The sequence below is a fragment of the Pituophis catenifer genome, unplaced genomic scaffold (genome assembly GCF_029215685.1).
Source record: "Pituophis catenifer annectens isolate HBS135680 unplaced genomic scaffold, rPitCat1.0.hap2 SCAF_2, whole genome shotgun sequence".
NCBI classification, from domain to species: domain Eukaryota; kingdom Metazoa; phylum Chordata; class Lepidosauria; order Squamata; family Colubridae; genus Pituophis; species Pituophis catenifer.
Genome location: NW_027256882.1, coordinates 250,171,391 through 250,243,479, shown reverse-complemented (window position 1 = coordinate 250,243,479; position 72,089 = coordinate 250,171,391). Strand labels below are relative to the sequence as shown.

General features: G+C 36.5%; 1 protein-coding gene across 2 annotated transcripts; it reads right to left on the bottom strand.

Moving 5' to 3' along the window:
• Positions 1-22,692: 22,692 nt before the first annotated feature.
• Positions 22,693-38,423, bottom strand: NUDT12 (nudix hydrolase 12). 2 transcript variants are annotated; one of them, XM_070935738.1, is made up of 8 exons: positions 38,392-38,423; positions 38,200-38,287; positions 36,561-36,769; positions 34,971-35,551; positions 34,012-34,179; positions 28,651-28,764; positions 24,255-24,454; positions 22,693-23,332 (listed from the first exon to the last, which is right to left on the bottom strand). In XM_070935738.1, exons 3-8 carry the CDS (start codon positions 36,764-36,766, stop codon positions 23,225-23,227), a joined length of 1,377 nt encoding a protein of 458 aa, XP_070791839.1. In that variant the 5' UTR covers positions 36,767-36,769; positions 38,200-38,287; positions 38,392-38,423; the 3' UTR covers positions 22,693-23,224. The 2 variants fall into 2 exon arrangements, with proteins under 2 accessions (XP_070791839.1, XP_070791840.1); XM_070935739.1 differs by lacking the exon at positions 38,200-38,287 and having other exon boundaries at positions 38,392-38,417.
• Positions 38,424-72,089: the final 33,666 nt, after the last annotated feature.

Here is a 72,089-nt window from a genome sequence, read left to right as displayed (position 1 = left end):
CACTTCATATAAATGCAAATAAGTGTAACTAGTGGCCTGAAATCAGGGTTGGTGGACAAGCTATTCAGGTTCTACTTTCAGTTAAGCCTGAAATGTACGTTTTTAAATTCATGTGATGAAAGAAAAGAGAAGAAAGAGTAGGTGGCTCTGAATTTGATACTCCCAATATCAAATATTTTCTAAAGAGAGACATGTCAGGGTGGCAGGTATTCAACTAATCATTTGTTCTGTCAAACTGAATTATCACAAGAAGAGGTCAGATGTTTAAAAAAAACATCTTATTCAAAAAAAGAGACAGGCAAAACTACAAGCAATCCACCTTTTTCCCTAACTGCCAAGGCACACTGACCTTTTTTTGTCATTATCATCATATTTTTTTTAGCAGAGTATAAAGTAGAACAGAGGGGAAGTAATTGCCTCAGGCAACAGCTGACCCTTTTAGTTTGATTAAATGAAAGTCAGAATCAAGGAAGATTCTTCATCCAAAAGTCAGTGGCAAAAGAGAAGAAAACTGCTCCCATAAGGATTTTTATTATTATTATTACAATGGTAGGTCTATTTGCAAGAGTAACAGCAGGATTTTCTTCCATATTATAGAAATCCAATAGAATTCTAAAAAATATGCTTCATTGTAATCGCAATAAAAAGAAATTAGAATTGTTGAAATACCTGCTATCTCTTTGCTGGCTATTTTAAACACCATAACATTTAGAAACTCCTTTGAATCTTTTCATGAAGGAAGGGAGCTTTGGGGATGATCATGTCACTTACTGAAATCCACTTTGGTCACCAAGATGGGTTTTGAGAACTGGATTTGGAATCCCCAAGGATAGTCACCCATTCCTTTAGGAATCCTCACAGTTCGCTCCCGAACTAAACAGAACAAAGAAAACAAAAGGGAAATAAAATGCCCATGTTCATATTTTTATTGGGCATTTATTGGGCATAAAGACTTTTAGCTATACAGTTTGGGACAAACACCCTCTGAATGGTATGGGAGTAGGAATGGATTTCCAGAGAAAAAAATTGCAGACTACAGGAACCATTAGCACTACTAGGGTGATACTGAGGACACAGATAAACCTCCAGGTGCTTCAATGACTCCCTAAAAGGATGCAAATGACCAGCTGTCTGCAAGGAATATAAACCCTTCCATCCCCCACCATCCTGTCAGAGCTGAAGAAGTTTCTTGGATGAGAAGCTTCAAAGAAAAACAAGAAAGTCCAGTTGCCTCCTGAAAAAGCACCTTTGGGACATTCTTATGAGACACACAGTGTACCCAATAGGTTTCAGAATGGTAACTGTGATTTCGTTGAAATACTTAACCTTGTTAGGTACATTTAGGTACATTGTTCAAGTAAATGAGTGGTTATACATATGGACTCCACAGCAATGTCTGGAATGGTTATAACAATAGTCAAGATGATAGCCCTCACCTTTACTTGGTTTTTTTTCATTGCATTTTGTGTAAAAAGAGTGGAGTTTGATAGTGCAGTCCTGGCTACCATCTTGATTTTTTAAATCCCTTCCTACCTCTCATAGATCCCCTTCATATCGCATCCCTGAATATCCTTTTATATCCCTCCTGACACAGTGAGATTTCTTCAATCAATCTATCAACTGTTGTTTTTATAAGCAATAGTATCTTGCAATTGATAATGACAAAAATGTCTAATTGCCTTATCATATCATGCTTCTTTAAACTTACCAGTGACTGGCCTTTTGCTAAGACATCTGATATTATTGTCTGCATTAGCATCATCCCCTTGGAACACCCATGAAGCTGAGTGGAACATTTCTGTGTAGAATCCTCGCTCTTCACTTTCCCTCACTCTGTGAGGTCCCAGATCCAAGGGACAACCATCTTCTGAATTCACTGGAAAGAGACAAGAATTGGGAAAAGGCAGATTTGGAAAGATCGGATGTTTTTGTTGGTGTCATCAAGAAAGTGACAAAGTTATTAAAAGCAAAAAAGATGAAGAGAAATTAGAATCTACTAGTAAAAAAATGCTTAAAAACAAAAAGGCTCCTCCACCTCCATTTATGTCTTGGTCATGATTTTTCTGCTCATTATTATAAATAAATTGAGTATTTAAATGGCTTGTTCTTTATGTCTTTATAAAGTTACATCTTAGTTTTGTTTATTTATTTATATTATTTATTTACAAGACTTATATGGACAGAACTATCTCATATGACGAATGCTAGGTGGCTCACAACAAACCATAAAACATGGTGAAAAACAAAGGTACCAGTCCCCTAGGCACCAGACCAAACATTGTTGCAACTCAGCCTTCATCCTGTTCTTTTATTTCTTTATTACTTCATAAGCTATATTAAATATTTTATTACCTGTATTAAATATTTAAAGTAAAGTAAAGTAAAGTAAGTAAGTAAAGTAACGTAAGCTGCCTTGAGGACTAGATGATTCTGATCACCCTTCGGGCTAGGTCAGTGCTTCCATGTTTAGAAATGATATGTGACCCTGATTAGGGGCTCAAAGTGGGCTTTCAGGAGGAGAGGTCTCAGGAGTGTCCCAATGCTGAACATCTGCATTCTATCAATTGGAGAGAGAGGAGTAAAAGGTTTTGCTTTGATAATTCAGCTTCTCTCCCCTAATTAAACCTTTGATTTGTAACTTGGATATACCTTAGCTGTTGCTATTGCTTCTGTAGTCCCAGATAAGCAGCCAAAAAGGAGGCTTAGCCAGATTCAAACGAACTTAACAAGCAAGTGCATGCAGTCTGGCTAATAAGAAGGCACATATCATTTCAAGTCATTCATTTAAAATAGCTACATCTGTATCACAAAATAAAGGTTGCTATTTTCTCAGAATCTAGGACATATTAAATTTCAGGATCGTATAAAACCACGTAAAGTTGATCCCAAACACATTTTCCAAGTTTGTTCTATCCTATTGAATTTTTACCAATTATGTAAGGAATGTTTTTGCTCACATACCTTCCTATTGCTTAGGAAAGCAGATGAGTTCTGAAGGTTTAGTTTTATGAGCCAAAATTCTGAATGCTTGTTAATGTTAAGAATAGAAACCGCCAAGCTGTGGATTTTGTGTGGGAAGCAAAAAGGAGAGTCTAAAATAAATAATATCACAAGTGAGGCTTTTGATATTTGAACATAAATTTTAACTTTGATTTTTATATGTAGGTTTAAAAAAACAATTTATCAAAATTACTGCTTTTAGATTACTATTCCTTCCATATTAACTCATTTTTTCTTATATGTTTACAAAGAAATATGAATTTCTTTGTCTCAACATCATCACGTTAGAAATGTATATATATATATTTAATACTGAACCCTGTGTTATTTTCATTACAGATTAATACAATATAAATATCTGATAATTTCCTCTTATTTAGTACAGAATGTTACAGAAAAACAGAAGGGATCCCCCCCCCTTAGATTTTTCTCCCCATTAACTCCCTTCAAATGAATTATTCAACATTACCATTGCTGGATCACAGAAAAGAAAATTACAAACAGACTTTCACATAAAAGCCCAGGTGACCTTACCTTTCTGTTGTCCTTTTGACCTGAGAAGGTCCATGTGTTATGCATTGATCTTTATCAAAATCCACTGATTTTAAAGCTCAATGAATATTGTTTATAGTTCCACAGTTAAGGAGAAGAGGAGTTTTCAAAGAGCAGCTTAGATCATATGGATGAATGATTCACAGTTAATTCAATCACTCCAGAAAGCATTCATCAACATGGTGTTACATAAGGGATAATGGCATTCATAACACAGCGCTTTCAAGCAACAAGTTATTGTTTATGTCACAGCACCATGTCCATGAGAGTGTAGGACTTAGTCAAGTCTAGCCAAGTTTAAGCAACAACTGCAAATAAATAGAAAGCTTCAGCAATATATTCTTTTGGGGAAATTATGCTTTTCAAAGACAGTTATGAACTTTATATTTTAGCAAAATGAATAAAAATAAAATATCTTACTGATAATACATTTTCAAAACATTATCTTTTTCCTCATTTAGACTATTATAGATAGATATAAAGGGCTGGGAGGATTCTCCCCACACCCTTAATCTATGTTTTTATTTTACTGTTTATTTTATTTTTTCCTAATCTATGACAGAAAACCATTTTTCTGTGATATTAAAATACAGCAAAACTTTAGTAATATCTTAAACCATGAATATTTGCTGTCTTCTCCTTATATCCTTAGCATCAGCTATTTAAAACAGTTTCTTTGTTTTGAAGAGCCAGCTTAAAACCTCCCTAATTAAATTGAAGCACACTAAAGAGCTGGATCGTGTCAAAAGGCACTGGGTTGTTCATGTGTAATTACTAGAGTGTAAAAATATTGTTAGTGTCAGGCCTACAGTTCTCTTCTAACATACAGCTTGGGGATTTCTGTGATGGTTTGTCTAAACTGGTTTGTCTAAACTTTTTTGAATCAAGAAGCATCCTGGGCTCTGAATGATGTGCTAAAGACCCCACCATAATGAGTCATACATGGGAAGTTGAAAGAGGACTAAAGTTACAATTTACTTCATTAACATTTTTTTAAAAATTTGATTTATATGCCGCCCTTCTCCAGAGACTCAGGGCGGCTTACAGTGCGTTAAGAAATAGCCTTCATACTTTTAACTGTAACTAACATTTTAAAATAGTTTTTATGATTGCTCTTCTATCTTGTATTTATTCATCTTGTCAGATGTAAATGCCTTATTCTCTAATGTGTAAATAATGTATATATGGAACATCAGGGGTTAACTTATTACTTGAGCTTTAATGTATTCATATTTTACCACTCCCATTCCTGGCTCCGCCCCTTGTATATAAAAGGAGCCATCCTCCCCATTTTCCTTGCTTCTATCTTGAATATTCAGCGAATATAGAATGCCTATTATGATTAAAGAGAATTATATTTAAACCTATAACTTCTATTATCTTTATTGAGTCTGATCCTGAAAATATTGCAACAAGCTGGTAGCAGAGGATGGTTAATTGACTCAATAAGTAATTAAAAATGTCCAAGAAAGATAGGCCCAACACCAGGGCCTACAGCAAAGAAATAGAAACTGATCAAGAGATGATCAACGAATCCACTAATGCGATTTCGAGAGAATCCGAAGAATACACCACTGAAGAAGAAGAACTGATGAGTGAAAATAACGACCAGGAAGAAATCGAGATAGAAAATAACGAACTCAGGTCAGAAATATTAAAAATACTAAAAAGCCAAAAGAATGATGAAAGCCTCATCGCGGACCTCCAGGAGATGCTGAGGAACAGCGGAGCAGCGAGAGAGAAAAACATCATTAAAGAAAAACCCAAAGATCAAAAAACTGTGAGTGAAATGACTACTGAGAAAATAGTTGTAAAAAAGAAAAGATGTGACCCCGCGCGAAATTTTGAACGGCAGCCATCTTGGTTTCAACGAACTTCAAAAGAGAGTGAAGCAGAGCCAATCAAAACGCTCAGTTCAAAATTTCTGGCGCGAAAAACGCTATCAGACGAAGAAAGTGAAAAAGAAGTCTCAAACTCTTCAGATGAACCAAAATCAGAAAGTGAAGACGATTTAACAAAGTCTCAAGTAGAGTCAGCAATGAAAACACTTTTTGCTGCTTTTGGGCCAAGATTGAAAATTTCTAAGACATCAACGAAGAAGCAAGCAATCAAACCGACAACTCAAGACCTGCACGCTCCCATCCTGACTTCGAAAACGACGACACCCGAGCCCAGAGAGCCATGCCGATTCCGTCCTACACCGCAGACAGAATCGAGTGCCAGCACACACAAGAGAAAGAGAAGAACCGCCGCCATCACCAAAGCCCCAAAAACCGAGCCAGAGACCGACTCATCTGAAGAGGAGCGGATCGAGAGAGCTGAAATGGAGAGAACCTTCCACAACGGCGCCAAAGAAGAAATGAGCAACGCGCATGTGCAAAACTACGTAGACGGCCCCGAAAGACTTGAACTGGCCAGAGAACCGCGCAGACTCGTTACAAGCATCCCAATGCCGTTCTGTAATTTCCTGCACTTGAGAGACCACGGACTGCCTCAGGTTGTAAGTAATGGACAAAATAATGTGGGGAACTTACCCAGTGACTTCCCAAAACTTAGAGTTGATGGCATTAATTTACAAGAGTGGTACCAACAGCTTCAGGTTATTTTTATGAAAGAAAATTTACTATTCTTTATAACTAGTCCTCCAAGAAGACCTTGGACTTTAAAAATAGACTGTTTACATCATAGAGCATTTTTCATAATAATTTCTAGCGTGTCTCCTGCAATGTATCATAGCATCAAACCAAACCTAACTGTATCAGAAATAATTCAATGCATGTTTAATCTATTTCACAGCGATAGCGTAGCCACAACCACAAGAATGTCTAAGGATTTCTTTTCTTCTAGAGTGAAACCAGGGGTTTCTATAAGTGAACATTTGATAAATCTAAACAAAATAAGAGCTGAGCTGCAATTGAGGGGGGAAGTGATTTCAGATCAAACTATGAAAAGTGTTATTATCAATTCACTTGATCCATCATGGGATAGCTTTATGTCACACTTAGATACCATTAATTTGGGATATTTATCAATAGAAAGTCTATCTAACAAATTGATAGCAGAAGACAATTCAAGAAAAAATCGTTCCAGTAACCAAACAGAACACAAATCTTTTAGGAAAGTAGTCTTTCAAGATAAATGTAATGAAGCCTTTAGATGCCACAATTGTGGATCCAGGGAACACAGTAGAAGAGACTGTCCCAAAGTCCCAAGGGAGAGACATAGGCCAGAATATAGGAGCAAATACAATTACAGACAATCTTCCACAGATAGACACAAATATAGAAGTCCACCAAACTACAGAGAAAGTAGAGGGGGTAGAGAAAATTCAAAAGAGAGAAAATCTGGGTCACTAAATGGGCTAAATAAACAAGAAAGCACCAAAACACAACAAGATGAGAACAATAATTGGCTTATTGATTCTGGTGCAACAAATCACACCACTAATAACAAAAGTATATTATCTTCATTTACAGAAGATAAGTTTGTGATAAAGGTAGCTAATCAAGAAAAGGTTCAAGTATTAGGCAGAGGAAATGTGACCTTGCCTGGTTTAGGGAAAATAGAGGGGGTATTATTAATCCCAGAAATACCTCACAACATACTAAGTGCTATAAAACTAAGCAGAGAATCTGACATCAATATAGTTTTCTCAAAGGGGAAAGCAACTATAGAAAAGAACAAAACAAATGTAGGCACTGTGATGATAAAAGGGGGTCTACCCTATCTGATAACCAAAGAAAGATGGTTACATAACATTGATTCAAATATGGAAGATTGTATTGAAGCAGATGATGAAAATGTCAGTAACAGTGACAATGATGAATGTAAAATAACTCATGATAACAAAAATACACACAATGAGAAGAAACCAAAAATAGGTAAACCAATTCATGATGAGTGTGCTCATATCTTACATAGGAAGTTAGGACATGCAAGCTTTCCTGTAGTACAAAAAATGACTGAACACGCAGAAGGTGTAAAAATAAAAAATTGTGAAAATTATTTAGAATGCTCAGTATGTAAATCCACCAAACTAAAAACCAGTCCTAGACCAAAAAAATCTAACAGATCAACTAACAATATTTTTGATTTGGTACATATGGACTTAGTTGGTCCATTAACTCCATCAATTACCTATAGAAAACGTTACTTCCTAACAATAGTGGATGATTACAGTCGCTATGGTTTTGTTTACACATTAAAGCACAAGGATGAAACCTTTCAGAAATTTAAGGAATTCTACAAACGCATAGAAACACAACATAATATCAGAATAAAACAAATTATGACAGATAGGGGATGTGAATTCATGTCTAAAGAATTCTCCCAATGGTTAAAGGATAGAGGGATGCTACATTTCACGTCCAATCCATTTTCTGCCTTTCAAAATGGGATTGCAGAGAGAAAGAACTCCACACTACAAACCATGATTAGATGCACATTAGAGGATGCTGGTTTAGGCAAACAATTTTGGTCAGAAGCCTTACATTATTCAAATTACACTCAAAATAGAACATGGTCCAGTATTGTGAATAAGACACCATATGAGGTGATGTACAATAGAAAACCTAAATTAGCACACATGCACATATTTGGAGTTACTGCAGACGTGCACATACCTAAACAATTGAGGAGAAAGGGAGAAAACGTATCCAGGAGATTAAGATTCATGGGATACGAAACTGGAACCAAAGGGTACAGATTCATCGATAATAATAACAAATTTATAGTATCCAGAACAGCTGTGTTTCATGAGCAGGCCAATTGGTCTAAGTTGCACCTTAATGAAATTTTTCCTAATAAAAGCAAAGATAATATATCTTGCGAGGAAGGAACAACAGAAAATCAAAATATTAACAAAAGTAAGAACAAAACCAAAACTTGGACAAATAGTCAGCATAAAATAAAGACAGACACATTAACAAAAAAGGAAGCCAGATATTTGCATGACAACCATAGCAAACCTGAAAGAAATATTAGAAATAATAGAAACCAAATACCAAATAAATACAAAGATTATATTATGCATATGGATGGAGAACAAATAACACCTAATACATATGAGGAAGTATTGAAACTTCCCCGTGAAGAAAGAGAAAAATGGGAACTAGCTATGGAAAAAGAAATGAAAAGTTTACAAGGATTAAATGTATTCACACCTGCGATCGCACCTAAGGATAAAACAATTATAGGTACCAGGTGGATTTATAAAATTAAGAATTTAGAAGGAGGTAATACCTTATACAAGGCCAGACTAGTTGCACAAGGTTATGCACAAAAATATCCAGAAGACTATACTGACACATATTCACCCACAGTGAGAACAGAGAGTGTCAAAACAGCTCTTGTAGTAGCATCTGCACTCAATCTAGACGTGTTTCAATATGACATACAGACTGCGTACTTACATGCAAAATTAGATAAGGAAATATATGTAAGAGCACCACACAGTCAATACACTAATAAGAACGAAATTTGGTTACTAAATAAGAGTCTGTACGGATTGAAGCAATCTGGCAAAAGATGGTACGATTGTTTGGTAAAAGTACTAAAGACCATGGATTTCAACGCCACCACTGCTGATAACTGTTTCTTTGTAAAAAAGAGTAATGATCATATTGAATTTGTATTAATTTATGTGGATGATATTTTATATATTGGAAAGCATAAAGAGAGCAGGGAAATCTTTGTAAATAAGTTAAACGAACACTTCTCATTGAAATCACTAGGTAGAGTGAATAAATACCTTGGTGTACAAATTAACAAAACAAAAAGGGGATTCAAACTTACTCAAAAAGATAAAATCATTGAACTCCTAAACAAATGTAACTTAAATAATGCCAAAACATGTGACACACCTATGCAAACTGATTTTCTTAGAAACAATGATGAATCTTCCCCTGAGTTTAAAGACAACACATTTTACAGATCAGTTATAGGTTCACTCCTTTATATATCTAATTGGACTAGGCCAGATATTGCATTACCTCTCAATTTATTGTCAAGATATGTTAGCAAACCAACCTTGTATCATTGGGAAGCTGTCAAAAGAATTTTAAGATATCTGAAAAGTACATTAGATTTTTGTTTAATATTGGAACCCAATAATGACAAAGAACCAAAAATTACTTGTTATGCTGATGCAGATTGGGCTGGTGATATATCATGCAGAAAGAGTACCTCTGGTTATGTTTTTCTATTGAACGATTGTCCAGTTTACTGGTATACTGGTAAACAAGAACTGGTAGCCACCTCTACCACAGAAGCAGAATATGTTTGCTTGTCTAAAGCTGCAAATAACCTTGTATGGTTCAATGATTTGATCACAGATGTTTGGAAGAAACCTACTTTACCATTTATTATGCATGAAGATAATAAAGCGGCCATTGAAATTTCTAGATCCGATGCAATTGGACAAAGGTCCAGGCATATTGATATAAAATTTAAGCACGTGAGACAACTATCTCAAGACGGATTCATCAAAGCAATACATTGTGATACTTCTGAACAATTAGCTGACATATTAACAAAACCCTTACCTTCTAAACAACACAAATATTTAACTTCTAAATTATATGTATTATATTGTCCTGAATCTGAATGTAACTGGTGTTGTATAACGAACCGGCATTTAGAGGGGGATTTGTCAGATGTAAATGCCTTATTCTCTAATGTGTAAATAATGTATATATGGAACATCAGGGGTTAACTTATTACTTGAGCTTTAATGTATTCATATTTTACCACTCCCATTCCTGGCTCCGCCCCTTGTATATAAAAGGAGCCATCCTCCCCATTTTCCTTGCTTCTATCTTGAATATTCAGCGAATATAGAATGCCTATTATGATTAAAGAGAATTATATTTAAACCTATAACTTCTATTATCTTTATTGAGTCTGATCCTGAAAATATTGCAACACATCTCCTCCTTATTCATTTTCCTTTAAAAATTATAACCTAGCAACTGATTTTGGAGGTATCTGGAGCTGTAGTGGGTTCCATTTAATCTTTGCTACCGGTTTGGAATTGTGCACGTGCGTGCGCTTCGCTCACAGCGCTTCTGCGCATGCACAGAGCATCCATGATAACGTCCGGGCGGGTGGGTGGAGCCTCCTGCTGCTGCCACTACCGGTTCTCCAGAATCAGGGTGAACCAGTAGAAACCCACCACTGATCTGGAGCCATAGTAAGCTCTTTCATATGGCCCTCATTCTAAACACGTTGCTTTATACAATTTTCCCTCTGGACCTGATAAACTTTGAATAAAAAAAATATATTCTGCAATGAGACAACTCCCAAGTGATGAATTTATCTGCAAATCTTTGGCATTTTTTTTTTTCATATCATAAAGCAAATGCAGTACTTACTGGATCCTTTGGTGAATCTGCTATTCTTAGAGCTCTTTCTAAATGAAGGGTGCCTTTTGCTGCTTTTGAACCATTTCCTTCGTCTAGTCCAACGGTCTGGTTCTTCTTCCTCTTGAGAACTATTCTTTGTCCTTGCATCTTTCAGCACTTGGTCCCTTGATAATCCTGTGCTCGTGTCTTTCAGTGATTTAGCTATATTTTGTGGGAGGAAAAAAAGAAACACTCTGTACACCTAACAAGATTTAAAGCCAGATTACCTTTTACAACATTCTACTTTATATAGGTTGCAGATCAGTGGTGAAATCTAAAATTTGTTACTACTGGTTTGTGGGCGTGGCTTGGGGGGTAATGTGACTGGGTGGGTGTGGCCATTTTTTTTTTTTACTTTTAAAACCATTTTTTCTATAACCTCTTCGGTAAAGAGGTTGTAAAAAAATGTTTTCAAAAGGCTCTGACGATCAGGCAACTCAGCTTGGATCGTCAGAGGCATTTAAAAGAAAAAAAGAGTTTTTTTTCTTTTAAATGCCTCTGATGATCCAAGCTGAGTTTTTTAAAAAGCCTGTCGATCAGGCAACTCAGCTTAGATCTGCAGAGGCATTTAAAAGAAAAAAAGGGTTTTTTTCTTTTAAAAGGCTTTGGAGATCCCAGCTGAGCCACACGATCATCAGAGGCTTTTTTTTTAACTTTTAAAAGCATTTTTTTGGCCGAAGAGCTTTTAGAAAAAATGCTTTTAAAAATATAAAAAAATCCTCTAATGATTGTGCGGCTCAGTTGGTAATGGGGGGGAGAGGCAGGGATTTTTGCTACCAGTTCTCCGAACCACCCGCCTCCATCGCTACCGGATCAGGCAATCCGGTCCGAACCGGGAGCATTTCACCCCTGTTGCAGATATGTTAGCTTAATACCAGTTACTGAAAATACAAACTAAAAGAACTAGTTTATAAAAATGGGAAAGTACCATCTTGAATAGAGTTCCAGTCCGCCAAATATATTTTCATCCTAAGTGGAAGTTACAATGGCTCCATTTATTTATATTCCATATATTTTGGAGGTGCACAGCAACACATTTCCAACATTCTTACATTCTAAATAAAGGCAATTTGTTCTGTCCCCCGTCCTCACACAGACAAATGCAATATCAAACACACCTGCCAATAATTTATTGTATAAACAGACCAGAATTCCTGGCAGACGAGAGTTCTGGCAGCTAACTGTAAAACTGCCCAGTCCAATTAGTACTCCCAAAAAGCAGGAGAAGCCTTATCTGCAGTCCGTTTCCAGAGTGACAAATTATACACAAGAGTTTAGTCCAAAATATATCTGAGCCAAAGTGCAGGATTTACGATGTGACTCTTTAGAGTTTAAACTTTTGTCCATCACAAAGCCTGCCACGCAATCACGCCCCTTTTTATCCCTTGTGGGGCATGGCTCAGTGACTCAGCTCAATCCCTGGCCCTCCCATGCCTCTTCCTTTGCTGCGCACGCTTCTCCCTCCGACACTGCCTGGGATCAAGCCAGGATTCATCATTATCACTCTCTATCAATGGGTACTCCGAAATGCCTTCCTCCTGGCCCATCCCAGGCTATTCTTCCTGGCCTTCGGATGGAACCTGAGGCATTGCCAGAGAGGAGAGTCCTGGAGAGGGAGGCCTTGTCAGTTCCTCCCCCTCACCTTCTGAGTCCTCTTCCTCTATGAGGACAGGCTCGGGAGTCGGAGTCACAACACAATTATTTCTTCCACTCTTTCAAAACATAGAACAGAATAGAATGACAAAGTTGGAAGGGACCTTGGAAGTCTTCTAGTCTAACCCCTTGCTCAGGCAGGAAACCCTATACCATTTCAGACAAATAGTTGCCCATCTCTTCTTAAAAACTTCCAGTATTGGAACATTCACAATTTCTGGAGACAAGTCAGAACTGCTTTGTGCATTCATGTGCTGTTTTATTTACATATGAAATAGCACTCAAATTCTGCATAGAAAAATAAAAATATTTTGAATATCATTGCCAATATTCCTAAAGCCAACTTAATTTTGGTAATATATGAATTTGCGGTTAATGTAAAATTTATTTAGATGTTCTGAAAATATCACTATAAATTAATAGTTGAGGAAAAATATATAACTCATCACATTAGGAGCAATATTGAAAACTGCACAGGTTATGTTTGAAGAGTTTCTATATATGAATCAAAAATCTGATGACCATTTTAAAATCATCACGTCCTGTGTCAGTGTCACCTTTGCCTTTGCAGAGATTGCCTTTATTGTTTCAGAGAAAGCTAAAATTACTTGCCTATCTGATCAGCTTGATTTACTGGTGAGAATGTGGCTGAGGTCATGACTACATTCATATCTGCTTCCTTTTCTTCATCTCGTTTTTCAGAGCTGGATTTGAATAACGTCTCTGTCTGAACGTCTGCTAAATCACTTCCAGAATGATGAGAGAGACTTATGTGTTGTTCACTGGACAACATCTCTGGAGCATCTGTAAAAGAGTCCCCAGCTAAAAGATGCTCAGTCTGTATAGAATAATCTTGGCAATCAGAATCTTCCGGAATGTTTTCAGACATTTTCTGAATGGCAGTACAATTTTGGAATTCATTAACTTGATTTGATTCTTCAGTATCCAAAAGAGGCAACATAAATACTGTTTCCTTTTTGCTGCTGGGCTCTTTTTTTATTGCCAAGCCAAATGAATTTGCCATAGATTTAATGTCACCTGGAATGATGAGCTTCTGTTCCAATTCTCCAGTTATTACAGTCATGACTGATTTTCTCTGGTTTTTTTTCATTTCTTTAGACTCAAAAATACTTTGCAGAAGATTTTCGTTTGACTGTATTACTGATTCTTGACCCTGAATGTCTTCCACAGAAAGCTTAGCAGAAATGTTATTATTGCTATTGCCACTTGATAGCCTTTCAGAAAGCAAAGAGTCTTGATTTGCAGTTACTTTGTTTGATAGTTTTTCATGGACTTGAACTTGTTGGTCTTTGCTTCTCAGAACTTCCTCACAAGCAAAACCATCTTTTTCAAAGGTAATATGTTCCTCATCTCCTTTTGGTGTTGTTGGTGTCTCAATGGGTCTATATTTCTCCTTTTGAGCTTGACAAGAATTCATAATAGAATGAAAGTCTTCTACTGTCACCTGCCCTGTTTCCTTACTATTCTGTCTGTATTCTAAATAGTTGTCATCCAAAAAAATATTGCTGAATTTGCTTTCTTGTTCAGCATGACACACATTCATATTGTGATCGCAGGAAGCAAAAGCGTAGCAACGTGAGGATTTAAGATCTGTGACAGTACCAGACAATGCTGTAAAACTCGAATAAGGTTTTGTATAGCTGACACATCTATTAGTACTCATTTTATAAGTAGTTACTATTTTGAATGGGATAGAAAGGAGTTTTAAAGATAAAGATGGCATGGAATAAAAACCTGAGTCTCTTCTAAGCTGAGGTAATGACAATACATCAATAGAGGGAACTGGAAAAGAATATCTTCTTATGTTTTTTGACTCCTTGGATGAAATTAGCATAGCAGTCCTTGTTTCAAATAAGCTGTTGTTCCTTATTTGTAGCACATTACTCATCTCTTTATTATATTTTTTTCTAAAATGGATTTCTTGGGAACTGTAATTTTCTTGTGGGGTTTCTGTAGAATAGCTGAATTTGGAAAAAGCCATTTCTTTATAGAAATCTTTTCCCTTTGTGCAGTCCTTCATATTCTCTTGACAAGAAGCATTTTCTTTTTCCCAGTTTAAGGCAACTGAGTATGTTTCTGGTACATCCATTTTATCTTAAGGATCTAATAATCTTAATTGTAATATCTAAGCAGCTTCCACAGAGTCAGCAAATAAAGCTGGAGTAGATGTAAGAATGTACCATTCTGTATTTATGCAACTAAAAAATGTTTCTCTTGAAAGTCAAAATTTGATCCAAAATTTGAATGGCAAGATACTTTAATGATTAAAAATGTGAAACACAATATTTTTGTACAGTTTCAAAATTACGTGAAATGTGACACCAAGCGTATTTACTTCGTCATTAGGCTCAGAATTAACCAATAACTCCTTTCTACCAATATATTTTCCTTCCTACTAATCCTTATTTTCATTGATAGACCTGCAATTTAGATTGTGTATTTGGCTGTTTCAGATTTTTCAGAAAGATTAGTCAAGAAATTAGTGGCCTTTTGCTAATTGAAACAGTGTTCTTTGTGATGAGTTTTTTAAAAAAGTGATTTGACTTTCAAGACATACAGTAGCTCTTCATGAGGATCACAACTCATTTTCATACACAAGAAATCATATTTCGCTTCTCTGTACAGCAGACCACAGAATTATATTCCTTTTGATGGCTTTTCTAAGTCATCAATATTTACACTGTAACAATATCATTTGCTGAGCAGAAAAGAGCCTCATTTTCCTTTTTTTCAACTATCAGATATTGCCTTCAAAAAAAATAAAATAAAAAATCAGTGTTATTTTCTTTTCCACTCCATATAAGATGGTTTCTACTTCAGTCCGTTGCTTCATGGATGAAATCTGGTGTTTCTTGGATTGTCACCTGTTTTCAATTTTCTGCTGGCATCAGTTGAAACTTATCTGAAGAATAAAAATAAGAGAAGAATTCTGTTACTATTCTGAAAGTAAGACTGCTTAAACATATTAGGCAGGTCAATGATAATTTTTAATGGATTACAAAAGGACCCTAGTGTATCCTGATTCTTCTGCAACTCTGATAATTATAAATTGCTGATGGTTGCTTTCTTTTCAAAAAGGTCTAGGAACCATCTGGGACTGAAATTATCAACTGGTACAGCACAGATAGTTTGTATGGTCCCCTAGACCTCATCAGGATTCCACCACTTGTAGTATAAGATGGTATACAATTGAGAAAATTCCAGGACACATCACTCCTTCAAAAGATATATTGGAATTGATACTTGGATAAACTTTTGAGATTCAAAGCTGATTTTCAGATTCCATATTTTTTTCTGGCATTGCAGAAGTAGGAGAGATTGAGTGCTTTGAGTGCATAAATAGCCACCCCATTGCAGACTCTGACTTCCACACTCTTCTCTCCTTATTCACTAACTCATTTTGTCTTAACTTTATTCTATTTAGTCTCTGTGCTTAGTCTGCCCAATAATTTCATTTTCTCCAATAAATATATTTTATAAGGGGCGGTTCCTTTTCACTGTTTTTCTGGCCCTGTATGGTCTTATATGAGTGGCTCTTCATTGCATATTTTGTATTTTCTTATAGTCTGCATTATGCACATTAGTCTATATTTTTTACATCACTGTGTGTCAGGTATGCAATAGGATAACAGTCATACATACACAAGCACCATGGAAGGCATCAGTCCCAGAACAGGGTATCACATGAAACCTTTCACCCATTTTATGTGTGTCATTGCAAAGCATGTTAGAAAGACAGATGTCAATAAACCCATGACTATAGCTGCCATCTTCAGTTTTTTGACTCCCACACTGTCTATAATCCTATTAGTTTACATTTTTAACAAAACATGCTTTCTGTTCCTCTTTTTAATATCTTGCCACTTAACTACTTTAGCAATAGGAATAGCGCTTAGACTTATATAGGGCTTCACAGTATTTTACAGCCCTTTTTAAGCGGTTTACAGAGTCAGCATATTGCTCCCAAAAATCTGGGTCTTCATTTAACCAACCTCAGAAGGATGGAAGGCTAAGTCAACCTTGAGCTGGTGAGAATTGAACTGATGGCAGTTGGCAGAATTAGCCTGCAATACTGCATTCTTACCACTGCGCCACCACGGTTATATGAAACAACTGTGATTGAGGTACATGCATGCTGATTGTTTGCCTAAGTTTATTCCAATATATTTTTCATTAGCCTTTACTTGGAAAAGCAGGAAATCCCAGACATGTTGAACTACAACAGTCAGAGTTCCCAGTAACCATAATTTACAAGTAACCTGGAACCTTGGAAGATCACCAAACTGGGAAAGTTTGTTGCTTTAATTTGGATCAAGAAAAAGTCAACTTTATTTATTGAAATGTAAAATTGTCTATGCTTCTTTCCCAATAAAGTTAGATATTTTGATTATAATCTATTGAATTCATATTTAAAAAAGTAATAAAATATGAAATCACATTTCTATATAATTGTAGGTTATATGTAAGTATTGACAGAGGAAAACATGGGAAATTAATGAACATATGGATAAAATACAAAGGACAATAAACTGGTAATAGACTCTCAGTGTTTAATTTTGCTACCACATTTTAGGAATACCGAAGAGTACATTTTAAATGAGATCAAAATGGTGTAATGTATAATTTGTTCCTTAAAATGAATATTGTATTGTAAGTCAGGACTTGAATGATACCAAAATGTCCACACTAGAACATATCTGACTTCTAGAATGGAAAAGTCTAATTTCCTAATATTGTCTTTGGGAAGTAGTTTAGCAGCCGAAGCTGGGATTTGAGCTGAAGCTGCTAAAGCTTGAGGAAAGAAATCACAGTGCTTCACTCTTTTGTTCAGGATATTTTTAGACAGCAATGATCATAGATCAGGCATCTCTGGCCTTGAGAGCTTATGAATAGCTACTCTCAGATGAATAACCTACTTTTTCTATTCTTGATCCAGCAGGGTTCTTACTGTATTTTTTGACCTTTTCTGTTTGTATAGTATTGAACATAATTAAATGTCTATGGAGATTCTCAGTATCCAGGTCATAGTTGTCCCGAAGGTGCTTTTTCAAGAGGCAAATGGATTTTGTTTTTCTTTGAAGACATTTCGCTTCTTATCCAAGCTGAAGAAACTTTTGGGACGAGAAGCGAAATGTCTTCAAAGAAAAGCAGTTAAGTCCAGTTACCTCTTGGAAAAGCACCTTTGGGATATTGAACATAGCATTTAAAATTACTGATTAAAATCATATAAGGCTCAGGCCTTAGGCTCATTGTCTGCTGGCAATGCGATTTTAAAATCTGAGATACAAAGAAGTTAATTGATAGTATTACCAGAGAAAATATGTGTGTGTGTGTGTGTGTGTGTGTGTGTGTGTGTGTGTGTGTCTATTGCAGCAATGGAACAAACAAAGTATCTTTTTTTAAGGTGTTGATAGGAAGTTTTTAGCTCTGTTGCACGTGTTGACATGATACTTAGAAAATCTTTATTTTTAAAAATGGAACACTTTAAACTGTCAGATAATGAAAAAACAGTTTGCTTGTTCCCCATTCACCACCACAAATCTTAATAGCAGTTTTACAGCATATGACTATATATATATGTCCTGAATGCACAGCTATCTTAAAAGGACCAACTTCAATTGACAACTCTGAAAGCTCCATATAAATAACACCATAATTCATCATTCTTAGAGACTGAAGAGCCACACTAATTCTTAACCCCTTTTCCCAAATGTCTTTTTACTTTACTTCATTGGGAATAACTTTTTAAATGGGCTATATAACATGCCAAAGAAGGTTAACTGTATGAATCTTATAGTTGCAAAAGGTCTTTAATCAAAAATCCGTTGGTGGAATTTATCACTGCATTTTTAGGGCTTCAAGGTATATTAAATTGAGAGTACACATGAATGTATCAAAAAAGTGAAGCGAAAGCAGACACAACATCCATTTTCTGATTTTATCTTTTAAACATTTTTTAAGACATTATCTTGATGTTGAACTGTTAATGTACATTAAGAAAAATGCATACATTATCCTGGTCAGATGAAAATGAAATAATATAGTGTTAAGTAACCTGTTTAATTGACATCGCTTAACAATAAAATAAAAAACCTAATTGAAGGACAATAGGAAATTAAATAGGCTGATAAGCTGTGAGTTATGTTCAGTTTAGTAAAAGGCCATCTAAGGAAGAGAAGCCTACAACTGGCTATAAATTATCACTAAAAATCCATAGCATTTTGATATGTCTATCAATATCACATTTATTAAGTTATGATGCAGAGATCTTGCTATGCAAGACAAATGAAGCTAATAAAGCATTTTTCCTTCATTATACAATATAAACTCACTCTTGGCTTAATCAAAGATTTCTTGCTATTCCAGAATAAAGAGGGCTTGACCTTGGAAATTGCATATAGTTTTACCAATCTTTATTCCTTTTATTACATCATATTTTTTTTTTGGTCTTCTTTATGTGTCTTATATCAGTTGATGTGATTTTTAATACTGGTTTTTAAATGTAGTTTGGTTCAAAACAAATTCCCTCAGCTTTGTTCTGGTCCTGTAGCTTTCATTGACCACAAAAATAATTTTTGGATGCTTAAAGGCTCTTCCAGGACATAATGACAGTTGGCAGTGGGAACTTCAGAGAGTTTGATAAATCAGCAGAATGTGTTTTTCCACCATCCACAGAATCCAATCTAAAAATGGTATCATCATTCATCACCATTACTTCAGACAATAAGCATTCTTTCCAACTTAAACATTAATCAGAATCTGTTTTCAATTTTTATTTTCCATTTAAAAATAAATTATGGATATAGTACCTCTTAGAATAAGCTAAACATCTTAGTATTATAAACTGTCATCAAGGGCAGATAAAAGTAGAAATAAATTTTTTGAAGGTAAAATTGTATTTTCTTAAATGATTACAGTTTACTTAAAGTCTGAAGAATTTCTAAATGTAGATTCTCTGAGAAAATATAGTTCAGGCTAGCAAAACCATTGAATAATTTTGCCATTAGTGCTTCTAATATTAATATTTTATAATAATGTATATTCATAAAGGAACAAAATCAGTGGGACTCTGATATAATCTTAAACATTCAAAATGAATTACCTACTTCAGAGTAAATACATTTTGGAAATAGAAGTAAAGCAATTAAAACATATTTAAAAAGGAATTCTATTAATGTAATGATTCATTCCTCAAAAAACAAAAACAAAGAAATGCACCCCCGATTGAAGAAATACATTGTTCCTGTACCTTGACAAAGGACATCTGTATCTATTTTCATATATATATATATATATATATATATATATATATATATATATATATATATATATATATATATATATATGTTTTTCTTTCTTTTTCGTAGGTTTTATGTGTATTTCTCTTTAGCCAGGTTCTACCTACGTAAACCAAGATATTATGCAGCCCTAGTTCAGTGAAATCACAATTCACTAGTTTCTGGGCTTTTTTTTTTTTTTCCTTCTGGCAGCCAGCAGACCCTTTGCTGCCCATTGGGAGACTAAGATAGATCTATTTCGGCCTTATAAGGCCTCATCAGATACACACACACACACACACACACACACACACACACAGTATGTATGTAGTTTGTGTGTGTATACACACACACATCTTTATGAAATAAAATTTTAAGTAACTCTTATATTTAGTTGATATGTACACTAGAACTTTGTCTTTATTCAAAATTCAATGTTACAACTTTAGAATCATATGGTTCCGAGTAATGCTAAGATAAAGAAACTAGCCTATTTTGAGGGGAAAAATATAGAATATTTTTTTATTGGAACAAATCTTGTGAAATTCTATTACAGCAAATGTAGCTGGTGTTTTGTTAATAACCCAGAAAATGAATAGATTCGTGTAAATATTTACAAAGGCTAAGCATTAAAATCAATTTCATTGATTAATACAGCTGTGTTCTGATCACACTGGAAAGAACAAAATAATTGTCTGTGATATAAAGATTATAAAACACAGTTCAAAACTCTCACCTATCTCATTTTCTTCTTATTTTCTGTATTATCAATTCAGAACACTAATAGCAACACACAAAGGTAGCTATAGTTTTTCGATCGATGGAGTATGGGTGTGTATGTTATACTTATTGGTCCAAATTATACCCCCCCTCCCTCACACCATAAGCAATGGGAAAGCAACTCACCTATGCAAATTGTATCGTCTTCCTATTTTTCTGAAAGGAAGACTTTGCATTCAGAGGAAAGACTAGTCAAATCTTAAGCCTGATTGGCTTGCTCTATTTCTTTATATTTCTATTCTTGTTCCTTAAACTCAGAATCGGATTAAGCTATTTAATTCCCGAGATTATTAAGAATGGCCTACCTTTAATCAGCCTACAAATACCTACTCTCTTTTCCCCTCACGTGTATAGACAGATTCAGAACAGAATAAATTTTCTTCTTCTAATATGTTTGAAAATTAATCAAATGTAATTTTTCAGACATTTAAAAAGACTGAATATTAAACCGCAGCCAATTTATACTTGACTGCTACAATGTAGGGTTTTTTTTTGCTTATTATAGTGGGGAATCCATGGAGTTTATCCATTCTGACCTATCCATGGAGGGTCAAAAAAGTCTAGATGGGATCTACAGTTGGCGTGATTTAGCTCTGGCAGATTGTATCATCTGCCATCTTGACTTTTTAAACTGCTTAATGGACATTCCTGCCTTGGTATAACAGAAGAAAAACAACAACAACCAGGAGATATTTAAGGCCGGGAAGAGGTTTCACTGAATTTAATGGGGTTTCCTTTCCAGTAATCATGTATATATTCTCTGACCAGGATTGCTCCTGTGACATTGTGACTATGACAGTACAACTAATTAAAGGACTGTGGCTCAAAATACAAACACTGCTTTAAAAAAAAGAATAAATGTTGAAAGAATGGACAAGTTTCACTCATACTTTCTCAGACTTGGGATGTCCCACCCCGTTTGAAAAAAGGATGACATATCAGCATTTTAGAAATAATATACACAATATGATGGGAGTACAAATGTTGTGCAAGAAGGTTACAGTCTTTACCCATAATAACTGAAGGAATGGAATTAAACTGTAGAACAGCCAAACTAAATTGGAAGGGATTGTAACTACTTTTTATGGGTATGGAGAAACTATGTGATAGTTATGGGGTTTTAAATGGACTGTCTGGAAATGGCTGGGCCCGTTCAGCCTAACACAGGAGGTTGTTTGATTGGAATTGTATCCAGATTACTTGGGGAAAAAAAGACAGCTCAGCTCTCCCATGGGAAAGGTAGGAAAGTCCCAAATTGGCAATCAAAAAAGAAACAGAAATAGAAATAACTGCAGGTTATATTCTCGTTTCTCAAAAAGACCACATCTCTGTTACTTAGTGACAAAAGGTAATGATACCTGCAGCAATCAGGGTCAACATTTCCATTTTTCTCCTGAGTTCCAGAGAGCATCCTTCATCTTGCAGTACAAAAAGGAAACCAGGTTCATAGCTGCTGGTTAAAACTTGGATTGTGCCATTTGTTCTACTTCCTGCACTTTTCTTGTTTCAGTGTTAGTCCGCAATACATTTAACTTCAATTTGATATAATTGGACTAGAGATATTGAGCGAAGAAAATGCAGGGAACAACTTTGTTAGTGAACTCTCTACGGAGGCAAAATCTTTTTAATAGATGTCACACAGCTGAAGGGTTTAGAAGACTTTATTAAAGAGCTCCAGGGGACAAAAAAAGCCAAAAGTCATCTTGCTAATTCCAAACTTCTCTCAATTTAAACAGTTAATAATATTAATGTAATATTGATGACACATTTAGAACAATTCTTAATCTGGTATGTTGAAGCAACGTAGGAACCTGCTTAATGCAAATATATCCAGAAAACCCAAATTATAACTTTATGATTTAGCAATGCTACTGGTAATGCTGTGCAAAACACAGCAAGCTTCTTATAAGAATGAGATTTTAGTTCGCATTGGTAATGCAATGTCTAATTCTTTTAATAGGATTTTTACAATTTTGTTTTAAGAATTGCATAGTACATTGGTAAGAATATTATACTGATACTATATTGACAATTTTACTGTGTTTAATGAACTAATGATAAAATACTACTTAATATTTTATACCAGGCATCAGAAATCATTTCAAGTATGCAATTTTATGAGCCCCTTCCCCTCAAAAATTGATATGAGCTTGGGTAACAACGTAGAGATTTTGTAAGATTTGGCTTATGAGATTTTTGGACACTTCTCATTTAAAATTTTAATTACATTAAAAAAACCCTTTGGAGGTCAATGGGTCTAATCAGGCTATTATAGGAACTATATGTACAGTGCTTACTATGAGAACACCCAACTTATTTCCTAATAAAATAAACTTTTATGAGCCTTCTTATCAAGAAACTAGGCAAAGTTTGATAAAATTTGTCAAAAGAACTGTAAGTATAAATATTACAGGGAGTAATTACAGGAGTGTGGGGAATGAAAGAATTGGAAATCTAAAATTACTACTATAATTACATTAAGTTTAATTTTATCTTAAAAGATGCAGTTATGATGCAATGCAAATATATAGCTTGCTGAATTTAAAGATTAGCATTCATTCCAATCCAATGTTTTATCAACTGATGAGCGATGGCCTGATGTGGTGGCACAAAAATATTTTGGTTCTTTTTGCTGAGGATCTCTATTATCTGAAATGCAAAAAAAAAATAAAAAAAAATATCAGAACAAGAAACTCACCTTACACAGTAATTGAAAATCAGTAGTTAAGAACAATACCCAACTGTTGTTGATAGAAGACATTGGGAAAATATCATATCTGTCCATTACTTCTTATATAGGTAGTGTTTACTATTTCTGGAATGATCTACTCCCTGTTTTATTTCTAAAATTGGTGAAGAACCAATTTGGTTCTTCTGAAAGAACCAAAGACTAAAAGCATCGATCCCTTTTTTTGAAACATCAATATAATATTTCACAATATGTTTCAACAAGCTAAATTTCAAAAAAGAAACAATGTACTGTATATCTGCTAATAATTCTTCACTCTGAACAATTAAAAATGAACAAATGGAAAGCATCCATTAAAACCAGAGAATGTCACTGATCACTCTGCCAGGTCATCAAATTTGGTAATGAAGAAAACAACTAAAGAGAAATATGAAGGAAAAACATGGGAGGCAAATCACTTTATGAAATAATTGTTTTAGCGGTATTTTACCTCATCGCCAACAGCCTGAAATATTTTATGGAAATAGAACTCGTCCTAATAAAAATGGTCACCTCATTTATCTGATATCTCCAAGGAGACAATATTGTAAAACTGAATCAGGAAGATCATTACGCTTGGAATGAAAACCATGTATTTCTAATAGTCTTCAATGAAATGTACCTACACAACTTACTGGCAAGATCTATGGGCTCAACAGAGAAACAATTGCTTGTATCAATTCTTTGACCAACATATAATTTTCAATTTCAGTGTAATCACTGTACAATAAGGAGAGTAAGAAGTTTAATTTGTTTGAGTGAAAAAGCACATCCATATTGTATGCCCTAACCAATGCATTCTGAGGACAATCAATAAGAAAAGGAAATTAAATTGAACTTTACCTGTTCTCTACTGAACCAGCGGGCATCTTCTATTTCAATGTTGTCAACTTTAATTTCGGTAGACACTGCAGCTGCTATGCATCCAATCATTAGGGAGGAGGGCATTGGCCATGGCTGACAAGAGACATACTCAACACGGCCCACTTTAACTCCACTTTCCTCTTCTACTTCCCTTCGAACAGCGTTTTCAATTGTCTCACCTAATCAAAGAAAGAATAGAACAGTTAATTGACACGCTTAATGCAAAGATTGTATCTTGTGCTTTAAAGTGCCCCAAAAGATATGAAACTTTCTTGAGCAATCATTTGTGGCTATTCAAACATCAGAGTGTAAACTTTTTTCAACAGAAAAATTCATTCTCAAAAAGCAAAAGAATGTCAAAGCAATATAAGCTAATAATTCCAAGATGTAAACTGGTTGCAAGTCTTTGGTTCCCTCCCTGGCAGTGCTTTTACCAATGAGCGTATTTTTCAAGTCTAATTAAATTATTTCCATACCTCCCCCCCCCGCCCCCCCAGATTTACTGTATATGGATAACTCATATCCAGCAAGATAAAGAAACTGAATCCACACAGCTCATGGGAGCCACTGAAAATGAGAGTAACAGGCCATGTCTGCCATGTCTATGAAGGGGAGGGAATACTTGCCACAACAAATGTCTTGCAGTATCTTAAGGTTTGGAATAAGTTTTAATAATTTAAATTTCTAAAGAACAGACCTGTTTTGGAAAAAGATGTGCAAAAATCGTATTAATGGAAATTTTAATAGATTTTTATGCTAATCTTAATTAAAGACTGCAATGAGCTTTCAATTACTTGTTTGGCTTTATGGATTTCAAACCTCAATTGTAATTATCTGAACATCATTTTTCAAGAGTTGACGCCTGGGATCTTTGCATTTCAAAGCATGTTGACAGCCCCAGTTCAAATAAAGAAAGGACGACTCACAAACTGCTTTGAGAATAACAGCTATAGATCGTAATTATGCAAATATTTTAATATTTCTTTAATTTTTAGCTCAGTGCATCTATTAAGTTCAAACTAATGAAATGCTTTTCGATACACATGGACTTCCATTAATGGCATTTTTAATATATAGCAGAACTGAACAATCTTTTTCATGCTGAGAATCAAACTGCCTTACTAAATGATAGACATATCGTACAGTCAAAAATTGACATAGCTGAAGGAGGGCAGGGAATCATTTAAATCTAAAAAAAAAAATTAAAACATTCAAATAAAAAACACCAACAGTAGTAGAATACTTAAAACGGCAGTTTGCAATTGAATTCTGACAGCATGCTATGAAGTTTAATAGCATTATATGGGGAAGACTCTGGAGGCTGTATACACTTATATATAGGAAAAACAATCTAGTGATCACAGGATTTTTCTAGAGGTTGGTGTTTCCTACACATTTCACTCAGGGGTGGGTTCTACTTACCTTTACTACCAGTTCGGAATGGAATCATGCGCACACGCTCGCTTCACTTGTGCATGCGCAGTTGATGATGACATCTGGGGCGATGGGTGGGGCCTCCCGCTGGTTTCACTACCGGTTCTTGCAAACTGGTCCAAACCGGGGGCAACCCACCATTGACTGTGAACTGGTCCAAACCCACCAACTCACCCCTGTAACTAATAATCCTGGTCCAGTAATTGTCCAAGCAATGCTTATTGCTGGGTACCCTGATGTCCCTCAAGAACAGTGGATGTATTATTCCATGACCATCTATCGATGGACCCAAAAGCACCATATATGCCTTATATGTCTTTTTTAAGCATCTTCAGCCAAATAATAAATATTTTAGGGATGTGCAAAAAGCTCTATGCATGATCTAGTTCTGAATAGTTCACCCTCACCCCCCCTTTATCTGTAATCAGCTACTCTGGTCTGTATTTGGATTGAAACAGGATTGCTTTGTTCCAAAAATGAATTGAAGCACAGTAGTTCAAGGTTGAGGCAGGGGCAAAATAAGAGGAGGGAAAGGGCATGGTAAAAGGGCTTTCCTGGATATCTGAAGCAGGGAAGAGAAAGCACTGAGAAGATAGCAGTAGGATACACTGCATGAAAAGCAGAAACTGAGAGCAACTGGGCAAGGATAGAGAAAATCACTGGCAGACAAGAAAGTGGGATATTCTGCTTTGGGGGCTGTTCTTTATTGGTATCAGAAAGGGAGAAGCACGGAGTCCAGTGTATTAATAGGGAATTACAAGAAGTGAGGGACAACATTAGGGAAGGTGTTGGGAAGACTAAGGATGGGCCGTCCAGGGAGATATGGTTGGGAAAATTACTGTGATATGCCACAGATTAATATGTTGATATGTTTCAGATTAAACCCAGAATGAATAAAATATTCTGGATTTTACTACTACCAAACTGCAGCAAATCTGAAACAGTTCAGCAGAATTTCTATATTTGTTATTTCAAGAGCAAAACAAAGTGACAATAAAAGCCATATAAAGATCTTACTGGCCCATGTTCTGCAACTCTCAACTGGCCAAATGAATAAATAACTAAATGAATAACTAAATTAATAAAGCATGCCCATCAAACTTATTTTGGTCTTTTAAAGCTGCTAGACATAAAAGAGTCATATATTTCCAAATTGCTTTGCTTTCTTACCTATCCTCAAGTCCTATTCAGTGAACAGGAGGCTATTTTGACTCCTCTGATGAATCTATTCCAGGCACAATTAAATATGATTTCTGTTTTTGTGCTTTCTGCATGAAAGAATGTTAATTACTTTCCCTGCAAACCAATTTTATTCATTTTTATTTGAATCTGCACACGACAAAACTTCTGCCACACTGTTCTTGTATTATCCCCAAGGGATCCAAATCTTGCTTCCCAATTAGAACCAGATACTATCAATACGGAGAAATATTTCTTATTTATTCCTCTGCAGGGAATACAAGAGAAAAGAGAAAAACTGCCAAGAAAGCTGCTGTGAAGTTGTTCAGTGGCTGAACTTGAATAATATAATGAAATATGAGCTTAAAAACATTTTCAAAGGATTTCTCAGATAAAGTGCCTAACTTAAAATTTGAGGTGTCACTATGCAAAAGGCGATGACATACTGATGTACAAGTTCCTTAGTCAATCTACCTGAATTGACAAATGGTATTTGACAATTGATGTTGTCTCTAAAAAGCTGCCTTTGCTCTAAGTTGAATTGGGATTCACCACCAGCTAATTAGCAGATGACCACAAATTGACTAAAGTCAAATTCTTTAGGAATCCCTGTTCAAATTACTAGTGATCCCAACCATGTTCATATAATTAATGCCCAAACATTATCTCCCTATTTTCCAATTGTAATTTAGAATAGAATAGAATAGAATAGAATAGAATAGAATAGAATAGAATAGAATAGAATAGAATAGAATAGAATTTTTTATTGGCCAAGTGTGATTGGACACACAAGGAATTTGTCTTGGTGCATATGCTCTCAGTGTACATAAAATAAAAGATATACTGCTTGCATTTCATTTCATCCTGTATTCTTCTAACCTGAATTCTTGAATTTCTACCTTAAAAGGAAGTACTGAAGACTGACCCAGATTCTAGTCCACCCACAACCACAGATGCTCATCAGGGTAACTGGTGGCCTGTCATCTTCCTTAGCCAAGGTACCTCAGAGAATTGTCACTCTGTGAAATGAAGACTATGTATGTTACCTTGAATTCCTGAATGAAGGTAGAGAAGGAATCCCTATGGGTTTTAATTTGCTAGTCATAGCTGCCTTTAGGGGGTGGTTCTTATCTCTGTTTCTTTAAGCCATTGAGCCAGCACTGTCCAAAGACATTTCCACAGCATTGACTAGCATGACATCACGCCATAGTGCAAAGCATACAGTGAAACACCGAACCACTGTTATCTTCCCATCAAAGTGGTAACTATTTAACTACTTGTATATACATTTATTTATTTATTTATTTATTTATTTATTTATTTCCAAAAATTTATATGCCGCCCTTCTCCCTAAGGACTCAGGGCGGCGAACACAGGTACATGCTTTTGAACTGCTAAGTTGGCAGGGGCTGAGGCAAATGAGGGGAGCTCATTCGATCATGTGGTGGCAGGATTCGAACTGCTGAAGTATAGACTTTTTTCATGGTATTTAAAGCCCCTGAGCCACTGCGCCTGAATGAAAGTATTATATATATATATATATATATATATATATATATATATATATATATATATATATATATTGCAAAGATCCTCAATATATATGTGACTGGAACTTCAGTCATTTTTCAGGAGCAGAAATGGTAACATGCTTTTGTCAAAAAAGGTGCTATTTAGAAATCAGTTCAATACTGTGTCCCTGTCATCCCCCCCACCTGCACAAAAAAAGTTTTAAAACAGTATACATATAAAGAAAACTTACCAGGCTCTACAAATCCAGCAAGGCAAGTGAACATGCCTGGGGGAAATCTTTTTTTTCTTCCCAAAAGGCAATGGTTGCCTTCTGGATGAATAACTTGCATTATTACTACAGGATCTGAAACAGAAATTAAGCAGAGGCATAAATATTTAAATCCCTTTTACAAAAAGCAGCAAGAAGCATAAGCCTATCCGTTCTTATTTAGCATTGCTATTATCTCCTTTCACTGCTTGAAACCCAGTTCTCACAAGAAGCCCTGTAGCTAGGCAAACTTACTGCAGGATTCTTTTTTTTTTTAAATCATTTTTTTTTTTTTAACATTGATGCCTTCTGGAAACCTAGGCCAAAAGCAAGACTCAGGAGGTAAATTGCCTGAGTCTGCTGCATGATTTTGATAAAAACACTGGAATAGTGACCAGAGTTATATACATCAGCAATTTAATCAGCAGGAATTTTTGCTTTCCGGACCTTCCAGTTATTAATGAATGGCTTGGTGATAATGTTTTGATTTCCAAATGCAATGTTTAAAGGACAATAAGACTTGATTAGTATAGTGTAATTTGTAATTTTCCCTTCATTATAATTTTAAACAGACCAGTCTTTGGACATTAATTATTGAAGCAAAAAGGCAACATGTAAATGGTCTGTTAATAATAAAAAGAAGAAAATAATGGAAAAACATGACTATCTGATTGTTTCTATAAACAGAAACAACAGATTTGGTAGAATCCAAGAACGGGCTAGAAACACACAATTGAAATCAGAGCTGCTGCACTTTTATTACTGTAGCCCTTTCAGGAATAATATTTTCTAAAACAGGCAAAATATAACAGCTCTTCATTGTATGATAATTTTTTTTCTCCTTAGTTCTTCCCATTCTGTATTCTCCCCACTTCTTCCTCTCTTCTTCTACCAATCTTTTTCCACAATCTTAATACCTGCATTTGCTACATTGTCCTGTCTCTTTTGTCAGGTTTTGACATTTTCATTCAGAAAGATGTCCTTCAAAAAAATTAAGAGACAGATTTCAACCAGTGATCCCTACATAGACCATTCCTTTTGTCCACTCTTTCTTCTGCTTATCTGTAGGACTTTTAAGTGGGGTAAAAGAAAACAGACAAAAGGTATGGTAAAAAATGTGATGTAAATATGATCGTTACTCTGCCTCAGAACTTGCATTTTTAATGGTTTTTTAAAAGTATAGATACACAACCCAGTTCCTTCATACTTTTATATTCAATATTCTTGTTTCATTTCCCCCCCTCTTTCTGTTGGCTTCTCATCTTATTCTCTCAAAATGACAGATATGACAATCCATTAGGTAAATATGCTTCAAAGACTGATGACCTGTGGCAAATTTATATGCTGCAAAGTATTGAGCAGGAGTTTCAAATTTTGCTGACTACATGTTTTGTTAAAGAAATTTTACTGGAATTACCAACTGTTGGCTCAGCGATCTTGCATATCACATCCTGATCACATTTTTTTTTAGTTATCTGAATATATAATAGATATTTACTCCTACTTTCAACTAACTCATAGGAAATATAAGGAATGTGCATCATCCAAGATCCAAAAGAAAAATAAAAAGATAAGAAACACATCTATAATACACTTTGAGAATGAGGTGAAGAAGTTAACAAAAAATAAACAGGAAATTAATAGTAAGCAGTTATGTAAAACTGATCTAAATAAAAACATAAATGCATCTTTTAAAATGACCTGTAAATAAATACATAAGGATGAAAACAAGCAAGGATATACAGTATATGGTGGAATAATTATTTAAATACTTTAAACTTGGTTATATCTGAAGATGAAGGAATGCAAAATCTCTAGAGAGAACATAGTGGTAATGTTTACTCAGAATAGTAAATCAGATGTACTGTATTGTTTTGCCATCAGCATCCATAGAAAGGGTGGGGAGAGGAATAAAAACTGGCAAGGAAGCTGAAATGTAAGCTAATCCTTTATGTATATGCATCACACATACATGTGTATTTCTTTAGCTTGCCTTTTTTTAACCTCTATCGTCTGCCTGCAGATTCTACTGTGTCTTGTACTCTCAAATGAATCCTCCTTCTATAATTATGTGGCTAAACACATTTTTAAAATGTTTGCTTTTAGACATCTGAATACTTGATCTTACATTTAGTTCATCCATAACCCAGGACATGAGGTAACCTTGTAATCCCGACATGTTTGCAAGCATAAAGCAGATTTGCCAGGGGTGAAATGCTACTGGTTCAGGCGAACTGGTAGTAAAAAAATGCTACTGGTTTGGGAATCTGATCATTTCTGATGATCAGCTGTGACGCGTGATTTATATTAGCTAGAATCGTTGGATTTCCTGCTTTCTAGCTAATCTAAATTGTGTGGCACAGCGGATTCCCCCCCTCGCTGTTCTACTTACTTTTATAGACTTGGGAGGCTTCAAAATGTTCCTTTTTTAGTGCTGTGCGGGTGTGCCTCAGGCGTGCATGCACGCAAGAAGGATGTGCTCAGTAGCAGACTCACAGAACCGGTAGCAGACTTCAGAGGATTTCACTGCTGAGTCTTGTTTTTCAACTCCAGAGGAGGAAAACATTAGTATTTTTATGATGGTAGGAGGTTTATTAATATAGGCTACATCAGCCCACAAATTTAGCTTATCCATAAGCACATACGATACTAATAAAAAGGGAGAATCTAATTTTAATGATGTCTATTGCCTTATTTTTGTACTTGCAAATATTTATCAAAAATGTACAAAAACTATATATTTTGTAGCCTGTTTAATTTGGATGAAAGAAAAATAAAGTAATATTATAATTGCAAGGTTTCAGTGGTATGACTTTTTATGGTACGTTAAAGTTAATGTGGTTTTTAGAAATCACTGTGTAAGAAGTGCCATATTTAATGTATGAAAGAAATATAAACTCAAGTTTTGCCCAAAGATACATTTATTAACCTCAGCAAAAGCAGCATTCTTTAGTAGAGAAATGGCTAATATATCAAGATTGAGAAATACAGAATAGAGACAAGAACTGGAGTCAAGAGAGCAATTGACTGTAGATGGAAATTGTTTTCAGTGTTTTTTATCTACACAGTTAAAAGAAAGGTTTAATATGGATAAAAAGACAATTGGAAAAATATAAATAATTTGAAGTTTGGCTATCCACAAATGATGAACATATAATAGCAAAAATGTATCAATTGATTTGAAACAGAAGAACAAGTTAAAGATCTCATGATAAAATGGTATTAATTTTGGTCCACAGAGGTAGACACTTGGTAGAGAATGTGGGTAACCGATATTAAATTTACAATGTGTCATAATTTAAGAAAAAATATATAAAATGATTTATCATTGGTATATGACACCAGTTAAATTATCAAAAATGTATAAACACAATGTTGGTTATATGAAAAACACAAGAAAACGTTTCACGCATGGTGGACTTGTGAGAAAGCTAAGAAATTTTGAATACACATTAATACACTGATGCAAAGGGCTTATCTATTAATAAGTATAATAATAAAATTAATGATTAATATTGTAAATCAACCATAACTCTTTGTTGGCACTTCCAACAAAGCTTAACAAAAACAGAAATAGCCACATTCCACTTCAGCAATAGGTACGCAAATTATCAGCCTTTAATGAAGTTCTGGAATTGTATTTTACAATGTAATGATTCTCCGAAGTATCTGGGAGTAACATTGGACAGATCACTAACACCTGGTAAAACCTGGAAAAAAAATCTATAAAAATTGAAAAGCCACAACAATTTACTAAACAGACTGGCTGGAATATGCTGGGGTGCTGATGCTAACACCCTATGAACAACAACAATGGCTTTGGTTTATTCCTCAGCTGAATATTGTGCCAACATGTGACTTAACAGCACCCAAACCAAATGATTGATGTCCAATTTCACAGATAATATGTATCATTTCTGCAATTGCATCCCACTCCTTAGCAAAACCTTCCCACCTCACATTAGAAGACAACAAGCAGTCATTTTTCTATGGTCCAAGAGGCTGAACAACAAGGCCCTCCCAATTCACCAGGACAATGAACAGCCCATCACAAGACTGAAATCCCATAGGCCAGCTTGGAAAACAGCTATTCACTTAACATCTATCTGGTTTAAACCCTGTAAATGCCTAGAGAAAGGAATGGTCCAAGGTGACTTCTTGTGACCTGATCATTAATGATCCCTCTACAAAACTACCTGGTTTTGACCTGCCTTGCTTTGTCTGATCGAAACTGAACAGAATTAAGTGTGATACTGGAAAAAGTGCCTCTGACCTGTATCAGTAGGGATGGAAAGGTTCCCCTTGTTGTGATTATGGTGCTGATATGCAAACTATTAAACGTATTATGCAAGTTTGTCCACAATGTATGCTCCCTGGTTCCCCAGAAGATCTGCATGAAGCAATGCCAAAGGCGATTGAATCGGACATCCGGTTATAAGGCCATTGCCATACCCTCATAGACGTTTTACTTATACCGTCATAAATATGAGTCAGTTGCCAAGCATCTGAATTTTAAACATATGACCATGGGGATGCCGTAATAGTTGTAAGTGTGAAAAACAATTATACTTCACTTTTTTCAGTGATGATGCAACTTCGGTCATTAAATGAATTGTTGTAAGTCAAGGGCTACCTGTAATTATGTGAATACACATCAGAATTGTTTCTTCTAGGAATAATGAAAAGGAAATACAGAAAAAAACCAACATATATTATTCTACACATGACAACTGCAGCAAGATTGTCCTTCGCGCAATGTTGGAGAAGCTCAAATATACCCTCTAAAGATTTAATAATTAAAAAGATATTGGGTTGTGCCAAGATGGGCAAAATGACCCTTGAATTGAAAGGATTGATGGACTCGGATTTTTACATAATATGAGAGAAATGGTATAATTGGATCAAAAATAGAAAAAAAGGAAAATAATAGAATGTAGATTTAGTAAAAATATATAGAGAATAGATGAATACTAGTGTGATGATGTGTAAGTGGTCACAATAATGCACAAGAGTTGAATAATGATTGTTTAATTGTAAAAATTCAATAAAACAATTTTTTTAAAAAATGAATTGTAAATCAAGGGTTACCTGTAATTATGTGGACTGTGTATATATGCTTCTGCCATGTTCTCATCATACATTAAATAATAACAATGGAAATGTTTTTAAAACATCAAAAGCCATGCTTTCACATAGTTGTTCTACTTGCTAACCTGCAGCTCTCTTATTTTTAGTTTAATACTTGAGTTCAGAGACAAATCAGAATTCATATTGCTACATATTACTCTGATTTTTCTTACTGCTATTAGCAAAGAAATAGCAACATGCTAGAAATTCTCTTACCAACTCTTGGGAAGCATGTATTATGAATTCCCTGATGGCTGGGGCAATCTTTTTTTAAGCACAATTTCCTGTAGCCTCCATCTTCTAATTTAGTTCCACTGCCACATGTTGGGCAAAATTGATACCGGTTATCCCATGCTAGCACAGATCTAGCCTGAGCGATGATTCCTAAAAATGGTCATATAAAACATTTGGTCAATGCCTAGCTTCTTTTCTGCAGATACGACAACACCAACTTTCCAAACATTACAATCAATGCAAAAATTTGCTTTTAACGGTTGTTCAGAGGATTTTTTTTGTCATTACCTTTACATTGTAATATTTCAGAACGTTGAAATGGTCTAGCCCTTAAATAATAGCAGGCTAAAAGTTATCAATAGAAATGTAACCAGAACAATTCTCTAACATTCAGCTATTAACAAAAACATAATCCTAAACCATAAGAAAAAAATAAAAGGAATTTAACGAAAAAGGAAACGAGACAAGAAAGCCAAACAATTTCTCTAAATAGATTATCAATGCCTAATTTGTAGACTTGCAAATACATTAGAAATTAAGGCAATCTATTACAGTAGAGTGTAATAATCGCATAGAAATGACATGAGATAACATGAGCTAATACTTGTTATAGATCAGGGGTGTCAAACTCACGTAGTTATGGCGGCGTCATGTGACATTATCGGGACTTTTTTCCCCTTCGCTAAACCGGGCGTGGGTGTGGCCAGCAAGTGACGCATCTGGCCCACGAGCCGCAAGTTTGACAGTCCTGCTATAGATAGTTCAGTTAGAACCAACTAAGGATGTGCATCAGAATCCCTTAAATCGTAAGTCAAAGCAGGGATTTTTAGACTGATTTTGCACAAAGTAAAGTGAAATACCTACAAAGTGACCCAACCTGTATTAGGAATGTTACAAAAGACTTTCCTTACTTTTGCCCCACTACATAAGCAGAACCTTACCAGCTTCATTTTCAGATAATTGCAACAGTGCAGGCATTGGTGGATGAAGAAAATAACAACCAGGATGTTCTTGTAAAAAACTATCAGCCGCTGTAGCATCTATACTAAGTGCAAACCAGGTAATTAGGCCATTCTCATCTTCTTTGCCTGTATGTGAATCGTTTGTATTTATTCTTTGAGGTTCCACTCCCATAAAAATTGTAGTGATAGTTTTAGTCTGCTCCAGATAACTCTTTATATCCTTGTAGAAAAATTTACGAAGCTGAACCTTTGGATATTGGAAACTACGTTCACCATTATCTGATATAACTAAAGGATTTAAATTTGAAAAAATGATGTATATGGTTGTTGGTTCCTTCTGTTTCATGCTCAGCCACTTTGAATCTAATCTTTTCTCACTTTTCCTATCCAAAAATGTCTTGCAAAAATAATTCTCCTGTTCTTTGACTTGATAAGTGAAGAAAAATGGCTCCAATCCACCTTCCACATTAGCTAATAAATTAGCTATGTTTTTATAGCCCCAAAATCTAGCAATATCCAATGCAGTCTGGTTTGAAGTATTGGTTCTGAACCTGTCACACCTTTAAAACAAAAAAATTCAAAAGTTACTTCGTGGCAACATTTTCAGACAGAATGTCATATGATATGAAGTAACATAAAAATATCCTAATCTCACTGGTGATATAATATCAACACTGAACACAGTAAAGTACATCATGGCCCAGTTAGGATTTTGAACTACCACAAGTCTTCATTGCAGAACATAAGGAACAAGAAGATATATTTTTGAGCAGTGATAAAACAACAGGTAGAGAAATGATCATTAAAGAAGTCAAAAACACAACTCAGTCCTTAGAAAATAGAAAGCATGACAAAGTAGCTGAAAATAATTCTGAGTCTTTCAAAACTGTTGTTAGCCCTTTGAAGTAAATCAGGTCAACAATTAGACATGATAATAATTCCAGGAATTCTATTTTATTGTTATAGGTATAGTATCAAAACCTTCAAAGTATGCCAGAGTTTCTTTTCACTCCATTTTATACCAAACAGAATCAAGATGCAGTTAGTTTTCGTTTCTTTATCACACTTCCCACTTTCCTAGGACTCAAGTCTATGTAAACCCAGGTTCACAGCACTTAGTCATGATCTTGAACCAGTCACTATCTCAGCTTACTTCACACTATTGCCTATAAGTTAATAAAATGAGATAAATAAAATAACCCAGTGTGCATTGCCTTGAATTCCCAGTGAAAAGGCAAAATATACATGTTTTCTTTTTCATTTTAGCTGCATTTAATGTAATTTTTGCTTTGTTCATTTTAACTTGTGTGAATCTAAATCAGGGGTGGGCAAATATGGCCCCTTTATAACCTGTGGACTTCAACTCCCAGAATTCCTGAGTCAGCTTGGCTGTCTCAGGAATTCTGGGAATTAAAGTCCACAGGTTGTAAAAGGGCCACGGTTGTCCACCCCTGATCTAAATGAATGTATTGCTCTAGCAAATAGCATCACCTCTACAGAGTAGTAATTTTCAAAAAGGCGGTAACTTTAGACAAGTTGAACAATGTTATTTTTGTTTTTTTTCCTTACCCCTTATCAAGAAGAACTCGCACAATGTCAAAGTGACCATTTCTACTCGCATACATTAGGGCCGTCCAACCATTCCTAGCAGTTTCATTGATAAGAGAAGGAGCATGATCCAGAAGTGTTGTAAGCCTGGCTTTGTTTCCATTAGCAGCAAGCTGGTGAAGCTCAGAAATCAGTTGCTTTTTTGGATTTCCTTCACTATTCTCCATAATCTGTTTGATTAAAAAGGTAACATAGGCTGAAAAACTCGATCAAAGTACATTATGTTGATCTGATTTCACATTTATAGGGTAACCAAATTCAAAAGACAACAGACATGGCCTATAAATAATTCAACAAAACAAGAGGCTACAAAGAAAGTAATTCAAAGTGATTCTTCTGGAATAAAGCTTTCTACTTAATGAACAGTAAGCAAAAGTCTAACAAAAGCAGAGTTGAAAAGTACCACTTGCTGTTACCACTTCTCTTCTTGTGCAGGCTGCTAATTTGGACTGCAGCTTTTGATTGATTCTTGGTTGCTACCATACTTCTATCAAAAATAAATCCCTTCTCTTGCCAGTTGTTAGCTCTATGATGTTAGCTATCATAGTGATAATGGCTGCTCTACGTATAACTTACTAATGCAGAAATAACATACTAGGACTTCATATTTCACATGGCTTAATCAGGTGTAATAAAAGCATTATCGCTACGTCTCTGGGACTCGTATTGAAAACTTTTCTTTCTCAGCACATTCAAGCATCAAAAAACATTATTCTGCTCTGCAGGAATAATAGATGCATTATTGAGATTGTTTTTGAAATTCCTTAGATTTTAACACATTTAGTATTGGAATAAATTCAAAGTGATTTTATAGGATCTGCTTGATGTAGGCTAATGCTTCTCAAGCATTAGTAATAGAACTAGTTTTGTTTGGTGGTTAAGGTACTAGACTAGAAACAAGGCGTCTTGAGTTCAAATCCTGTCTTAGGCATGGATGCAAAGCAGGTGGCTTTGAGCCAATCACTCACCCTCAGTCCTAAACAAGCAGTGACAAATCAATTCCAAAATCCTTGCCAAGTCACTAGGATACAAAACTGATTCAAAGGCACCTCCCCCACCCCAACAACCTTGCATTTTGTGTCTGAAAATACACCCCACAAGGACTCAGTCCTCAGACAAATGAGGGCTTTATTTCATAGGCGCCAGGCTTCTAGTGAGTTTTAATTGCCAGGCAGGGAGTCAGATTGGGATTAAAAAACTCAACTTCAAATGTTCTTGGCTACAATAAGGGAGAGAACTGCAGTTGCCTCCAAGCCTACATCCTTAAGATTTCCTCGTGGCTTCCCATCCCAGTTTGATCCTTAGTTTTTCCAGGACAAACGAGGCTCTAGAGCAGTGTTTCTCAACCTTGGTAGCTTGAAGATGGGTGGACTGCAACTCCCAGAATCCCCCAGCCAGCTGGGGGATTCTGGGAGTTGCAGTCCACCCATCTTCAAGCTACCAAGGTTGAGAAACACTGCTCTAGAGTCCATTTCGAATCCAGGAACTGGAACTTGTATATCAGTCCGACATTTGCACTTTTCCTGTCTGAAACAATATTGGATTTCTCTCTGTAACTTTAAGAAGCTTTCCCTTCGTTTTTCCATCCACCGCAACACACTGGGAAATGGACGCTTGGTAAAGGCTTTTTTTGCCTGCAGGCTCAGACTTGGGTTCGTTTCAACGGACGATGAAGAGGATCTGCGGAACTAAGGGGAAGGGGAGTGCGGTTAAGTCCAGCAAAGGAGCGGGAACCCCCCTCCCCCCCCCCTGCGTAAGGAACATAAAAGTTCCTCGAAGACTTTCCGTTTACCTCTACTCCGCTGCGGTTACCTGCACGGCGTCCTTCCGGAGACGCATCCAGCGTCAAGCTTTGCATCTTGGGAATTGTAGTTTCTTGCTCAGAGAAAGCAGTTCAGCAGTATTTTAAATAGTCCTCTTTCATACTCGCTCCCGCGCAGACGCTTTTAGTGTGCTTGGCCTCACGTAAACCAAACCAAACCAAACCAAACCAAACCAAACCAAATCAAATCAAATCAAATCAAATCAAATCAAATCAAATCAAATCAAATCAAATCAAATCAAATCAAATCAAATCAAATCAAATCAAATCTAGGTTTCATTTAAAGAGTTGTGCCCGGTCAACAGCAGTTGCTTGGCTATTGTTTTGCAAATTCCTTACTGTTTTAAGGGTATATATATAAATTTAGGCACCTTTCTCTAACAGCCTCTGGTATCCTGGTAGGTTGTATTTCCAGGGAAGCATTCATTGAATTGGCTGCAAACTGTAACTTGTAATTTGTTTTGGGTGATTTAAGATATGCTGAGGCTGAAATGCTTTCCTAATGAATTCACTGAGATGTATTACTAGGAAGACAAGCAAATTAAACAAAATTGATGTGGCATGTTGTCTTCATAATAGTTTGCGTATTTTCAAAAACAAAAGGCTCAAGCTCATTGAAAACAATGGAAACACACACACACACACACACACACACACACAGACATACAGATGTATGGGTTTTTAAATTTTTTGCTAAATCGTTTGTTGTGTATTGGCTTCCCAGAAGCATCAGGATTCCCACTAGATGAAACTCCCATTAATTCATCAGGGATCTCCCCCCCTCCCCCCAAAAAAGTGAAAATTCAATTTTTCCTATTTGCCATGTGTAGATTGTGACTGGTTTAAATCAATCTTAATTTAAGTTACTTTGTTATAAGTCTACTTTGAATCTGATAATTTTGGACAGCTTGCTCTCTGATCTTATATCTGGAATACAATGAAAAGGATTTTAATGCCACCAAATTAGAAAATTATTTTCATTATTTTTTCCCATTATTTTAAGAGAGGTTTGTTTTTTTCAAGGCTGGGAAAAAGTGCATGCTGACTGCCAATGAAGGCTCCCTGCCCCAGATTAAATATTCTTTTGTCTTAATATTAAAAGAGGCAGGATAGAATATTTCCCCAAAGAAGAAATAAAGAAACATGCTCTTAAAGGCAGAAAGGAACCCCAGTCTTCTTGCTATAGGAAACAGCCTCCAGCAGATGCCTGAAATCTTTAGTGATGGATATTTTGTGCCCATTAAGAAATCCAAGACAGCCTATTCATAAATAAAAGGCCTTCAGTCCAGCTACCAGAAAGTTGATGGGATTAAGAATTTACACTCCTCCAAAGACAGGACATGATATTTAGGACGTAATAGGATTTATCCACCACCATTAGAATAGCAAAAGGCACAAGGCTCACTACATTGCACAACCCCCTGGAGCATCTCAATCAGAAGCCTATAAAGATGCATCCACTGGTTCAGTCATTTGGACACCCACCCCAGAAACATTGCTGCTGTCACTGAAGTTTCTGGCATCCAAATAAACAGAATCCTTCTTTCCAATTAGCCTTCATTTTATTTCCAGCGTCTTTCTCCCGGTTTGGAGCCAGTTCAATCTGATTTTATGTACCAAGTAAGAGAGCAATTTAGTAATTACAAGATGATTCAGTAAAATCAACATATTTTGCAAACATCTTGTGAGGTTGCATAACCAAATCATTTATACTTAGGGTTATCTCAAGAAGCAAAAGAAGACATGGACAAAATGGGAGGAGGTGGATACACTATTTAATATTCTTTACATTCATGACCAAAAAAAAAAAAAAAAAGGATTTGGCCTACATGTTTATGATGTAGGGGGTCAGGAAGCAAATTAGTCTCACTTATTCATTGTAATATCATTTGTAGGTGAACCTTTTCTGTTGTATCTAATTATTATACTATCTTGATACGGTGCCTTTGTTAAATATGTAATATCTAATATAAAATTCTCTAATTTGGCCCAGTTTTATTCTATTAGCAAAAACAGCTTTAAAATCTATGAAAACAAAACGTTTACCTTTCAGGGAAATAGACATTTCCTGCTCGATACATTAATCAATTGTTGACCTGCCCTTTCTAAAAGGAGCCTCAATGTTTTTTAAAACAAAATATTCTTCAAGGTAAAAAATTAATTTTTCATTTAAATGTCTTCCATAAAGTTCTCCAGGACTGATGGCAAGCTGATTGTCCTATAATTGGCAGATTTTTCTGTAACTGCATTCTTATATAGCAGGAATCTTATAGCCCTATTCCAGCTTGACGGGATCAAATCAGAGCTTTCTATAGTCCTCAATTTACAACAGTTAATTGAGTGACAGTTTGAAGATACAGCAGTGCTGAAAAAAGTGACATGACATGTGATCATAATTCAGACACTTGGCAACGGATTCATATTTATGATGGTTGCAGTGTCCCATGATCATTTGATCACTAGAATAGAATAGAATAGAATAGAATAGAATAGAATAGAATAGAATAGAATAGAATAGAATAACAGAGTTGGAAAGGACCTTGGAGGTCTTCTAGTCCAACCCCCTGCTTAGGCGGGGGAAATCCTACACCACTTCAAACAAATGGTTATCCAACGTCTTCTTAAAAATTTCCAGTGTTGGATCATTTACAACTTCTGCAGGCAAGTTGTTCCACTGATTAATTGTTCTAACTGTCAGGAAATTTGTCCTTAGTTCTAAGTTGCTTCCCTCCATTGCTTCTTGTCCTGCCCTCAGGTGCTTTGGAGAATAGCTTGACTCCCTCTTCTTTGTGCAGCCCCTGAGATATTGGAACACTCTGAGAAGCAAAGTCGATGGACAGGCCAGATTCCCTTAATAACCATGTTACAAACTTAACAACTGCAGTGATTCACTTAACAACTGTGGCAAGAAAGGTCAAAAAATGGGACAAGTCACTTAACAATGGTGTCACTTAGTAACATAAATTTTGGGCTCAATTGTGATAGCAAGTCAAGGGCTACCTATACTGCAGTGAATAGTATCACCAATAAAGGACGCCCCCAAACTAGACTTTGTTTAAGGAGTTTGATGGAACCTTGCCAAATTCCATAAACATTGATTTAAAACATTTTTAAAAGCTGAATAATATACAGCAATCTAGGACTGAGGGAACAGGGAGAGCTCTGGAGATTAATTTCCAAAAGGTTTTGGAGTCTTTTTTTTTACAGAGAAGAATTTATTAATTATAATTACGAATATCTCTCTGCTTCTGTTTCTTCTGATGTATTAATCTCTTATATATTTTTGACTCTTAATATCTTAAAGGGAGGTTATTGTAAATTACACTTTCTATATGACAAAAATAAAGCATTTAATTTTTTTCTTACCTGCATCAAACCAACAGGAAATAATACCCATTTGAGTATTTCTTTGATTTGATGCAGATACTATAGTTTAATTGATCAGATTTGTTAGAATATTAAAAGATTTTTTTTCTGCAAAAGTCCCATTTTTTTATTATTTATAACATATTATAGATGTTCTCAAATCTAAAGCTTGAGTAGAATTTAAAGTCTGACTAAAATAATTACTTAAATGTTCTGCCCAAGTAATCCAGCAATATAAATTCCTTTCCTGAAGAACATCCAGTGAATAATGTTGGGTCAGATGGACATCTTTATCATTGGTTAACAAAACTTAAAATTATGGCTTGATGATCACTATGTGATCTGAAGCCTGACTTTAAATAATTTGACCAATTGGTTAATGTTAATCAGTAATCTAACATGCTGGTGTCCCACTCACAAATAAATCTGAATTCACCAGCACAATTATGTACCATTGTACCAGGGATGGGTTCTACTTACCTTTACTACCAGTTCTGTGACTACTGAAAATAGTCAATCTTCAAAATCAATGTGATCTAGTAATCCTGCCTTGTCCAAATAGCACAATGATTCCTACTTTCTGGATTACTTGTCTGTTTATGTTTTGTTGCTTGATTTGTGTTGCTAATTATTTTTCCTAATGGTTTGATTAGCTAATCTTTCAATTTGCAGGGTTGATGTGCAATTGGCTGACATTTAAAAAAAAAACAGATACAACGATAGATTTTATTAAATAAATAGAATTCTTGTGTTTTAACCTAACTATTGCTTTAAAATAGTATTCGACCTTACTAAATGTATTTATAGTGATGGGTGTAATTAAATATTGAATCAGTAGAAATTTAATTTCTGTTCCAACTGAAATGACATTCATTTAGGTTGTGGATAAGTTATGAAGGCCAATTCATAATAGGATTCCAAGGTATATTAAACAATTAGTAGTAACATTCTTATATTTACTGCATTAGTGGTTAACCATAGTTGGATCTTCTGGGACTGAAGAGCATAAAGATTGCTCTGTATCAATGGTTGAATATGACGAACAGTTGATTTTTTTTCTTCGCACCAAGTCTGGTTGTCATTAAATTAGAATATATGCTGTTATTATTTTTATAATCTATGTTTGAAACCCTCTTTGGTTTCTTGTTTAATTCCTATAATATCTTCCTATAATATCTTTCTTTTCCTTTTTGTTGTTATTTGGTGCATTCATAATATTAAACAGCCTATTAAATGTTAGCTTCCTAGCTAGTTTACTTGCTTTGTAGTTTATATTTTTTACTTTTTCCTTCAGCTGTCCTTGTTATGATTTAAACCTTTTAAATAATATCTTTCTATCAGAATTATTTGAGTTTCAATTCTCTTTCCTGGAACTGTTAACTTTGGGCATTGTAAAAAGTTATTCCATTGCCCTGACCCCAGGGGTGGGCTTCAAAAATTTTAGCAAAGGGTTCTCTGCCCGGTTGCCGAGTGGGTGTGCCCATGGTGGGCGTGGCCTAGTCAGCCTTCTGCACCATGGCAGGGGTCGTGTTTTTGCCTCCCTGTGCTCCAGAGGTTTTCTTTGAGCCTCTGGGAGGGCGAAAACAGCCTCCCCAAGCTCTGGAGGCCCTCTGAAAGCCGGAAATGGGCCTGTTTCCAGCCTTCCCGAACTTCTGGTAGGCCAGTTTTTCGCCTTCCCCAAGCCTCTGCACGTGCCCTGTACTTACCTGCATCCAAAGCGAGCTGTGTGGAAACTCTTGGGAGGGGTGGGAGGGGCGGGGCCATCTAGAAGTGGGATTTGGGGGTACTCTGAAGTGCACAGAATCTTAGCTAGAGTTTCTCCCAAACCCCTGTAAACCCCCAGCAGCCCACCCCTGCCTGACCTTTTAACTGTAATACATTTGTCCACTTTAGCCATTGGGGGGGGGGCAAGTGAGAATAAACAGAATGTCCTTGCACTTTTGATTAAAGGAAGTTCTACATCCCTTTTCATGCTTCATTTGTCATCCTGTTGGGCAGGAACCAATGAGAGGCAACTAGTGATTTTCCCTGGACTTAACAGGGAGAGCTGAAGAATTAAGGCAGGATGGTGGCAGTCATGTTTCCTTCTGATGAAGGGATACTTATCTGGGAGTGAAGTGATTCTATCAACTTCTATAAACTGTGGTAATGGCTTTAATCTCTTTTACTAATGTTTGAGAAATGTTGACAGTAAGCTCCTATGACTTAAGAATAATTTTGGGCACAGAAAAAAAGATATGAGCTAATAAATATGTAATAAATAACATATAAATAAATACAGTCAGGTCCAGAAATATTGGGACATCGATACAATTCTAACATATTTGGCTCTATACACCACCACAATTGAGTTGGAATGAAACAAACACAATGTGCTTTAACTGCAGACTGTCAGCTTTAATTTAAGGGTATGTACATCCAACTCAGGTGAACGGTGTAGGACTTACAGCAGTTTGCATATGTGCCTCCCACTTGTTAAGGGACCAAAAGTAATGGGACAGAATAATAATCATAAATCAAACTTTCCCTTCTTAATACTTGGTTGCAAATCCTTTGCAGTCAATCACAGCCTGACGTCTGGAACGCATAGACATCACCAGACGCTGGGTTTCATCCCTGGTGATGCTCTGCCAGGCCTCTACTGCAACTGTCTTCAGTTCCTGCTTGTTCTTGGGGCATTTTCCCTTCAGTTTTGTCTTCAGCAAGTGAAATGCATGCTCAATGGGATTCAGGTCAGGTGATTGACTTGGCCATTGCATAACATTCCACTTCTGTCCATTCAAAAACTCTTTGGTTGCTTTTGCAGTATGCTTTGGGTCATTGTCCATCTGCACTGTGAAGCGCTGTCCAATGAGTTCTGCAGCATTTGGCTGAATGTGAGCAGATAATATTGCCTGAAACACTTCAGAATTCATCCTGCTGCTTTTGTCAGCAGTCACATCATCAATAAATACAAGAGAACCAGTTCCATTGGCAGCCATACATGCCCACGCCATGACACTACCACCATCATGCTTCACTGATGAGGTGGTATGCTTAGGATCATGAGCAGTCCCTTTCCTTCTCCATACTCTTCTCTTCCCATCACTCTGGTACAAGTTGATCTTGGTCTCATCTGTCCATAGGATCTTGTTCCAGAACTGTGAAGGCTTTGTTAGATGTTGTTTGGCAAACTCTAAATTGGCCTTCCTGTTTTTGAGGCTCACCAATGGTTTACATCTTGTGGTGAACCCTCTGTATTCACTCTGGTGAAGTCTTCTCTTGATTGTTGACTTTGACACACATACACCTACCTCCTGGAGAGTGTTCTTGATCTGGCCAACTGTTGTGAAGGGTGTTTTCTTCACCAGGGAAAGAATTCTTCAGTCATCCACCACACTTGTTTTCCATGGTCTCCCAGGTCTTTTGGTGTTGCTGAGCTCACCAGTGCATTCCTTCTTTTTGAGAATGTTTCAAACAGTTGTTTTGGCCACACCTAATGTTCTTGCTATCTCTCTGATGGGTTTGTTTTGTTTCTTCAGCCTAATGATGGCTTGCTTCACTGATAGTGACAGCTCTTTGGATCTCATCTTGAGAGTTGACAGCAACAGATTCCAAATGCAAATAGCACACTTGAAATGAACTCTGGGCCTTTTATCTGCATATTGTAATTGGGGTAATGAGGGAATATCACACACCTGGCCATGGAAGAGCTGAGAAGCCAATTGTCCCATTACTTTTGGTCCCTTAACAAGTGGGAGGCACATATGCAAACTGCTGTAAGTCCTACACCGTTCACCTTAGTTGGATGTACATACCCTCAAATTAAAGCTGACAGTCTGCAGTTAACGCACATTGTGTTTGTTTCATTCCAACTCCATTGTGGTGGTGTATAGAGCCAAAGATGTTAGAATTGTGTCGATGTCCCAATATTTCTGGACCTGACTGTACATCAGTAAATATGACAATGCTACAATTTGGTGTCTTTTTTATTTCAGTCCCTTTCCCCCACTTTGTAAAGCCTTATATAAACATAAATTTTACTGCCAGATATTCATCTTTTCCATGAAACTTAGAGGAAATGAAAGTTGGTGAATACTGTTTTTTGAGTTAACATATCAAGTAAGATTCTCTTGAATGCTGATTAATGTGTGCCATTATACCAAGCTGCTCCTATCCAGATGTGTTGGTTTTACAATTATCAAGAATTTCATACTAGGACTGGAATTTGGGGAGTTGAAATTTCAGTATATTTCAGAGCCATCAATCTGGATAAGTTGTATTACCGTTTAATATAAATTATGTCTGTAACTCTCCACAAAATCAAATTATGTTTACTTAGCTTTGAAAGAATTTCTATGAAATCTGAAACAACCATATTTCTGGGAATCACACCATTCATAACTCCCTCTCCTAGGAGGGGTCACACTATAGATCTTGAAAGACTTTCATTTCATAAATCTCAGTGTTGAGAAACCCCCCTCTTAAATACACACAAATTAATCCAAATGAGAAATAATCACTATTACATTTTTTAAAAAAATATTGCAAAAGTATCTCAAAGCAGAGATGGTCAGTTGTTGAAGGAATGTGTGAAAAGAGCTTATGTTGAAAATGACTTACTTTTTATAACAAAATATTTTATAACTTACTTTTTCCCTACTTAATATCCTCTAAATGTGTGGGACTACATGTCCATTATCCTCTTCTTGTATATATTAACAAAATATATACAAGATTATAATACAAAATTAATCAGATAAAGAAATACGTTAAATTCCAAATCAGTTGCTTCAAATTAAACAAAAACTGAGATTTCTCCTGCCTTTGCTAATTAGACATTGTAAAATACTAGAATACTAGAAACATTACTTTGGTTATACAGTATTATTTGTCATTTTGCTCTTCACCATAGGTTTCATTGAAACAATAATTTTGGGGAGTGCCTGAAATTTCAGTTTGTTGTTTGCTTATGTGATCGTAAAATTTAATTATTTGCCTTTATGGACAATGTTGCAATCATCTTCAAGGAAGAGGTTTGCAATTTGGAAGCATTCCTGGACCTGGCTTTGCTCCCAGATTTTCAGATGGAAGTTGTGGCAGCAGAGTTTTTGCTAAGCTTAGCTTGGTGCCTCAACTGTGCCTTTGTCTAGAGAAGATGGACAGACATACTTGCATATGCCTCAGTGTTTATGCTATATGATTACTATAGATATGTTTTGTTTACAGCAATGAACTGAATATGGAGCTGCTTTTGAAAAATGTTCATGAGCTTTCAGCTGGTCCAAATGTAGACAACTAGCCTTAGCATGCTTCAACGCTCCCCCAACAGTAATTTTGCAGGGCCAATACAAAAAAGTCCCTATGAGCTGATACTATGACCTTGTGCATAAGGGGCTGTTGAAACTATAGCACATGTCCTGCTACTCTGTGCTCTTCATACCCAAGGAACTACCTCATAATGCCATACTTGGTAAAAAAATAACTTGGAAAGTTCTGATTTTTTTTATGTGCAGTTGTTATCATCAGATCAGTATGATTCAGTCTCCTTGAATGTAGCTAAAATTTGTTGTTTGTACTGCCTGTAATATTACACTTTGATTAACCATTGACAAACCCACTACCAACTGCAATATCTTCTTCTTTTTTCTCCTTCTCCTTCTCCTTCTCCTTCTCCTTCTCCTTCTCCTTCTCCTTCTCCTTCTCCTTCTCCTTCTCCTTCTCCTTCTCCTTCTCCTTCTCCTTCTCCTTCTCCTTCTTCTTCTTCTTCTTCTTCTTCTTCTTCTTCTTCTTCTTCTTCTTCCTCTTCCTCTTCCTCTTCCTCTTCCTTTTCCTCCTTCTCGTCCTCTTCTTCTTCCTTCTCTTTCTCTTCCTCTTCTTCCTCTTCCTTTTCCTTCTCCTCCTCTTCCTCCTCTTCTCCTCCTCCTCTCCTCTTCCTCCTCTTGCCCCTCCCTCTCCCTCTCCCTCTCCCTATTATTATTATTATTATTATTATTATTATTATTATTATTATTATCATCATCATCATCATCATCATCATCATCATCATCATCTCATTTTTAATGTGGTCAATGACCATAATAAAAATATTCATTCATTTTGACTAAGCTTGGATCTATTTCTTCCCATATGATTTTTGTTATGATTTCTGTTGAGACTTTCTTTCATTGTATTTCCAGGACATTAATAAGTCCTGCCTTTATCTTTCTTTGAAAGCAGAGCAGAAATTTTTATTCTGTCAAACCTAGTGAATTTATGATGATCTACTTCATTGAGTGAAAATGCTGTTCCTGGCTCTCACCTTTAATTATACATGTTTCTTCTGAAATTCTTTTTTGAATTTAAGACAGCTCCTTAGATGGTTTTTGTTTGAAAACTAGTAATTAAAAAACCCATCTGCAAGTACACATTTTAACAGAAATGTTCTGCATTGTCGAAATATGTTTCATTGATTGTTGCTACTCAGAGGTGGTTTCAAAAAGGGTATCACTGAAAACAATTTAGATCATGTGGATCTCAATGGTAAAAGACAATATATGGCTAAAATTTACTTTATCCATGTTATACTAAACAGTTTCATAGCAGCATTTTGCATTAAAAAATAGTTTCCAAACTCAGACAGGAAATACTTTTGTAAAATATTGTATTAACTATTGTACAAATGGATACTTTCTGCCTTTTAAAATTCCTGTTTCAACACTTTGGTAAATATTGCAAATATAGATTTAATTTTGCAGAGGCTTCAACTGCAGTGCCATTGAGCACTCAAAATCCAAAGAAAGCAGTCCTGCTTGAAATGCATGCAAATCAATTCATTGATCTGAAGTGAGTTGTGCTTTAATTTAAAACTTAGCTTGCTAACTTGATAAAGTCTAACTTTCTGAAGCAGATTCACCATTGTGTGGATAATTTCAACTGCTTCTTGAAACATACATTGTTTTAAAACTATTGTCTTAGGGAAAATGAGCATGATAGAGCCAAAACTAATTTGAGTGCAAGATATAGGCACAAAATATTTCTATTTCCATACAAAAGTAAATCCTACTAAGTTGTATAACTATTATACCTCCAGTAAATATGCATAGAATTGTAGGCTTATGATGACATCCTATAACCATCTAGGAAATAATCATGATTGCTAAGGCGGAACAGCTGAAGTGATGGGTCCTATTCCTTCTTGGCACCCATCAGATGGCTGATAGATTTGGGAGACTTCAGATGAAGAACAGAGGATCATACTGTGTATCTAGAACAATGTAGCCCCCCAAAAATAATGCTTTAAAATATTAGACAATAAGAATGGAATTATGATGATCGTCGCAGTAAAAGACCGGTGTACATTGAGTTCTGTGTGCAGTTAATGACAGTGCTTTTAAAAATAGTCCACAGAGAATAGTCAGTAATGATGTTAGCTGTCTTTTATCACATTAAATTTGAATTGAATCAAATTTAATTTTTGTTCTAATCTTTGTTCTGGTCCTGTCAATTTTTTGGAATATAACTATAAAAGTAAAGGTTCCCCCCGCACATATGTGCTAGTCATTCCCAACTCCAGGGGGTGGTGCTCATTTCTGTTTCAAAGCTGAAGAGCCAGTGCTGTCCGAAGACGTCTCTGTGGTCATGTGGCTGGCATGACTAAACGGCAAAGGCGCATGGAACGCTGTTACCTTCCCACCAAAGGTGGTTCCTATTTTTCTACTTGCGTTTTTTTTATACGTGCTTTCAAACTGCTAGGTTGGCAGAAGCTGGGACAAGTAATAGGAGCTCACCCTGTTACGCAGCACTAGGGATTTGAACCGCTGAACTGCCGACCTTTAGATCGACAAGATCATCTTAGCCACTGAGCCACCGTGTCCCTTATATGTAACTATAGAGAGGTGCTAAAAGATGAAGTTATGGTTCCCCAAAATTGTAAATCATTGTTTTAAATGCTTTTAAAAATATTTATCACAGATCATTGCTAGCTGATCTGATGTTCTTCAGGCATATTGAATCGACTTCAAGCCTTCCCCAGCCAGCATAATTGTTCACCATGCTTGATAAGAATGATGGGAACTGGACTCCAATATAGTCCAAGGATTCATTCTTTGAGCAGGAGGTTGGACTAAAAAACCTCCAAGGTCTCTTCCAACACTATAATTCTATGCCTCGAGAATATCAGATTCAATAGAATATCTGACACCACCAGGGATTCAGACTGCTTGGAATCCCTGGAATAGCTAAGGCAATGAGTTAGCTCTGTAAGAAAATTTCCTTTTGGTGTCAAGATCGGCCTGCCTATCAGTCTATCAATCATGCAGTTTTTAGAGTAGCATCATGTATTTTTAAAAGGAATTTAAGTTGCAGTGATGGGGCATTAAGACTAAAATGATGGTCAAAAGGATATCTAATTCTTATGTTTCATGCTGGGAGACAGAACATGAGAAATGCCCTGCTAGATCAGATCACTGATCCATATAGTCCAGCAATCTGTTTTGACAGTGGCCTAATCAAATCAAATATCTTTATTACGGTCTTTGACAAGCCTTTACAATAAAAGAGTACAGTAAAAAGAGAAATAGTTTAGTACAGCAAGTAGTTATTAGGGAAGGGAAAAGAAGCTGATCAACTGCACAATGAAATTCATGGGTCTCCCAGTGATCTCCATAACTTTCATTAATTGATCCACCCCTTTTTTCAGCCCAGCCCAGCCACTAGCTGGCACCACATCTCATAATAGTGAATTCCAAAGTTTAACAAGGTATTGTGTAAAAAAAAAAAAAAAATCCTTTTGTCTGTCTTTATTCTTCTAGGATTTCAATTTTGCTGGATGATCTCTAACTCTAGTGCTGTACATAGCAAGAAAGATGGGAGTTATCAAGAATGGAATATATTAATAAAGAAATACATACTCTCTGCTTGACAGTCTTTCTACTTAATAATTGAAAGTGATTCTGCTACAGATCCTGCAAGGAGGGTTGTAAAGCTACCTTATGTATCACACAAAGTCAGAACATATGTCCATAGACTTATTGTAATATCACACACAAAGGTGAGAAAATTATATAATTTGTATGTAATTTGCATGAGTTATGTTATGGTAGAAATTATGCATATGTATTAATTTGCATCATCTATAATGACAAAATGATATGAACAATAGTGTTTCTCTTGCCAACACCTATCTAAAAGTGTGATAAAGTTTGAACTCAGTTTCACCAAAAGACTTTTTTTTTTTTTGAAAATTCTAGCAGGCAGATCAAAACTTCCTCCCCCCTTCCTACATGGTATCTTTATGGGTATTTATTTTTCTTAATGTGTTGTAAGTACTGATGTCAAATCTTAAAGACACCATCATTCACAAAACCCTCTATTTCCTTCCTCTGAATCCTAAGGCCAGCATTTTACAACAATACTGTAATAACAATAGTTTTTACCAGTCATAAACTGTGAATCTAATTGTAGATTACTATTATTACTGCTGCTCTCTTGGTTAAGAAATGGAGATGAGTACTGCCTCAACTGCGACTGGACCAGGGGTGGGTTCTAAATTTTTTTACTATCGGTTCTGTGGTAGTAAAAGAGGCGTGGCTTATTTTGTGGGCGTGGTTTGATGGTCATGTGACAATTCTTTAGGATTCAGCAGAGGTAGTGGTCTACCAGGCTTTTAACTGCTTGCAGAACTGTACCGGTCTACTCATTTGTTCTTGGAGCGTTCCAGTCTATTCATTTGTTTTTGGAGGCACCAGTCTACTCATTTGTTTTTGGAGGCACCGGTCTATCCATTTGTTTTCCGAGCACACTGGTCTACCACCACACTGCCTTTTAACACTGATCAGCTGTAGGGAAGCCCTTTGAAGCCCTGCGGCAAGAGATTAAACAGTTTTTTTCCTTCTAGCCGATCAGCTGGGACTCGGGAGGCAGTGAATAGATTGGGGGCGGGGCCAAATAAGAGGATACCTTTAACATGATCAAGCAACATCTGTGTATCCCAGATCCATGGGAAAGGCTCGTTAGGTGGATAAAAATGCCAAATCCAGTCTAAACCTTTGGCTGACTGTATGATCAACCAGCCATTTGCCTAGTGGCTTCTGTCATATACTGGCAATATTATGTTTCTCTATTATGACAAAGAATGATTATCATTTGTCATTGTTATTTACCATTAAAAGACTAAGTAGTGATTTAAACAAAAACAGCAGCAGCTGCCAAATATTAAGTCACCAATAGTTCTTTTAAAGTCTCCCAATATTATTTATTACCACGATCTCTTTCAACTGGAATGGAGCTGGCCTTATATTTTGCAACACAAGCTAAAACTTTGTTTCTGTCATCCAAGTCCAGGCAACTTTACTTATTCGACATGCTCTGTCTCATGAGTACCTTTCTCACTACATCCTCTTCTGCCTCTCTTTTAAAACTGCAACTTTGGGATTCGGCTTGAACAAAATAAAATCCAGGTAGCACAAATTGCCTCTTCCTATATATGCCTTTACAAGGCTGTTCAGTTCCTTCTTCTACTAAGCAAACAGTGCCAATGAAAAGAGCACAGATAAAAACATCCAAGAGCATATTTTAGCAGGAAAAAAAAAAGACCCTGATTTTGAAATGAAAACTGACAGGCCATTTAGCCTTCTAGTTTTGGCTTATAGCTGGAATGGCACAAACATTACTGGCAGTATAACACCATCCCTTTCTCAGGTGTACACTCAGGGACACCACAGATGTGCCAGTAACAATGATAGCTGCTGGCCTTGAACTGATGCCAGTGTCATTCCACGCGATAGAGCAGGTGAGCTAATGCTCAGTCCCCAGAGCCTCTGTAAGCCTTCCTTTATTACAAATGAATAAACATATTGTATAAAGATGGAGTTAGTGACCTTCATTAAAATTGAAACCTTACCAAAAGTACGGTTGTATATGCAAGTCACTGCTATCACAGCCAGCTAATTCAACTGTTAATGTATCCACTCAGCAACTACCTGATTATTAATAAGCTCACCTATTGTATTTAGTTAAAGCCTAATTAGAACCGTGCATAAAATATAAGCAAAAGAATCCCATTGTGACTGTATAGCTATAATCACTATGGTGGATTGAAATGCTTAGAAGTACACCACTGTTCCACTAGAGGGCGCACAATACCTGTGCATTGATGGAAGACAGTAACATTTAAAAGAAGTCCTCCTGTTTAAATTATTCTGTAAAGAGCCAGGAGATGTTTGTCGGAGAAAGTCAGGTATTTGTAGGGATGTACGTGTTTCTAGTTTTCTTTCTCCTGCTATAACATGTTGCTAAGGGTAACTTTCACCTTAGATTGCCCCCCCCCTCTTTTTTTCAACATTGCCTTTGGAAAAATTGTCACCACATTCACTCTTGTGGTTTTGAGAGATGTCAAGCCCTATAGCACAAAGGCAGTGGAAAGTTCAGTTCATGCTTTGATATGTTTTTGCAACTTGTTCTCTGCAGTCCTTTTGACTTTGAGGGGAAAAACTGTAAATCGCTAATTTTGCAAATTCCCCTTATCCAGTTGGCGGCAAATTCTGTCCGGTGTGACAGATTAATTACAAGAGTTCTTCAGAAATAATTCCAATATGATCTTTACTAGTCATCTAAAATTACTTAATGTGGAGCTTCTGAAGCAGAGCATTCTTTTTTCTCAGAGCTGCTATGTCTTTTTGCCACATCTCAAGTTTCTGTTGGCTGTAGAAAGGTTTATCTCCTTTAATAATGCCTTCACATGCCTAATGCATGGTTGCTAGAATAGGCATATAAACGCATTGTCATAGGGTTGAAATATGGCTTGCATTTAGCATGGGAGTGTTTATCATTGGATGCTGTAGCCAGTGCACAAAATCAAAATGCAGCAGAAGCAACGTTACCCCCCCCATAAATAACTACCAGTGATGATCCCGATTTTGTCCCGCTGTTTATCACTTAAGGGTGTGTTTTTTTTCTTTTTCTTTCTGAAAAAGCTAAGGTTTAACTGGAAGACTATTCTCGTTAAGGCTGTAAGGGTATGGGCCTTTTTAAAATCTCAGGTGATAAACTGTTTCAAAGGACAGAGCAGTCACCGAAAAGGCCCAGTTCTATGAATAGGGAACACCTAAGTCAGGTGGACAGCAACTACTTGAAACATGGGCTATGAATGAGTAAGTGGATAAAAATATGGCAGCGGATTTCATAAGATGCGCTTCAAAACAGTTCAGTGGGCCAAATCAATTGAATTAAGAGTTTGCAGTGGGATTATTTACATTAGCACAATGTAAAACACATTAGCATGAATGAAACAGTTTTCTATAAAGTGTTCAAATATTTATTACCTTTGGAGGAATCTACAGGCTGCTTTGAAGGCTGTTTCTCCACTGACAGCTCCAGTGGAAGTGGTTTATGTATGTACCCATATGCCTAAACCCTTGGGGCACAATCTTAGAAACAGCTGCACAAGCCTTCTGAAAGTTGCAACTAGTTTATTTGTTCACAGTCTGGGTAATATAAATGGATTAGACTTTCCCGTGAATCAAGCAGAAATTAAAGTCTTGGTTAATTCTTCTCTAAATTTGAAGCAGGAACAGAAAATGCTTTCCAGAATGGGGTTGCAATTTATTTTCTTGATCCATGCCCAGGCCTGAAATTTTTTGGACTATCTTTTCATCTTTTGAAGAAATTGAGCGAGGGCTTGAAGATGAGAATAGGAACAATTGATCTTCCAGAAACCATTACTTTAACTTTTAAAAGATGATACTAAAACCCAACAATGGAGGCTGTATGATTTTGGGATGTTTTTGGGTGCATGTGGGATGTTTGGAGGAGATGCTGATTTGACATGATAAACATCTTACATTACAGAAGTACCACTCATATATGCTTAAATAATAAGTTATTCTCATCTTGTACATTAATATTAGTACATAGCTCAAAGTTGATCCAGTTAAAAATATTACATGAACCAGTGCTTACAAGTGATAAAGAGTAACATTTCAAAGGATCAAGATCCACTGAATGCAGCTAGGCTTAATTTGATGAAACCTATATAGCTTTAATAATCCATAGGAAGATATACGTACCGTGTTTCCCCGAAAATAAGATCCTGTCTTATATTTTTTTGAACCCCGAAATAAGCTCTTGGCCTTATTTTCAGGGAGGTCTTATTATTTTAAGGCACGTGGAGGAAACCAGAGGAAATGGCAGAGACTGGCTGTGTATGCATTTAAATTTTTTTTGGGGAGGGAGAAATTTATTTTCAGGGGGGGCTTATTTTAGCGCATGCACTCAAAAGCCTGATTGGGCTTATTATCAGGGGATATCTTATTTTCAGGGAAACATGGTATATAGATCACTGGACCCCGTACTTTGAACATTTCAGATGAAATATCTGAAATGTCCCTCCACATTGAATACTTGTTCATTGCTCCTGGATTTCATAGAAAAATGTCTGATGCATGGGTCTGCCAATGGTACATTGATTATTGGATTCCCTGGATGAAGCTCACTCTATCTAAGGATGGTTGATAATTGTAGGTATTCAGATGGAAGTTGGCATGTGTGCAAGGGAAATTAATTCCACGAAGACTCAGGTATTGTGCCAACAGCTAAACACCTTCTCCTTCCATTCCTTAATGACATGTTAAAAGGCCACAGAGAAATAATTCTATCAAGGTCATATTGATAGCCTTTGGAATTAAGCTCTAATAGTACATCTGTGCAAACCATTCAATAAAGGGCTTCACTCATGAGCCAGGTGGCGCTTCAAATTCACTTTTTAATGTGTATCCCAAACTCTGTTTAATCTAGACTAAAAGTGCAGGTTAAAACTGCAGCTTTGATCATTTATTTACCAAAAAGAGAAGCAAATGGAGGAAAAAATGGTCATTCTTAATAGACTAATTATGTTTATCATGGCTTGCATAGTTATACTCAAATATTATCACCACTATATGGATTTTTTTTCTTCACTAAGCAGAGAAAGAAATGTGATTCACACCTATTCCATGCATTAATTTCTATTTCATTTATTGATTTAGCTGCCTCTTAAACAGTATAAGAAGCTACAAAGAGTGGCCCTCTATCTTTCTCTCTCTCTCTCTCTCCTTCTCCTGCCCTCTCTTCCTCCTTCCCAATTTCTGAAGGTTAACAACTGATCCTTCAACTGAAAAACACAGAGAAATATCATGACTGGTTTTAGTCAGTCTGCCCAGCCAGCGGGGACTGTTTTGTTGGCAACATGACTTAACGAGCACTTCATTTCTTTGAAACCTTTTTGACCAAAAGGGACAGTGAGATATAGATAGAACTCAGATCACATCTTTAGATTCAATTATATGTTCTGTTTGCTGCAGTAAGAAGGAGACTCACTGTGTACTGAAGGTAACTTTTCACACTGCATCATCAGTCTTGTTGCCATCCCATTGCTCAGTTTAAACTCTTTCAGCCTGAAATTAATGTCTTACTTGCTATTTTGATAGAAAACTGTCCTTAAGGACACTGCACACAGAGCCTCATGTGTAACAAAGATTAAGTTGAAGTGGCTTCTAAAGCCACCTTTTTTGTTGTGTGTGTGTGTACACACATACATGCACACACACACACACACACACACACATATAAACACACATATAGACACATATAGATAACACATAGACACACAATATACACATATATACACCCCAAACAGAAACATTCACATATTTCTGTTTACTTTTCTCAACATGTCCTCCATTTCTGAACCCACGTTCTTTTTTTTTAAAAAAAAATAGTATTGTTATATGGTAGAAAAAGACTTGATGAAACCGAAAAACTCCAAAAACCAAAACATCTAGTCTACAAATGGGAGAAATGTAAGAAAATCACAAAGCTAAAACAGACTAGAAAGGGATGGTAGTGTTGGAGTTGGCAAATATTGATTCTTGCATTTTTTTTAATCCATTCTGCAACTGATGGGAGAATGAACGATTGAGAACATTCTTGTTGCTTTCACCCTTGTCTCCACTTCAGCATTTGAAGTAGGAGAACTATCTAGTCCTTTCAATGCAACTGGGTAAACAGACAATTACCATATTTTTCAGAGTATAAGACACACCTTTTTCCCCCAAAAAAGAAGGTGAAAATCTGGGTGTGTCTTATACTCCGAATGTAGCCCCACCCAGCTTCTCAAACGGAGGTTTCAGAGGCTGAAAAAAGCATCAGAATCGAAGCTTCAGAAAAGAAGCCCCCAAACAGAGCTTCAGAGGCTTTTTTTTCCTGAAGCTCTGTTTCAGAGGCTTTCAGAGGCAGGAAAAAAGTTTTTTCTTAAACTAAATTTCAGAAGTTTCAGGAAGAAAAAAAGCAAAAAAAAAAAAAAAAAAAGCAAGGCACAGAGCTCACAACCAACAACCTGTTGCTAAAATTCACCTCTGGGAACAGCTGATTGGGGATAATCCGGGAGTCCAATCAACCTGCCAATCAGCTTTTTTCTTATTTTCCTCCCCAAAAACTAAGGTGCATCTTATACTTTGGTGCGTCTTATACTCCGAAAAATACGGTATTGCTGACCCGATGGGAGCCGATGGGATGGCTGAGTGTATGTGTGTGAGAGAGAGACTAATGGAAATGCTGTTGAGACAATCCAGTTGAATCTCTTCTCCCAGGGATTATCCAGTTCCCAGGATGCACTTCTACCTGAAGTCCATGGCATTGGGTAGAGCTGCATTGTCTGGGAGTCTTGTATCTTTTCTTTCTTCAGCTTTGGTTATACTATTTCAACAATGGTAAATTGGTCGCCTTGTTCAGCTTCCTTGAATTACTTTGCAAGCAGAGTCGATAGAAGGAAGACTTTTAAAGCCACTTTATGAAACTGATGCAGTAAAGACAAGGCAATTCTTAAAGCAGCTGCCTTTTTTTTTTAAGTCAGGTTGTGTGGGTAAATAGGTGCTATGTTTACGTGAGACCCAAAACTCTTATTCCAAATCAGTTCTGATGTTTGCATACTTGTATGTTTAATCATTTATTTCCTTTTCTGTTCTGTGCTATGTTGACTATTCTTGGTGTTTTGATAATTTGTTGTTTAGTCTGTATTGCCATTTGATTATTCCTGTCAGAATATTTATAATGAAGCTCAGGGATTCTTAATTTTCTTGTGGATGTTCAAATAGAAAGCTGCCACTGGGGATGTGCACAAAGATACTGGTTCTGGGCTGCAAATGTATAAGTGATTCCAACATGTTATATCTTTTTGCTTCCATCTAGTGGTCATCCAGATTTTTGCAGTCCAGATCTGGTTTTCATAGCTATGTAAAAACGGACAGATTATCAAGAGCTACTGCAAAACTGTTCTTCATAAAGTCTTGTCACAAAGGTTTAAGTATAAAAAAGTGGGGGTCCCTTCTATCCTAGACTATGGTATGCAAGACACAACCTTAACTATTTTGGTTTGATTGATCCTAAATAATTTATATACATGTTGTTTCATAAATCATTCCTTTCTATTAGTTCCAGCTTGAACATGTGCAAGGAGTTTGATATATAGTGAATAATATCTACCATTTTTATCAAGAGTACAAAGCAGGAATTTGCAGGGGGTGGGGAGAGAATAAAGTTGGGATAGACTGCGTAGGATGATCAAAGCAGGATGAATACTTTCAACATTAAACAAAAATGACTAAAAGAAATTCCTCTTTACTGTGATAGCATTTATTTCTTTTTCTTTTGCAAATGTGGGTTGAAAGGGATGGAGTATTTAAAGGGTAGCAGGGCACCCTCCGCTTCCCTTGCACATTTTATCTTACAGTCATGATTTGTGCTGAAGGATTTTGGATCACACCAAATAGCTCAAAATAGACTGCAGGTGTTCAGACTGAACAGTTTAGGAAAAATTAAAGGACAACCCAGGAGAGGCCTTTTTTTGAATGGTCTTCTTTCAGTGAGTCATGTCTGTTCTTCATAATTAGTCTCTCTCTCTCACTCACTCTCTCCTACCTCTCAGTTTATTGTAGCCAGATGCTGAGGTCTACAAAGGGAATCGCAGTCCCTGCAAACAACTGTGGCTCTCATGGATACAAGTGGGATCCATAGAAGAATTCAGACTGGTGTAGAAATTAAAATATGTCACTGCAAGGAATATGTGGTGGTTATAGATAGTCTCTTATCCTAGAAAATCTTTTTTTTTAAAAAAAAAAATCAGACACCCTCCAGTTGCAGTGAATTGCACCTTCCACAATCGAAGGCATTGTACACTTTAGATTGGTGAGGTGGATTTTTCAACAGAAAAATGTTCCTGTTTGATTTTACATAGAATTCATAGACTTGGAAGAGCCATTTAGGCCCAAAGAAGAGTACAGTCTCTATTCCAGGCTGTGATTACAGAGGGAAAAAAGGGGCTACAGCTTTATTAATCTCTCATGAATATTTCATCTATATGAGGTCCATTCAGACGCTAGAGAGCTTTCACACAATTGCTTATTATGCCAAGAGGCATATTTGATTTGAGGGAAACTAAGATTAGATATATCAATCCTCTTCCTGTTAGTGCTATCCAGATTTTTTAGCTTGTTATGAATGAGTGAAATTGTAGTCCAGAAACTGTTCTGTGGCTGAATTAGACAGGGACAAAGTGTCCAGGAATCTTATGTATGAAGATTCAAAGATTCTTCCATATGAAGAATCCAGTGGTGGGATTCAAGTAACTGGCTGAATCCCACCACTGGAAGAATCCCATGAAATCCTCAGTACCCTAACTCTTATAGAAACCGTTGTGAATTATCGCTAATGCTTTATCCTGAATGTGAGATGTAAGACAAAGGTTTGTTGGTTCATTGCAAGTTGGATAAAACAAACACAGGCAGCCATGGAGCTCAAGAAAATAATTCAGCCATGGGCTCCTCTGTCTGAATTATTAATAAAAACATTGCTTTTTAAAACCTGCCCTATTTACATACATAACCATTTTAAAAGGACAGCATTTTTGTTGGTGGCAAAGTCAAGCATTTACACCTTAAAGTGATGTTTTATTTATAGTAACAAGTGGAACTATATTCAGTCCATTCCTTTGTTCATGCTGTGAAGTGAGCAGAGAAGTGCATACGTTAGAATATTAGATCACTTGATTACCTTACATCCTTTGGATAATCAAATGCTACTCAGAGAAACTACTTAAATATTCTCTTTTTTCATTTTACCTGCATTTTCAAGCCATCTGAATATAGGGAGAAATTGCAGTAAGTCTTATATCTGATATCTGTATAATCTCTTACCAGGTTAGCATACCCAGGGGTGAAATCCAGCAGGTTCTGACAGGTTCTGGAGAACTGGTAGTGGAAATTTTGAATAGTTCGGAGAACCGGCAAATACCACCTCTGGCTGGCCCCAGAGTGGGGTGGGAACGGAGATTTTGCAGTATCCTTCTCCTGGAGTGGGGTGGGAATGGAGATTTTGTAGTATCCTTCCCCTGCCATGCCCACCAAGCCATGCCCACCAAGCCACACCACGCCCACCAAGCCATGCCCACAGAACTGATAGTAAAAAAATTTGGATTTCACCACTGAGCATACCCATTTTTTTTTGCCATTGGCCATAGATGGGATGTTAGTTAACAATGGATTGTAAGTTTCATGCTTGTACACTGGAAATCTAGTGTAAGACTAGAACTTAATCCTAGGGCTCCTTTGAAAAGCAGCTTGTTAGTTTCTAAGTATCCTTTAAGTTATTTTATAGACAGGATAAATAAAACAATTAATCTGTGCTCCAAATAGCCCAATGCAGGAATAAGAAACCTTTTGGGACCAAAGAATCACACTTAACATTTTTGAGTGACAGACAGTCACTCAAAAATGAGTATATCACACCTGAGAATGAGAGTGGAGTTTTGGAGGGAAAGTTTTTCCTTTACAAAATCCCAAATTTGTGAACTTAGGTTATGTAATAGTTTTCATCTGTTTCTTATCTCAGAATGCAAGCAACTGTGCTGCCACTTTTCTTGTACAAAGATGTCTCTGAAGGCATGAAAACAAAAATTGAGGTCCCTCTGGCTGCTGAAAAATCTGCACTAAAAGTGCATTAAAGCCTGTTCTTTTTATCCTAAAAATTGACAGATTTAGTTGTCCTAAGACTAGAACTTAATCCTAGGGCTCCTTTGAAAAGCAGCTTGTTAGTTTCTAAGTATCCTTTGCCTGATATACAGAAAAGTTGTTAAGATTAATTTGTTGATTATTTTTAAATTATTTAAGAACTTGGTTGTTTCATTAGTAGAACCTGGCAGGACTATATTTGTAGTTCAGAATTGATATGAGGAGTCCTTGGTGCTCCCTTAACTTGATTCTTTTCTTGCAGACATTTCAGAGGTGAAATCCAGCAGGTTCTGACAGGTTCTGGAGAACCAGTAGCAGAAATTTTGAGCAGTTCGGAGAACCAGTAGTGGAAATTTTGAGTAGTTCAGAGCACTGGCAAATACCACCTCTGGCTGGCCCAGATGGGATGGGAATGGAGATTTTGCAATATCCTTCCCCCAAGAGTGGGGAGGGAATGGAGATTTTGCATTAACCTTCCCCTGGAGTGGAGTGGTAATGGAGATTATGTAGTATCCTTCTCCTGCCACGCCACCAAGTCAGACTCACAGAACTGGTAGTAAAAAAATTTGGATTTCACGACTGAGACATTTCATTATCCAAACTAGATAACATCTTCAACTAGCATTTGTGATGTTTTCTAGTTTGGGTAATGAAACATCTGCAAGAAAACAAGTAAGCTCAGAGAGCACCAAAGACCCCTTACTAAAAAATGCAGGCCATCTTCACTTTTGAATTACTGTGCTGAAGTCTTCCTGAAAGGTGAAACATCTGCAAAAGATTCACTTCTGTATTGAATCAGGAGTGAAATGCTCCCAGTTTGGACTGGATCATCCAATCCGCTAGCGATGGAGGTGGGTGGTTCAGAGAACCAGCAGCAAAAATCCCTGCCCCCCTCCCCATTGCCCAGCTGAGCCGCACAATCATCAGAGGCTTTTTTTAAAAAAAATTAAAAGCATTTTTTCTACAACCTCTTTGGCCAAAAAAATACTTTTAAAAGAAAAAAAAAAAAAGCCTCTGATGATCGTGCAGCTCAGCTGGGATCATCAGAGGCTTTTAAAAACATTTTTTCTACAACCTCTTGGCCAAAGAGGTTATAGAAAAAATGTTCTTAAAAGGAAAAATAGCCTCTGCCGATCAGGCAAGTCAGCTGGGATCGTCAGAGGCTTTAAAAAAAAAAAAAAAATGCCTCTGCCAATCAGACAAGTCAGCTGGGATCGTCAGAGGCTTTAAAAGCATTTTTTTTAACAACCTCTTCAGCCGAAGAGGTTGTAGAAAAAATGGTTTTAAAAGTAAAAAAAAAGAAAAAAAAAGTTGGCCACACCCACTCCGTCATGTTACCCCCCCACCAAGCCATACCCACAGAACTGTAGTAATAAATTTTACATTTCACCACTGTATTGAATTACCTAAACCTGGAGAAACCTAAATAAAAATATGTACAATAAACCCAGCTATTATTATTCCAAGTAATTTGTATTTCTAAGAGTAAGAAAAAGAAAGATTACTTGAGTAACTACCAATAAACAGGAGAAAAAAAACCTATGTGTACCTTCTATTTTCTCCTTTTTCAAAAAAAAAAAAAAGTGCAATAACCAGGACATATAAACCGAAAAGCAGTTTGGTGTAATGGTTTAAGCACACACTAGAAATTGGAGGACTGGGACTTCTAGCCCCACCTGAGGCATGAAATCAGCTGGGTGACTGTGTGCCAGCCACTCTCAACCCTAAGCAGAAGGAGGCAATGGCAAATCACTTCCAAAAATATTGCCAAGAAAACTGCAGGGACATGTCCAGGCAGTCTCCAGGCACCGGAAATGACTCGAAAAACTAATATTTCTATATAAACTAGACAATAATTCTGCTATTATTGCCTCAGTATTGCACGGGCTATGAATTAGAGAGCCCTGATCTAGGATGATATTACACTGGATAATTCAGAAGCCAACACTCTCTTTTGTGACATTTTGGATGTTCCTAAGAAAATCATTTATCCCTGTACAGTTCTGAGTTATTCCTCTCTTTAACCAACATAGCTAAGCTATCAGGATTGTTTAAAACCTCAAAAAAAAAAAAAGTATTTGGAATGCACACAAGTGCATGCAAAGGACTCTTTGTTCTGAACTCTTTAGGCAGCTAAATCTTTTTCAAGACTTGTGTGGCTGTTTTAGAAACTGCCCTAGGCTGGGAAAAATAGAAACAAAGTATGCATATATTAAATACACATGAGAAGGTGGCTGGAAGTAGTTTTTCAAATAGCTATACAAGTCTTGGGGGGGGGGGGGAAGGACAACTTTAATGATTGAAGAAGAGACACTTCATATATGCTTCCATACATTCTGACTTATTTTTTTCAAAAGATATAAATAGCCATAATTGTCCTTTGTCTTTGATCTTTATCTATTTCCATTTCGTGAAGTAAAAATTAGTCTGTAGGATGCAAGTGTAACTAAGATGTACTATCCAAGTGCTTTCTCTTGTTAAGTAAACTGTAGATACATGACACAAATGCATAAGACCAGTTTTGATACACAAATACTGTAAGCTTTTGCTATTTGTCTTTTGGCACACAAAATAACAAAAATATTGAAAAAAGGGCCTATTTCCCTTGCATACGGAAACAAAGAATTGAAATATTGCAATGAATAATAACAAGAAAGGGTGGGTTTTTTAAAGATGCATATAAAATGTATTGTTCCAGGAATACCACATTTTGGTCTCGTGAGTCTTCTATTCCACTTCTGGATTGTGCCAGTTATGAACTTTCTGGAGGTAATCTGGCAATTTTTCCAGACATTAATTCTCAGAACTGGTAGTAGTGCAGGTGATCCAGAAATTCTATTTGATCTTAAAATAATTTCATTGAATTGATTAATATAGACACAACAACTTGTTACTTGAATATGAAGGTAGAAATGAGCTCAACAAATTTATATTAAAAATAAATATGTGAACCAAATGAACCCACTGTATATCTGTTGATACACTTTATGATTTGCTGGTGAGCAACAATGACAAAGAGCTATTGCTCTTCTTTCAGTGGTTTAGGCATTTTCTGAATGCATCTGGTTGGCCATTGGTGACATAGCAATGAACTAGATGGACCTTTGCTCTGGTCAAACAGATCGCTTGTATTCACATGTTGAATTATCATTAATTTTTCTCCAAAAGTTGCCTTTAGGATGGATTTCTGTTTCCCCATCTTCCAAACATAGTGAAATTGTACTATTTTTCAACCATTCTGGATGACACTAGATTAAAGTGCTCTGTTATGTCCTGTCTTAATTCCACATGAAGGTCTCAAGCTATATTAATGATTTTTGCTTTCTGCCTAGGGTTTTAAAAAATGGTTGCCACAAATGGGTAATATAGGTAGCTTGCTGATTCATAAATTGTACTAGTTCCTTCTTCATTATGGCCTTAGAGCCAGAAAACACATATGTATGTATGTGTATGTATGTGTGTATGTGTGTATGTGTGTATGTGTGTATGTGTGTATGTGTGTATGTGTGTATGTATGTATGTATGTATGTATGTATCTATCTATCTATCTATCTATCTATCTATCTATCTATCTATCTATCTATCTATCTATCAGTGGTGAAATGTAAAATTTGTTACTACCAGTTCTGTGGGCGTGGCTTGGGGGGGTTTAATGTGACTGGGTGGGCGTGGCCAACTTTTTTTTTTTACTTTTAAAAGCATTTTTTCTACAACCTTAAGAGGTTGCAGAAAAAAATGCTTTTAAAAGCCTCTGACGATCCCAGCTGAGCCGCGCGATCATCAGAGGCTTTTTTTTTTACTTTTAAAAGCATTTTTTCAGCTGAAGAGGTTGCAGGAAAAAATGCTTTTAAAAGTAAAAAAAAAAAAAAAAAGCCTCTGATGATCGTGCGGCTCAGCTGGGCATGGGGGGGGACAGGGATTTTTGCTACTGGTTCTCTGAACCACCCATCGCCATCGCTACCAGATCAGGTGATCCGGTCCGAACCAGGAGCATTTCACCCCTGATTGATATATATATATATATATATATATATATATATATATATATATGTATGTATGTATGTATGTATGTATGTATGTATGTATGTATGTATATGTATATGTATATGTATATGTATATGTATATGTATATGTATGTGTGTGTGTGTGTGTGTGTATATATATACACACACACACACACATACACATACTTTAGGTTTTGTCTGCTTTGTTGCATTTTATAGCTATTACTTCTAAATGTGCATTGGGTTTATTAGCAATATAATGAGAAAAAATATTTTGGGTGAATTTTTTATTACGGTATTGTTGCACAAAAACTTTTTAAAAATATTTATTTTCTGAAATTAATATTACTAAGTATTGCAATTCTCTATTATAATTTTCCAGTTTATACCTAGGATTAATTTTTCTTTAATTGGTCTGACCACTAATACATTGGTATATATTTATCTTTTCATCTTATTGTTATAAGATTGTTCATCTTATCTTTTCATTACAATTGTTTCTTAACAATCTCACAGATTTCATTGGGTTTTATTTCCATGTTTATAAGATTATAGCTTTAAAGTATCAATAAAAACAGTTATGCATCAAGTCCCTCAGATTATTAATTAGTTTCCATTAATTTCCATTGAAGATAAAGCAGATTTTAAGCAGATGTGTCTGAAAGTTCTGATTTAATGTTTCATCTATGTTTTTAGTTGTTCCAGCAACCTTACAGTGAAAAAAGATTTTAAACAAATCACGGTTCAAGTAGAGCCAGCATTATTATCATGCTTGGTATATATCCTGATGTATTTACTTCCTCTGTTACTTGCATTTTCTTTTGTAAACTATACATTTAAGTAAAACAGTCAACACTGGTTTCATTTATAATTGAATATAGATATATACACTGAGGGAACATGCTGTAACAGAGTGCTCATCAGCAATTTGCTTAAAGTGTGTGAAATTGGCTTTTGCTGAAGTTCTGCATTTTTAGCTAATTTCAGTTGTTGTTAATCTCCTTTCAATGGCCGCTTTGACAGACAGCAAAGTAGTAGTAGTTTTTCAATGATGCCATCCCACGAGAGTGTTGACTGAATGCGAATGATGCTATCCAATTATCAGTGTATTTCCTATCCGATTGGTATTTAATCAGGCTGTAGGTGCTACTTGTGTGAGAAAAACTCCTGAGATACAATTTGCCCTTGATTGGAACATGCCACAAGTAAATTATACTTCCACAACTCAGATTATGTGTGAAGAACTCACAATCAGTATCATCTGGGTCTAAATTCTGCTCTGTATCATATCATGTGGTATATATTGCAAATAATTTTTGCCTGGTCTTGTTTGCTTTAAAATTATGCAGACAGTCTCACAGACAAAATCAGACATAAGCATTATGACACTTTCTCACAGGAGTGTCTACAGGAATTCTAACTCTTTAACTCCATCTAGAGGTCATGAGGATTTTGACAGAACAGTTATAGTATACTTTATGTGATAGGCTTTTCAGGTTAAGTCATGACCATGATTTATTTATTTGGTATCAGTGGTGTGTTGCCCCCGGTTCGCACCGGTTCTATAGAACTGGTAGTAAAACCGGCAGGAGGCCCTGCCCACTGACCTCGAAAATGCTTCTGTGCATGCACAGAAGAGCGGCACACATAAGCAAAGCGAGCGCGCGGCCCCATTGTGAACCGGTAGTAAAGGTAAGTAGAATACACTCCAGTTTGGTATGGTGTAACAGAATACAGCATTAACCATTGTTTTTACAGTATTTTCGATACTCATGCTGCTGCTTCTTGCTGGGAGATCCTTATGAGGTCCAGCAGCGAGAATGTGTAGACTATTTAGCTGTGACAAAGTCAGGTTGCTTAGAGTGCACCACAAGGAAGCTAGCTTACATTGCACCCTATGACTATAATAAAAGCACCTGATAAACCTGTGATGGTGAACCTATGGCACGTGTGCCAGAGGTGGCCCGCAGAGCCCTCTCTGTGAGCATGCACACCATCACCATCACCATCAGCTGCTCTTTCAGGTTCCATTGCGCACATGCGTGCTGGAATCCGGAAAAGAGCAACTGTCTGGCTTTCATGCGTGTGACAGAACCTGGAAGAGCAACTGGCCACCACATGTATGCACAACAGCCTGTTGCTTTCTTTCAGGTTCTGGCACTCTAACGTGCACATGCTCCAGTTTTGGCACTCGTGCCAAAAAGGTTAACCATTACTGTGATAAACCATAAACCTTGTTTTAAAATCTATTGTAATTTAGTCTAAACTCAACAATTGCATTTGAACTTAATAGCAATAGCGCTTAGACTTATATACTGCTTCACAGTGCTGTACAGCCCTTTTTAAGTGGTTTACAGAGTCAGCATATTGCCCGCAACAATCTGGGTCCTCATTTTACCAACATTGGAAGGATGGAAGGTTTAGTCAACTTTGAGACAGTGAGACTCAAACTGCCGAAATGCTGGCAGTTGGCAGTTAGCAGAATTAGCCTGCAATACTGATTCCAACCACTGCTATTTAAGATATTTAAGTTGCTCTATATTCTGAATATCTGAAAGTTTGCATCAATATATAATGTTATATAAGGAGTTTTTTTGCATGGGCAGTTATATATATATATATTGAAGAAAAGATACCATTAGCCTATAATTTCATCACCATTTGGATGGCCCTGGATTTTATCTGATATGCTCCCCCCTTCTACGAACTGTACTCCTAATCTGGCTCAAAAATGGTTCAACCTTAGGAGGTAAATGCCAACAACACTCATAATACCAATAGAAGAGAAAATTTGTAGTTTAGGATTGAACTGTGGTATCCTTGGTGCTTTCTGAGCTTGATTATTTTCCTGCAAATATTTCATTACCAAGCTATGTAAGATCATCACTGATCATGTTACCTAGTTTGGTAATGAAACTTTTGCAAGAAAACAACCAAGCTCAGAGAGCACCAAGAACCCCACAAGACTGAAAGTTTTGGGAGATTTTAAGTTTCTGTGTCACTATGTAAAGTCTGATGCAACTATGGAATTCATGACTACCACAGCAACCATCAGTTTGACCTAAGACAACACAAGTGGTAGCATGCTTGGTCCAGGGAAGGTTTCAAAACCCATTGCTACCGGTTTGCTCATGGGTGCGTGTGCACTCATGCATGCACACAACACTTCTGCACATGCGCAGAAGCTTTCGGGCGGGTGAGGGAGCCTTCCACCGCCGACGCTACCAGTTTGCCTAGTCCGGGGTGAACCAGTAGCAACCCATCACTGACTTGAGATGATTGCTGTCTCAGGGCAGTTGTAATATGCAGTTTTCCAGGCAGAGAACTTTGCTATCACTCCTTTGCTATCGTCAGATCACTACATGGCTGCTTTTCAGCTTGCTGTTGTTACTTCCTTTCCCACTTCAATTTGATCAGCTTTATGGTGGCAAATCTTGTTTGGGTTAAATAGAAAAAAACTTTTCTATTTAAATAGAAAAAAACTTTTCTATTTCTATTTCCCAACTACCATGTACAACTTTCCTTGTCCCCTGTCATTTCTGCCCCGTTATGACTCCCTTATGTTTATTTTGTAAGCCATTTTGTAAGTTATACCACTGAAATCCCAACCAAAATGGTACTGTGGGAATCTCCCCTTTGTAATACTCTATACCAGTGGTGGATGTCAAACTCGATTTCATTGAGGGCTGCATCAGGGTTGTTTTTGACCTTAGGGGGACCGGGGGGGGGGTATTGTCAGGGTGTGTGTGTCCAGTTTGACGTCACTCATGTTGGTGGTCCGGTCAGGGCTGGGAGGGGGATTCTCCAGGGATCTGCCAGTGAAAACGGAGCTTGGGAGGGCTGTGTGTGGGCTCTGTTTTCAGCCACAACAGCCTACTGCAGCCCTCTGCCAGCAAAAATGGAGCCTAGGAGAGCTCCTGAGCTCCATTTTCACTGGCACAAGCACCACTGGCTTGTCATTCATTATTTCCAGGGTGGTCCCACGGGCCACATTTAAGCACCCAGTGGGCCAGATTTGGCCTGTGGGCCTTGAGTTTGACACCCTGGCTCTACATTATAACAAAGGTATGTCTCCTAGTCAGAGTAGGATGCACCTTGTGTTTTAGACTATAGTGTCTATTATTTTTGAATCAATGGCCAGTTATTATTGGCCAGTGCAAATGTTTGGAGATGCCAGGTTGCCTAATTCTGTCATATAATCTTATTTCCTTAATTTATCATCTTAATGTACTGTTGCTGGTGAATAGACACACAGATAAAAGATAATGGTAAAGTAATTTTCCAGAGAGAAACTAATGTATCTTATACAAACCTATGAATCCATACAGAATTGTATATTGCTACTGCTCCTCTCCTAATGCCATATTTGTTCTGGAAAGAAATATATGGCATAATTTTCCTAGACTGTCACGGTACCAGCTATTTATAGGGCACAAAAGGCACTTTAGGAATAAACTTTTTTTTTTCTGGCTCTATTCAGTGACTTTAACAAGAGCTTTGTTCTGTCTTCTGACTGTAATAAACAGGTTGCCCCTTTTTCCTCTTGGGTTCTTTTTATCTACCAGTTCAAAGTGAGATTTGTACTTTTCATGTGTCAGATTACTCTTTGCACACATAAGCTAAACTAGTAAATGGAAGAAACAATATTCTAGGGATCTAATTGCTGACAACATAGATTTTCTTCGGGATGATGTACAAGCTAAGGCTTTATAGGCATTATATATATAAGCTAGCATCAGGCTTATGAATTCCCTGCTTGGACTGGGGGTGGGAACATACACCAATAGAAGGGATAAGGTAATGATATCTACACTTTCACCACCTGAAATTGGCTTCATAAAGTTTTTCATTGTGGTACTGCCCCAAAGTAGGGATGTCTGACAACATTATAGAATTGAACGTTTAGACAGAGCTCTTGCATCTTCCCAAGAGCTTCCCAATATAGCGTTTGAATGTTAGGAGTTGGCATCTTTACTACAAGACCCAATGAGCCCAAATTCCTGTCAGTCCAAACCCAACAAGCAACAATCTGCCAAGAACGAGTCCAGGCCAGGGGGAAAGAAGTGCTCTGCTATTCCAGTCTGAAAGCCAATTCATTCTAGAAATGAATAGAGAAGATAAGTTCATTGGGTTCCAATAAGGCGTGGATCTTTCTTCCATAAAAAAAGATGTATTTTCTATTTATAGTACCAGAGGTTCATCAAAAAACATGACTTTAGTACAATCCACTGGAAAAACATTTATCAAGAAAAAGGAAAAGTAAACATTACTCATAAGCTACTCAAAATAAACATCATAACACTCTGTGAAAAAGAATGACGTAATAAGCAATGTGGCAATGGGAATTCGAATCTTCAGGATACTATCCAGTTATCTGATTTTTAGTTCAAAGAGTTAGAAGATATTTTTCCCTCCTTTATTTTTTATTCTTTTTCTTTCTTGTTGAGATCTGTCTGTCAGTCTAGACTGTAAATAAAAGATGATGACAATGGGATCTTTCACAATTTTCCCCAAATAACAAAATGTTTGTTACAGATTAGAAAATAAAACAGTTGCCTGGAACAACTTTGGGCTAAATGTGGTTTTCAGAAGGTGCTTCCTGTGGATCTGAACACAGATCTTCCATTTTAGGAAGCTACTGTATAAACACACAGCAGACAGACGACTTTTAGCTCATGATGTCCTCTCTGGTCAGAGGTGGGTCTGACCAGTTCTGGAGAACCGGTAGCAGAAATTTTGAGTAGTTCTGAGAACCGGTAAATACCACCTCTGACTGGCCCCGCCCCCATCTATTCTCTGCCTCCTGAGTTCCAGCTGATTAGGAGGAAATGGGGATTTTTCAGTAACCTTCCCCTGGATGGGGAGGGAATGGAGATTTTACAGTATCCTTCCCCTGGAGCAAGGTGGGAATGGGGATTTTACAGTATCCTTCCCCTGCCATGCCCACCAAGCCATGCCCACCAAGCCAAGCCATGCCCACCAAGCCACACACACAGAACTGGTAGTAAAAAATTTTGAAATCCACCACTGTCTCTGGTGATCATAGCCATATAGCTCTATGTAGAACCCAATAGATTGAAAAAGAGATGTTACATTCTGGATTTGAACCTTGACTATAGATTCCCAGAAGCACATGCTACAAAAATGTAGCCACATCAGAGATGGAGCAGAGAGATAACAATAATAAGCATTAGCAGTAACCCAAAAGTGGATTTATTCTCTTTCTTAGGTGACAACACCATGGGCAGAATAGTCCTCAGTTTTGGTGAAATGGGATACATGATGACTGAGGGCCTACTTTCTCAATTAAAAATATATCCTAATTAGTGATAATTGTGATAACTGATGAGTGATAATCTTGGCTCCATTTCCTTGCTAAGTAGAGACAAAGCTATTAAAATTATTGGATTGGAGAAAGTCTAAAACTGTTAATATGTTAGTGAGGTTTAACAGTACCACAGAAAGAACACTCAATGTATTTTAAACACCGTGTTTCTGAAAGTTGCAAGACCAATACCAAAATGATACATAAAGCAATGGGGGTGAGAGATTCTTGATAAGTACTTTGTAAAATCTCAAAACTAAAACGTGGGCAGCATTGTGAGTTGATATCATGTCATAAATGATACATCAGCAATGTATCAATGTATCATTCAGACCCAACAGGATGTCCTCCATAGCTGAGAAAGAAGAGAACAACAAATGAAGCAACATTGTCATTCCATACATTGCAGGAATATCTGAAAAGCGCAGGAGGATTTTCAACCAACACAGCATACATGCACACTTAAACTCAAGAATACAATAAGGCAGAAACGTGTCCACCTCACCAATAAAACACCCAGACACAAACTAAGCAATGTGATATGTGCAATACAATGCAGTGAGACACGTGAAGATCTGTACATTTGGGAAACCAAACAACCATTTCATAAATGCATGGCACAACATAGAAGATTGAACTTATCAGGACAAGATTCAGCAGCCTATCTGCATTTGAAAGACAAAGGTCACTCTTTTGTAGAGCCAAGTCCATATTTTGGATAGAGAGGACCATTGGTTTGAAAGATGGGTAAAAGAGGCTGTGTTAGAATTGAACATCCCTCCCTCAAAAGAAGGGGAGGAACACAACTTCATCTATCTCCTGTCTACAATGCAGTTCCAAGAAGATTCCACACCCATTTGCACTCTGATTCAGGTGACTCTGAAGGCACAGATAAACCATCAAGTGATCTCAACAGAGAGACTGCTAATGACCAGATAACTGCAAATAAATATAATCCTTCCACATATCCCCACC

Bases quoted from the DNA above. Each gene is read 5' to 3' on its own strand.
- NUDT12 (XM_070935738.1), bottom strand. From the start codon at position 36,766: ATGGAGAATAGTGAAGGAAATCCAAAAAAGCAACTGATTTCTGAGCTT. The intron at 34,180-34,970 runs GTAAGGTTCTGC...GACCATTTTTAG, and splicing joins ATTATCTGAAAATGAAGCTG to GAATCATCGCTCAGGCTAGA. The intron at 24,455-28,650 runs GTAAGTTTTCTT...TTCTTTGATTAG, and splicing joins TGCTGGATTTGTAGAGCCTG to GTGAGACAATTGAAAACGCT.